This window comes from Sapajus apella, unplaced genomic scaffold (genome assembly GCF_009761245.1).
Source record: "Sapajus apella isolate SASKATOON/1434 unplaced genomic scaffold, GSC_monkey_1.0 scaffold33, whole genome shotgun sequence".
Classification (NCBI taxonomy): Eukaryota; Metazoa; Chordata; class Mammalia; order Primates; family Cebidae; genus Sapajus; species Sapajus apella.
This window is the reverse complement of record NW_022436973.1, coordinates 5,862,808-5,921,949: the sequence shown is the minus strand read 5'-3', so window position 1 is coordinate 5,921,949 and position 59,142 is coordinate 5,862,808. Positions and strand designations below refer to the sequence as shown.

The 59,142-nt window shown below is 47.6% G+C and overlaps 2 protein-coding genes across 6 annotated transcripts; one reads left to right on the top strand and one right to left on the bottom strand.

Annotated features, from left to right (window-relative positions):
* Positions 1-21,902: 21,902 nt before the first annotated feature.
* On the bottom strand, positions 21,903-48,679 carry BLCAP (BLCAP apoptosis inducing factor). 3 transcript variants are annotated; one of them, XR_004274075.1, is made up of 3 exons: positions 48,000-48,679; positions 29,367-39,636; positions 21,903-22,560 (listed from the first exon to the last, which is right to left on the bottom strand). XR_004274075.1 is itself a non-coding variant. In XM_032294992.1 (2 exons), exon 2 carries the CDS (start codon positions 39,458-39,460, stop codon positions 39,197-39,199), a length of 264 nt encoding a protein of 87 aa, XP_032150883.1. In that variant the 5' UTR covers positions 39,461-39,636; positions 48,000-48,163; the 3' UTR covers positions 37,702-39,196. The 3 variants fall into 3 exon arrangements, 2 of the variants coding, with proteins under 2 accessions (XP_032150883.1, XP_032150884.1); XM_032294992.1 differs by lacking the exon at positions 21,903-22,560 and having other exon boundaries at positions 37,702-39,636; positions 48,000-48,163; XM_032294993.1 differs by lacking the exons at positions 21,903-22,560; positions 48,000-48,679 and adding an exon at positions 44,614-47,548 and having other exon boundaries at positions 37,702-39,636.
* On the top strand, positions 41,486-43,929 carry NNAT (neuronatin). 3 transcript variants are annotated; one of them, XM_032294989.1, is made up of 3 exons: positions 41,486-41,682; positions 42,612-42,687; positions 42,921-43,929. In XM_032294989.1, exons 1-3 carry the CDS (start codon positions 41,611-41,613, stop codon positions 43,148-43,150), a joined length of 378 nt encoding a protein of 125 aa, XP_032150880.1. In that variant the 5' UTR covers positions 41,486-41,610; the 3' UTR covers positions 43,151-43,929. The 3 variants fall into 3 exon arrangements, with proteins under 3 accessions (XP_032150880.1, XP_032150882.1, XP_032150881.1); XM_032294990.1 differs by having other exon boundaries at positions 41,494-41,682; positions 42,612-42,692; XM_032294991.1 differs by lacking the exon at positions 42,612-42,687.
* Positions 48,680-59,142: the final 10,463 nt, after the last annotated feature.

The window sequence follows — 59,142 nt, the reverse complement described above, 5'->3', positions numbered from 1 at the left end:
AGAAGAAATACATGATCTTGGATGGTGAGTATATGGTATTCATTATATTATTCTTGTTCTCTCCTGTACTGTTGAAATATATTGTCCTATTTCTCTAACAGTCTAGGCAAAATAAATAAGGGAAAAAATGAAATATATGATCATAAAAACAGCAATATCCAAATATGGCAGAAAATTTGAAGAGTATGTCAGTCATGAAGAATTAAAATGTCTTGACAAGAATCCCAGCACCCATTGTCAAGTTCTGTGAAAATGTGCCTGAAAAGCACATCTCTTCTTAGCCCTATAAATGCATTTATTTACAATAAATGCTTTTGTTGTATGTAATTTTGCGCCATCCTTTTACACTAATTATATGCTAAACATTTCCCCATGTTAGTCAACATTCTTTGTAATTATTATGTTTAATGGCTGCCTAATAATCCAGCCAATGAGTGGAACATAATTTGGTTAACTGTTCTTCTGGAGCTGGAGACTGTGATAACTTCCTTTTTTCTTTTTTTGCTATCATAACTAAAGCCACAGTGTACGTCTTCCTGCACAAATCTTTGGGCATTGCTTTAGATATTTCTTGGGATGAGCTTCCTGCAAATGGAATTACTGAGTCAAACAGTATGAACCTTTTTGAGGCCCTTTGCTCATCTTAAACAAATTGCCTTGTAGAAAGGTTTTGTCACTTCATAGTCCTGTCAGCTGTGCACAAGAGGTCCCACGCCACCGGGGCTGAATGAGCTCTGTGAGCTCTTGCTTTGTAAAGTACTCATTCGATGGGCCAAAAGTGGTATCCCTGCATTCAAATTTACATTTATTTTATTATGAGTAAGTTCAACATTTTCAACTGAATTTGCCTTTTGAATTTCATCTTTCATAAATGGGCTCTTACAGCCTTTTATCGCCCCAACGTTTCATTATGAAAATTCTTACTGCCTCTGTGAATGTTTATTTATGAGACTTTCCAACACACAGAAGCTTTATGTTTCCTATAGTCAATTATATTTGTATTTTCCACCACAGTTCTCTGTCTTGCTGTGAATGCTACAGTAGCCTTCCTCGACCACAGTTTGGATAATGAATCATTTCCAATTTTTTCTAGTTATTACTATGTTCTTTTTGCATTTAAATCACCTGACATGGCCTGGCACTGTGGCTCATGCCTGTAATCCCAGCACTTTGGGAGGGTGAGGTGGCTGGATCACCTGAAGTCAGCCTGGCCAACATGGCGAAACCGTCTCTACTAAAAATGCAAAAAAATTAGCCGGGCATGGTGGTATGTGCCTGTAATTGCAGCTACTCAGAAGGAGAACCGCTTGAACCCAGGAGACAGAGGTTACAGTGAGCCAAGATCACGCCATTACACTCCAGTCTGGGCAACAAGAGCAAAGCTCCATCTAAAAAAAAAAAACCCAAAACAAACAAACAAACAAACAAAACCTGACACTTACTGAAGAGATGAGGTCAATTAAAAAGTAAAAAAGACAAAAAAATAGAAAAAAAATAAATCACCTGGCATGGATGTTGGTGGTTGGTATAAAGAGAGAGAAATAATTGCTTTTTGTTTCCTAAATAGATAAAATAATTTTCCAGCCTCACTAAGTGACAAATCCTTTCACTCCCCCTGCCTGCCCCCATTCATTTGAGGTACCTCTGCTCCATAGGTCATAGCATTAGACAGTCTAGGGATCTGCATCTGGGCTCTCTATTCTGTCTCATTGAGATGCCTTTCTTTCTGTTACAAAATAATGGCTATTTTGTTTTATTTCATACTGTAATGTCTGTTAGGATTAGAACCCTTGAAATCTCTGTTTCATATCAGATCACTTGCCCAATCACCTAACTCTCACATCCAATTTCCTTTTTGGTAATCTAACCTTGGGTTTCCCATAGCACTACTTTTTTACCCAATCGACGTTTTTCTAGCGACCTCCTCTCCCTGGAAATCACATGGTATTGTACTCCATAGGGGCAGGCCAATGGTGCATGAAATCCTGAAGTCTTGGAGGCGGGGTCGGGAGATGTGGGTTTGAGCCACCTCCCTGCCAGCCACGCACTGTGCTGGGCTCTCCCCACACTACTTGGTCTTGGGACATCTCAGCTTCCTTTTCTGTAAAATGGGGTGGTCAAGACCACGTGAGGTAGAGAATGTCAATACAGCCTTATTCTTCACTCAACAAATGTGTGCCAGATGCCAGGGATGTGAGAGTTGGCAGGGTAGAAATGCTCTCTGAAGAAACAGCCTTCAAGGAGCTTACAGTCTATGAGGGGAGAGTCCTCTAAAACAGAGGAAAATGCAGTTGCCAAATAAGTGATTGCAGGGACCGTGGAGGAAGCACACAGGATGTGAGGGAGAGCGTGGGGTAGGAGCCCCCCTTTAGATGGGCGGTTGGGGAGGGTCTCTCTTGGGAAACTTTTAAGCTGAGCCCAAAAGGCTGAGAAGAGGATGGTGGGAAAGTGCTTTCCAGGTATAAGGAGCAACAGGAGCCAAAGCTCTAAGAGAGGAATGAGCTTGGTGCATGGGAGGACCAGAGGAATTTGCTTATGGCTGGAGGACAGTGAATTGGAGCACCCAAGGGGGAGGGAAGAGACAGACGGGGCAGAGCAGGTGAGCCTTGCAGGCCTTGAGAAAGAGACCAGAGTTGGTGCTAAGACCCATGAAAGGTCACTGAAGGCTGGTGACATGAAGCAAGGTGACATGATCCTATTGACTTCTCACAAATCTGCTCTTCTGTGATAAGTGGATGGGCAAGGAGGAAGGAAAGAAGGCCGTGAGGCTGTCGCAGTAAGATGATGAGAGACGGGAGGTGGCTGGAACCAGGATGCGGCAGTAGGGCGGAGAGAAGGCCATCCTGGGCAGGGTGCCCCAAAGACAGAACTGCTGGAATTTGCTGGGATTGGATGGGAGGGGAGAGGGTGATGGAAGAGCCAAGTGTGACATTGAAGAGTCTGGTTTGGGAAACTGGGTTGAAGGCTGGGCCGTTTGCAGAGAAGGGGAAGACAAGTGAGGGTGGGAGGTAAGGGGAGTAGTTTCGGGGAGTAGTTAGCATTCTTTTTTTTTTTTTTTTTTGAGACGGAGTTTTGCTCTTGTTACCCAGGCTGGAGTGCAATGGCGCGATCTCGGCTCACCACAACCTCCGCCTCCTGGGTTCAGGCAATTCTCCTGCCTCAGCCTCCTGAGTAGCTGGGATTACAGGCACGTACCACCATGCCCAGCTAATGTTTTGTATTTTTAGTAGAGATGGGGTTTCACCATGTTGACCAGGATGGTCTCGATCTCTTGACCTCGTGATCCACCCGCCTCGGCCTCCCAAAGTGCTGAGATTACAGGCTTGAGCCACCGCGCCCGGCCGTAGTTAGCATTCTGATTGAGCTATCATCGGGGAGTTAGGATGCGGTATGTGAGCCTTGAGAGGGCAGGGCTGAGGGCATGAAATTGGAGTCATTAGTAATGACTCAGGGTGAGAATACAGGGAAAGATGCGGAGAGGCTGGGCGCAGTGGCTCACACCTGTAATCCCAGCACTTCAGGAAGTGGGTGGCTCATTTAAGGTCAGGAGCTGGGGACCAACCTGGCCAATGTGGTGAAACCGTGTCTCCACTAAAATACAAAAATCAGCTGGATGTGGTGGCGCTTGCCTGTAATCCCAGCTACTTGGGAGGCTGAGGCAGGAGGATCACTTGAACCTGGGAGGCAGAGGTTGCAGTGAGATTGTGCCACTGCACTCCAGCCTGGGTCACAGAGCGAGCCTCTGCCTAGAAAGAAAGAAAGAAAGATGCAAAGAGCCCAGACACAAGCCCTTAGGGGATCCAACATTTAGATGCTGGGCAGCAAGTGGCAGAGAAAGAGGAGCCGCAGTCACTGGGAGGGAGGTTAACTGGGAGATGTTGGTGTAATGGAAGCCAAGGAGAGCCACTCTCATGCGGGAGTAGTTGGCTGTGTCAGATGCTCCCACCAGGACCAGTGAGTTAAAGACAGAAATGTCTGTTGGATTGGGCAGTGGAGCTTATTGGAAAGAACAGCAGCAGTGAACATGTTGGGGAGGCCAGGCCAGTGGGCAGTGTTACATCAGCTGTGAAGAGCTAGGCCTGTGTGGGATGAGTAGTCCTAGCCCTTCCTCCCCTGCCAAGCACATCTCCTGGTGCCCAGCCATGAAAGTAACCTGGTGACATCTCCAGCCCCCCAGCCCTTCCATCCCCATGGACCCCAACACCTCCTTCCCTGTAATCTCACTTCCTCAGGGTTGTCACAAAGCATTTTTGGTACAAAGAAAAATTTCTGAATCTCCATTTCAGACACTCGCTTTCAAGCAGAAAATAATTATTCTCCCCCTACCTAGCTGGCTGCCTGTTGCTAGGTGCTGAAAGGTATGAAAAAAAATAAGAAAGACATGGCCCCAGCCACGAGGCAGATGAAACCAGTGCTAACTAGAGCTGGAATCGGTACCCAGAGGGCAGAGAAAAGGTCTCCTGAAGAACCTGGAGATTAGGTTACTTGCTAAAATGTACAAAATTTACTTTTGTTCCTTTCCACCAACACAGCTAATCCCTTCACCTCTACACTTAATCCCAGCGCTCCCGGGCCCCTCACTGCCCAGCCCTGCTCTTCCAACTGGGCTTGCACAGCTTCCTCCCTCCCAGGTCTCCTGGAAGAATCAGCTCCTTCCTGGACCCTCTGCCTGCTCCGGCTCCCTCTTCCTCCTTTCTCAGCCAGACCCAGTTCGTTCCCCACACACCAAGAGAGGCTTCTGCCTCTTGCCCCAAAGTCGCTGAGACAAAAGTCCCCAAAGGCCAGGCCTAGGAGATGCCTGAGCCTCCGCTGACCTCTGCACGTACTGCCTACCAGTGGCCGCTCTCTTTCTGGAAATGTTCCTTCACGGGCTTCTGGGACTCTCTCTCCCTGTCTTCCCCTCTTTCTTGGTCTCCTCTTCCCCTGCCCAATGCTGGTGCTGCCCAGGGCTGGGACTCCCGCCTTCTGTCTCTCTGTGCACCTTTTCCCTCAACTTCATGCATCCTCGAAGATTTGCCTCCCTCCTGAAGGCCGATTCCCAAAACCGAGAGTCCAGACTGGGCTCCTTTAAGCTCCAGTGCAACACACCCATCTTCCTCTCTACATCCTCTTCCACGTCCAGCCCAGATCTCTCTTCTGAGCTCTGGAACCTGATGGCCAGCCATCTCAGACATCAACAACATATCCCAAATTGGCCCCAGCAGGTGGAAGAGAGAGAGGGAGGCAAGGCACAGTGGCTCACACCTGTACCACAGCACTTAGGGAGGCCGAGGCCAGCGGATGTGTTGAGCCCAGGAGTTCAAGACCAGCTTGGGCAACATATGGCCCCAAAATATAAAAATTATACAGGCATAGTGGCACATGCCTATGGTCCCAGCTACCCGGGAGGCTAAGGCAGGAGGATTGCTTAAGCCTAGGAGGTGGAGGCCCCAGTTAGCTGTGATTACACCACAGCACATCAGCCTGGGTGACAGAGCAAGACCTTGTCTCAGTTTAAAAGAAAAAAAGAAAAAAGAGAGAGAGAGAGAGAGAAGGTGGGGAGGTGCCATACACTTTTAAACAACCAGGTCTTAGGAGAATTCTGTTATAAGACAGCACTAGAGGGATGGTGCCAAACCAGTGGAAACTGCCTCCGTGATCCAGCCCCCTCCCACCAGGCCCTACCTCACATGGGGATTATGATTTCACATGAGATTTGGATTGGGACACAGATCCAAACCATATCATCCTCCCAGGGGGTAAATCATGATTGATCTGTGTCAGTCATGGTGGACAGGTCCATTCCCTTGCCAGCGATTGCTCAAGCAATCCTCCTGCCTTAGCCTCCGGGACATTTGTCGCAAATATGACCAATGAGAGGTGTGGGTGTTGCGGGGGGTCTTCTGGGAAAGGCTTCCTAGCCCTCACAAAGAAGCACAAAGAAGAACTACTTTCTTTCATTCGTTTCTGGTCATAGGCATGGTGGACACAATGCCTGGAGTGACTAGAGCCTGCAGTGACTTGTGACCTTGGGGACAGGACCCCATATGCTGAGCTTGGGAGAACTGAAGGATGGACAGAACCGGGGTCCTTAATGGCACTACATTTGCCTCCCTTGGGAGTTCTCATTATATGTGACAATAAATCTCTTATTGCTTAAACATTTTTGAGTTAGGTTTTCTGTCACTTGTGTCAAAATCATTCTTGCCGATAAGTGCCTCAGCCCTAATGGCCTTCTGGTTTCTGGAACATACTGCCCTCCTTCCATGGAGCTTCACCCTTGCTGTTCCCTCATGCGTTCTCGTCCTTGTTAACTTCCACGCCCCCGCCCCCCGTAGAATGTTACTTCTCTGATCTAGCGGGGTTTCTTCATGGCACCTATCACAGTTTAAAATTGTGGACTTCTTTCCTTTTTTTATAAATAATGTTTTTGAGACAGAATCTTGCCCTGTCACCCAGGCTGGCGTGCAGTAGCACAATCATAGTTCACTGCAGCCTCCTCTCCTAGACTCAAGTGATTCTTTCATCTCAGCCTCCCAAGTATCGGGGACTACAGGTACGCGCCACCACACTTTTTAGTAGAGACAAGGTCTTATTATGCTGCCCAGGCTGGTCTGGAACTTCTAGCCTCCAGTGATCCTTCCACTTCAGCCTCCCAAAGTGCTGGGATTAGCACCTGGCCTCTTTACTGCCTTGATTACCATCTGGCTCCCCCTGCCGCCCCCCCCTCACCGTGTGCCAGTTCTACACAGGCAAGGCCTAGGGCTGTTTTTGCTCACCATCGTGTACCTTCCCACTGTGTCGGCCAGAGAGCTTAGAGGAACAACTTCACTTACTCAGTCGGGGACCTGGTAGGGGAGAGAGATGGTGCACTCCAAAGGATTAAACTGAAGCTAACTTAATGAAAAGACCATTCACAGAGTGTAGCGGGCTCCAGAGTTGATAAAGCACCCAGGGATGAGCAACAGCTGGAAGCTGTCACACTTCCAGGTTTAAAGAGATGAGAGAAGGATGTGGGCATTCGGAACCTGGAGAGACAGCTGCTGCTTTCAGAAAGAGACCCCACCTGTGGCCATACAAAAAAGAATGCAGACACTGCCAACCCACAGCCAAAGGAAGGCAGCCAGGGAAACCCACTCTCCTCCCTCCAGCCTCTCCTTGGTTCCTCCATTGGTCACACTCAACTGCAGATGCTTCTGACTTATGATGGGGCTACATCCAGATAAACCCACTGTAAGTCAAAATATCATAAGTCATTAAACGGGTTTTTAAAAATTACTTTTTGAGACAGAGTCTCACTTTATCACCCAGGCTGGAGTGCAATGGTGTGATCTTGGCTCACTGCAATCTCCAACTCCTAGGCTCAAGCGATTCTAGTGCCTCAATCTTCCAAGTAGCTGAGACTACAAGTGTGTGCCGCCACGCCTGGCTAAATTTTGTGTTTTTAGAAGAGATGGGGTTTCGCAGTGTGAGCCAGGCCAGTCTCGAACTCCTGGGCTCAGGCGATCCGCCCACCTTGGCTTCCCCATGTGCTGGGATTACAGGCTTGAGCCACTGTGCCAGGTCCATTACATGCTTTAATACCCCCAATACACACATCATAAAGTTGAAAACTTGTAAGTTGAACCATCAAAAGTCAGGGACCCTCTGTAGACGCCAGAAGGCACAGAGCTGGGGTAGTGTGAAGCTTGGCCTCCCAGGCACAGGGCAGGCTGGAAGATAAAGAAGACTATCCAGACCAGTCACCAAATGACCTCCTGGCTACTCATTTCAATGCGCCCATTCCTTTCTTACCCACCCTGCAGAATTTGATAATGTAATCAATTTTAGCTCCAGCTTTTTCAGGATCAGAAGTGCACCACGAGGGTCTTTTCCTTGCCTAGTTCTCCTCCCTTGAGACATCTCCAGTCAGACCCACTTGTTTCCTTTCAGCCAAGCTCGGAGGATACATTTCAGTTCACTTACAAATCTTTCTACTTTTCATCCTCTCCCTTTCTGGGGGTGCCCTCTTTCAAGACCAGGAAACTCTAGGCTTTCTCTTGTTTCAAAAACCCTCCCTTGATCACCCACATTTTCTCGCTACCAGTCAGCTCCTTCTCTATTCTGCCACTCCTCCACCTATGCAGTCTGTTGACCCTGAGGAAGCCAGCTTTTACCCCTTTGCCCCCAAAATTGTTCCTGCCAAGATTCATAGTAGCCCCTTGATTGCTGCATTCAAAGATTTTGTGCTGCTTATTTTTCTGAGATTCGGGGCATTGAGCTGTGTTGATTACTTTCTCCGTGAAGCTCTTCCCTACCTTGGTTGCCATGGCAACCCCCTCTCTTAGTTATTTGTCTCATTGCTCAGGTCCTTCCTTCCTCTCTCCTGTGTCACCCGCCCACACCTCAATGAGCCCCTCACACGTCTCTGTGACTCAGGATTCTGCCGCAAGCCCTCTTCCACCTCCCCTCTACACTCTGCACCTGACGGTCCCATTCACCTCTGTCCCTGAGTGGGTCCCTCCGGTCAGATCTCTTCCTGAGTACCAGCTGTGGCATCCAGCTGTCTGCCAACCTCCTCCTGGCTGTGCCCTGGGCCCCTCAGCTCTACTTCTCTGAGACTGAGTCCATTTTGCCTCCCCAAAACGGGCTACCATGCCGTTTTCCCCATCTCAAGCACCTCCCCACCATCTGCCAAGGATCCCAACCAAGACACATGGGAATCACCCTTGGTTCTACCCTCTCTCTCACCCCAACAGCCAACAATCCTTATGCCTTTCTGACTTTGTTTTCTAAATTGGTCTCCCTGCCTAGAGACTTATCACCTTCCAAATGTAGTCTTTGCACTGACCACCTCAGTGATCTTCCCAAATCATAAATCTGAATGTGTCACTCTAGTGTAAAAACTTTCAACAGTGCCCAGTGGCTGCAGAACAGTGTCTGAACTCCTTGACATGGGGGCATCCAAGGCCCTGCAGGCTCTGGTCTCTCTCCACTTAATCTTGCTCTTCCCATTCCCTCCTCCTCCTCCTCCTCCTCCTCCTTCTTTTCTTTTTTTTTTTTTTATTTGAGACCGAGTCTCACTCTGTCACCCAGGCTGCAGGGCAATCTCAGCTCACTGCAACCTCCACCTCCTGGGTTCAAACCATTCTCCTGCCTCAGCCTCCTGACTAGCTGGGACTACAGGCGTGCACCACCATGCCTGGCTAATTTTTGTGTTTTTTTAGTAGAGACAGGGTTTCGCCGTATTGGCCAGGCTGGTCTCAAGCTCCTGACCTTGTGATCCACCCACCTCAGCCTCCCAAAGTGCTGGGACTACAGGTGTGAGCCGCCGTGCCCAGCCCTCTCCTTCTTTTCCTATAGTCCAGGAACAGCAAATTCCCTCCAGCTCACTCTTGCTGCTTCTCCTTCCTAGGGCTATGCTTGTGCTGCTTCCTCTGTTTGAAATGTCCTTCCAGTCCCTTCTACCTTGCTCATTCCTGCTCATCTCTAAGAAGTCAGACCAATGGTCACCTCTTCTGGAAAGTTCTGTGCATATTTATGGTTCATTACTGCACTTACCGTACTGCACTATGGTGGAACATTTAAATGCTGTGTGGTAGGATCATATTTTATATATTATTTGATGTGCTTCCCCCCTCCCTCCCCCACATTTCCTTGCCCATCACCGTTTTGCTGCACAGCAAACTACTCCAAAGATTAGTGGCGTACAAACACAATTTATTGGCTGGGTGCAGTGGCTCACGCCTGTAATCCCAGCACTTTGGGAGGCCGAGGCAGGCAAAATACTTGAGTTCAGGAGTTTGAGACCAGCCATGGAAACATGGGGAAGCCCCCTCTCCATAGAAAATACAAAAGTTAGCCAGGTGTGGTGCACATCTATAGTTGCAAGGAGGCTGAGGTGGGAGGATCGCCTGAGCTTAGGAGGTCCGAGGCTGCAGTGAGCCATGATTGTGCCACTGTACTCCAGGCTAGATGACACAGCAAGACCCTGTCTCACAAACAACAACAACAAAACCCCAAGAACACGGTTTATTATTCCTCATGGTTCTGGGGTTGATAGGGCTCAACAAGGTGGTTCTTGTAAGTGTTTCATGCAGCTGCGGTCAGATGGCAGCTGGGGCTGGAGTCATGAGAAGGCTCTTTCACAGTTGGCTGGGGGCTTGCTGAGGCCGTCGACTGGAGTGCCCACATATGGATTCACCACAGGCTTGGACTTCTCATAGCATGGCAGCCGGTTTGCAAGGAGTGTTCCAAGGCCAAGCATTGCAAGATCGTGGCAGAGGCTACAAGGCTTCCTGTGACCTAGCCTTACAAGTCCCAGAATGTCCCTTCTGCTATATTCGACTGGCCAAGAAAGTCACTAAGGCCAGGATAGATTCATGGGGAGGGAGTTACACTTCTCTTCCTGATATGAGGAGTATGATATGTATAACAGGTGGGCAAGTATGGGCGGTGGCCGTCTTTGGAGACTAACTACCAAGGTCACTGGTTCCTGATTCAGTCAGAGCTTTGCAGGATTTGGGTTGCTGCAGCATGAATGCAGTGAGAAAGATGGTCAGTAGTTTCAAAGAGTCTCTTGAAACCTACAGCAGAGACAGACAGGGTGCTTGGTTGCATAGCCGGGCTTTTGTAAAGAGGAAAGAGCTCTCAAGCACTTGAGACTGAGCACTTGAAACTGATGCCAGAATGGTAAACAGGGAAGAATGCAGAAGTTGTTTTTCTGCCTAAAAGGAAATAAAAGTTTGACAACTACTGGGAGGAGAGGAATCACATACAGATGTAGCTAACAGTAGATACTAGAGCTCCCAGAATAAATTTGAGGTACCCCAGAGCAGAAGGGGACTGTTGCCTGGCTCCTCAGATGTTGCCTGGGAGACAAAAAGCTCCTGGCATTGGCTGGAGAGGCTGAGGAGCCCTGGTGGGAGAAGGTGGCCTGGAGGTGTCCTCCAGGATCCTGTTTGTCTTTGTAACATGGTGTTAGTGGTGAGGGTGTACAGAAGAGGGTGAGTGTAGCCAGTGGACTTGGAGGTGCCTCGTGGTCAGGACAAGGATTCAGCAGGCATTCCGTGGCTCAGTGGATGGCAGTGGATAGTTGCTGGCAGGCCTGGATCACCTGCATGCCCTGGTGCCAGGTCAGAATAGAAGCTCCCAGAACGCCGACCACCCACAAGGAGAAGGAGCAGTGGGAAGCAGAGAAGCTGGAAGTGGACCAAGAATCTACTTAAGAGAGACTTTGGAAATGCCCAGATGTGGCTGTGTTTACCTTCAACTAAGTTTGTGCTGCCAAGCAGAATGGAGTGGTGGTGGTGGTGGGAAGAGTGAACTTGAGTAATGAAGTGATGTTTTCAAGAGGCTCTGTTTGTAGGTTTCTGGGCTAGCACCTGGGGCCACCTTCTACCTTTCTTTCTGTCTCATCTCTCTGGTGCACTTGGCACCGTGACCCCTATTTCTACCTCCAAAATTTCTCTTGGCTCCACCTCCTCTGTCTCTGCACTGTTGCTCAGCTCAGGTCTGTGCCATTTCTCACCTGGACAACTGTGGTGCCTCTTGGGTATTTCCCTGCCTCCAGGCTGTTGGGGCCTGATCAAACCCTTTTCTGCTGGCAGATGAGGGATGACCTCTGTTCTTCACCTAGAACTGTGCCAAGCTTTCTGGGAAATCATGCTGCACCCCACCCTATTTGTTTTGAAATTCACCTTCTTATTTGTTATGCAAACCACCTTAATGGCCATTATTGATTTGCCAGAAGTGAGCCCCAACTCAACTGGGCCAATGGAAGCCTTTCTGCAGATTTCTCGACTTGGGAACGGAGAGAGCTCATAACTAACATTTACAGAGCACTTAGTGTCGATCCCCGAGCTGAGTACCTGACGGGCATCATCTCCTTTGACCCTCACAACACTAGGCTGGTGCAGTTTTTAATCCCCGTTTCCCAGGTGAGGACACTGAAGGCAGAAATTAGATGAAACAGCGAGTAAGCAAGTAGCCCTGCCTCTTAACCAAGTTCCTGCAATCCCACCTTGGTCTCTTCGTGGTCATGAACCTGAGACACGTGAAACCTTGGTAGTCACGAATGCCAGTGTGTGGAAGAAGCATGCTCGAGAGAGGGAACTGCCAGGCAGAGAGACGTGGAGACATGGAGATGGGAGAGGGGAGAGGGGCAGGCTGCCAATCGAGTCCCTGGCCCCAGGGGACTGGAAGATCAGCTGAAACTAGCCTGGCTTGTGGTTTGCTTATAGAAGCCAGTTAAGTTCTCTCTGTGCCTGAGCTGGTTTGAGTTGAGCTTCTTTCACTGGCAAAGAAAAGAAACTTGACTAAATGAAAGTGATCACACCTGTCTCCCTGCTTAAGAACAGCCACAGCTGGGCACAGTGGCTCATGCCTGTAATCCCAGCACTTTGAGAGGCCAAGACGGGCAGATCACCCGAGGTCAGGAGTTCGAGACCATCCTGGCCAACATGGTGAAACCCCCGTCTCCACTAAAAATATAAAAATTAACTGGGTATGGTGGCACACGCCTGTAATCCCAGATACTCTGGAGACTGAGGCAGGAGAATCACTGACACGGGAGGCAGACATTGCAGTGAGTGGAGATTGTGCCATTGCACTCCAGCCTGGGGGACAGGGTGAGGCTCTGTCTCGCAAAAAAACCCCCAAAAAACCAAAAAAACAGCCACTGGTTCCCCATTACCCTTGACTCACTCCTTGTCATGACACAGCAGCAATACACGTTCGGCCAGCCTGATCTGTCACTGCTCTCCCTCCTGCCACACCCATGCCCCCAACCCTGTGTGTCCCAAATCAGCTGGACTCCCTGCAGTTCCCTGAAGAACCCAGGAAGGTTGCTGGCCCTCTCCAGGATCAGGTAGATCTCACATCCACCACACAGTTTGCTCCTCATCCCCAGCTCTAACGCCCCTTGAATCCATCTAGGATTTCACTGGGCAGTCTCACCAGCTGTGGGCCTTTTCTTTTCCGGTGTCAAAAACTTAACCTCTCTTACATGTCAGCCCTTAAGAATATTTGACAACATCTTAGAAAATCGCAAACTACCCAAAGGTACCCAGAGGCAACCACTGTTCACATCTTAACACACTTCTTATCAAAATTGTTTTTAGGGACAGCGTCTTGTCTCTGTGGACCAGGCTGGAATGCAGTGGCTATTCACAGGCACGATCATAGTGCATTGCAGCCTTGAGCTCCTGGGCTCAGGAGATCCTCCCGCCTTAGCCTCCCAAGTAGGTGGGAATACAGGTGCACGACATGCCCAGCTTATCAGATTTTTTTTAACTTCTATTTCTATTCAAGTAATCCATGCATATCGTTTTTAAAAAAATCCAAGAGAATCGGAGGGCTTTTGATGAAGAGCAGCAAGTTTGGGATGGGCCCTCTCCCAACCCCAAACTCTTACTCCAGAGTGTGTGATCTCTGCTCCTGGAGGTTTTCCCCTACCTCTAAGCTCGCAGGTTGTTTGTATTAGGAAGGACGCTTTCACCAGAATGTAACAGATCACCTAAGAGTGGCTACACAACAAGAACATTTATTTCAAGTAATGAAAGTTCAAGTCAGTGGTTTCCGGTAGCTGAGATCTGAGTAAGCCGAGAGCCACAGGTCTCTGGGCCTTCCCCTCCTGGTCACAAGATAGCTGTCAGGGCTCCAGGCATCACGTTTTCACTCAACAGCACCTAGGCAGAAAGAAAGGGGGCAGCCAAGAAACCTCTCCAAGTACATCTCTCTCTTTTTTTTTTTTTTTTTTTTTGAGACATGGTCTCACTCTGCTGTCCAGGCTGGAGTGCAATGGCAGGATAACAGCTCACTGTAGCCTCAGCCTCCCAGGCTAAAGCAATCTCCTCACTTCAGCCTCTTGAGCAGCTGGGACGACAGGTGCATGCCACCACGCCTGGCTTTTATATTTTTTGTAGAGATGGGGTTTCACAATGTTGCCCAGGCTGGTCTCAAACTCCTGGGCTCAAGTGATCTGCCCACCTCAGCCTCCCAAAGTGCCTGGGGCTACAGGGGAGAGCCACTGTGCCTGGCCCCAAGTGCATCTCTTTAATTAGGGAGGAAAGTGTTTCCCTGAAGCGGCACGAAGATATCCCCTTTCAAGTCCCAAGTCAAACTTGGGTCACGGGAGTTCTCTAGACAGCATCTGCTATGACCTATTTCTAGTTCATAAGATCCACTGATGTCTCGGTGGATTAGGCATTGGGTCCCTTGGAAACTACTCCCCTCTATCCTTACTTCTCCTCTTAAGTACTTCTGTTGGTTATCTTTTTAAGAAACCACTTGGCCCTTCATTCCTTGTTCTACCACGTGTCTACCGAAGCTCTTGCCTCCCCACTACTGTCCCCGTCAGCCTTCCTACCCTCCTCCCTCCATTGCTACCTCTCAACTTTTATATCTTTACTTTCACATTGTGACAGATGATAACACTGACATTCTATTCTGTAACCATAATAAAATTCAGGTCAATACAAAAGTTGGATATTAATAAAAACTAGAAAGGAAAAACAAAATTTTCATTATTTGAGACAACTATACCATATATTTCCTTTGGGTACCTATCTATGTATTTGTAAGTTTTTAGAAAGGTCTAGAAAAGTACACATTGAGTCCATGACAGTGGTTACCGCTGGAGAGGAGGAAGGGAATAGGGTGGCAGTGGGTGGCCGAAAAGGACTCTAGCGTCATCCACAATGTTCTCTTTTGTAAAAAGGGGAATGTATTCATGTTTCGCTTGTGTCATTAGACTTCAATTTTTTTTTTTAATGGCTATTCATTTTCAGTCATTTATGTGGGCTCCGTGTGTTTGGCTGTGCTTGTGTGTTTGTGCCTAGGGACGAGGAACATTTACTTTGTGTGTGCCTGTGAATAAAGTAGAGTGATTAGTAAGCAGATGAAAAAAGAAATGTAGGAAGCAAAAGCAAAACAAAAAAGGGGGTTGGAGAGAACTCATTCACAACAACAATAAAAACTATAGGAATAAACCCATTAGGAAATGGGCAAGTTCTTTATGGGGAGAACAATAGCGTGTGAGTGAAGGACATACAAGACAAATGAGAATAAATGTGGAGCTCTACCGTATTCATGAATTCAAAGCCTCGGTATTATATTGATGTCAATTTCTCCAACATGACAAGCAGGCTTTAAAATTCATGTGGAGGAGTTAATGTGCGGTACTAGTTAGCTAAGACAGCTGAGAAGGAAGCACAATGAAACATGGCATTTGACTTCACAGGTATCAAAAGGTGGAATGGCAAATAAAATAGTCTGGTACTGAAAGGAATAAACAGACTAGTGGGAAAAACAGGGGCTTCAGACCCACCTAGCCAAAGTGACTCAGAATATGAGGGAGTTTAACCTCAGATCAGAGGGGAAAGGAAGAACTAGTTAACCCCTCATATTGTGGTACTTGGCTGCCCGTTTGGAGAAAGGTTAGATCATTTCTCAATGTGATCATCAAAATATATTCCAGATGCATTAAAGAACCAAATAAAAACAAAATTATAAAATTATTAGAAAAGAAGAAATAATATATTTAAATCTTAGGAGCAGGGAAGGACTAAACATGGTATCTGTATAAAAACGATCAAAAGAAGAGATTGATAAATCGGATTACGTCCAAACTGATAACTTCTGTCTAGCAAAAGCTTCTACAAAGAGTTAAAGGCAATGACAAGCTGGAAGAAAATATGTGTCACATATCCACAAAAGATCAATATCCAGATTACATTAGAAAATTCCACAAACCAGTGAGATAAAGACAACCTGATGTTTAAAAAAACAGACAATTCAGAAAAAATACAAATGCCTAATATGCATATGAAAATCTCACAAGCAAACAGGAAAATACAAATTTTTAAAAGGATTCAATTTTTCACCCATGAGATTGGCAAATATTTAAAACAACTGCTTATGGATGTGGGGATTAGAGAGAGCCCTCTCATACCCCCTGACTGGAAGCTTAAATGGTTTAGAAATCATGGAGGACACATTGGTAGTATCTGCTAAAACTAAAACTGTGGACATCTTGAGACCCAACATTCCATTTCTCAATCACTCCCAGAGAGATCCCACCACAGAGCAACATGCAGTGTGATTTCTGCAGCACTGCTCATGATGGAGGAGAGAAAGGGAAGCAATTAACTTGTCCATGAAGCTTACAGAAGATAAATGTGTTACATTCATGGGAATGAATACAATATAGCTATTAAAGGCAAAAGCTATATATATCAATATGAGTATAGTGTAAAAATGTAAGACTGAGTGAACCCTGCAGCTTATAGTAAAATCCCTATAATGTGGTATGACTCATTGAAAACACGTCAGGACTATGTGTCACTGTGGATGGAGACACATAAAACTGTGGAGCCGGTGGGAAATGAGGACTTCAGAGGGTGGCCAAAGGGGATGACAGTTATGTTTATACCGTGCTACTTTTAAAAAGGAGAATGTATGCACATTTTACTTGTTTGATTAAAGTATAATTTGAAAGGATTCTAATTTGTTTTCAGCCAATCATGCTACCTCTGTGCGTTTGGCTGTGCTCAAATGTTTGTGCCCAGGGAGGGAGAACGTTTACTTTGTGTGTGTCTGCGAATCAAGTACAGTGATTAGTAAACAGGCTGAAATGGGATATGAAAAAACAAGGGCCAAACAAATAGGAGCAGAGGGCAACCTGTTCACAGTTAACAGCAAAGCCTGTAATATACCTAGGAATACATTCAACAAGAAATAGACCAGACTTTAACCAGAGAAAACCATTAAACTTTCCTGAAAGACATAAAAGATGACCTGAATTGAGAGTAGAGCAATGTGCCTTGGTAGGAAGACTATATGATAAAGATGTCAGTTTCCCTTAAATTTATCCATAAACTCAAGTAACCCCAACAAAATTCCAGTAAGAATTCTGAAACTTAACAAGCTGATTCTAAAATTCATACAATGGGGCCAGGTGCAGCAGCTCACACCTGCACAGCTAGCACTTTGGGAGGCTATAGTAGGAGGATCATTTGAGCTCAGGAGTTCGAGACCAGCCTGGGCAACATAGTGAGACTCCCTTCTCTAAAAATATATACAAAAAATTAGCTGGTTGTGGTGGCATGCACCTATAGTCACAGCTACTTGGGAGGCTGAGGCAGGAGGATCACTCGAGCCAGGGAAGTTGAGGCTGTAGTGTAGTGGTCTATGATCGTGCCACTGTACTCTAGCCTGGGAGAAAAAGTGAGACCCTGCCTCAAAAAATAAAATAAAATGTATATATTGGAACAAATATGCAAGAAAGACTAAGGCAATTTTATAGAAACAACAAAGAGAGTGATATTTGTCTTTCCAGTTAGCAAAGCCCAGGGGCAGACAACAGATGAGTAAACCAGAAAGACCCAACACAGACTTGCACTGAGATTTGCTCTCAAAGGCAGTAATTTTAAATCACAGGGGAAATGACAGATTATCCAATAAACAGTATTGAAAAGGTTGGTTCTTAATTTTGAGATTTCTTAACATTAAACACCAATATCACACTAAAAATAACCTTCATATTCTGTAAAGGCTTAGACATGAAAATTACAAAATAATGTAATACATAAATGCAACAAAAAAAACAAAGTTTTAGGAAAAATATAGGAAAAAATAGTTGTGATCTTGGTGTAGAGAGGGACTTCTTATGACAAAATAACATTCTAAATTTTTATAAAAATAAAAACTTCTGTAATAAAAGATGCAATACAGTTAAAAGATTAGGGTCAGAATGGTAGAGAATTACGTATAATGCATAGAATAATTAATATCAACAAAACATAAAGAATTCCATAAATCAGTAAGAAAAAGACAACCCAGTAGAAAGATGGACAAAGAATATCCAAAGATGAGCTCGACAGGAGGAAAGAAAAATGATCAGTAAGCCCACAAGGAGAACACTGGTCACTAGTGTGACCAGTCATTCAAAAGACACAAATTAAAGGCACAAGAAGAAACTGCATTTTCACCTCTCAGATCTGTGAAGTTGAAAAACTGGCAGTGATGTGGAAAAATGAGGATCCACATTTACTTGTGGAGGGGGTTCAACCTGGCACAGCCACTTCAGAAGACAGGTGGGCATTATCTACTAAAACTTAAACAGCAAACAATCCTACGACTCAGAGTTCCACTCTCAGTGCCTATCCTGGAGAAGCATTTCAGGAGGAGGCATGTACCAAGATGCTGTCTGCAGTACTCCTCATAACAGACAGGAAAAAACTAACTAAAGGTCTACGAATGGGCCTGGCACGGGGACTCATGCCTGTAATCCCACAACTTTGGGAGGCCGAGGCAGGTGGATCACAAGATCAGGAGCTTGAGACCATCCTGGCCAACATGGTGAAACCCCGCCTTCACTAAAAATATGAAAATTAGCCAGGCGTGGTGGCGCATGCCTGTAAGCCCAGCTACTCTCGAGGCTGAGACAGGAGAATTGCTTGAACCAGGGAGTCAGAGGTTGCAGTGAGCCAAGATTGTGCCATTGCACTCCAGCCTGGCGACAGAGCAAGACTGTCTCAAAAAAAAAATAATAATAATATTAAAAAAACGTCTATGGATGTTACAGAAGGGGAAACATGGAACATTCATATGGAGTATGACACAGGTGCTCAAAGGGGCAAACATGGCTGGGTGTGGTGGCTCATGCCTATAATCTCAGCCCTTTGGGAGGCCGAGAGTGGATCACATGAGGTCAGGAGTTCCAGACCAGCCTGGCCAATATGATGAAACCCCATCTCTACTAAAAATACAAAAATTGGCTGGGCCTGGTGGCACATTCCTGTAATCCCAGCTACTCGAAGGGCTGAGGCAGGAGAATCACTTGAACCCGGGAGCGGGAGGTTGCAGTGAGCTGAGATTGTGCCACTGCACTCCAGCTTGGGCAACAGAGTGAGACTCTGTCTTAAGAAAAAAAGAAGAGATGGGGGGCAAACAAGAGTTGCCATAGGAACCAACATAGGTGGAGCTTGAAGATATAACTAAGTGAAAAACAGAGGATACAGAGTACAATATCTATGTTGTCGGATAATTCATTCAAAATATCTACATCAATACTATATGTTACTATGGAAGGAAATACATAATTACAGTAGCTACCTCTGTAAGGGGGCAGGAACCAGAATCTCAGGTGGCCAAAGGGGACTACAGTTATGTTCATATTGTTCCACTTTTAAGGAGAATGTATGCACACTTTACTTGTTTAAAGTATAATTTGAAAAGATTCTAATTTGTTTTCAGGCAATTATGCCACCTCTGTGCATTTGGCTGTGCTCAAATGTTTGTGCCCAGGGAGGGAGAACGTTTACTTTGTGTGTGTCTGCGAATCAAGCACAGTGATTAGTAAACAGGCTGAAATGGGATATGACAAAGCAAGGGCCAAACAAATAGGAGCAGAGGGCAACCTGTTCACAGTTAACAGCAAAGCCTGTAATATACCTAGGAATACATTCAACAAGAAATAGACCAGACTTTAACCAGGGAAAACCATAAAACTCACCTGTAACCCCAATAAAATCCCAGCAGAAATTTTCCCAAAACTTGAAAGGCTTATTTTAGAATTCATGATAGGACTAATATGCAAGAATGACCAAGGTAATTTTGCAAAAACAACAAAGAGGGTGAGATTTGTCCTGCTAGTTAGCAAAGCATATTATCAAGCTCAGGAGCAAACAAATAGATCAGTGGACCAGAAAGAGCCCTACTGGGATTTAGTATCAGACAAAGGTAGCAATTTTAAATTAGTGGGAAAATGATATAGAATTCTACAAGTGGTATTGGGACAATTACATATCTATTGTTGGGAGGATGAGGGGGAATTAAAGTTAGATCCTAAGATTCATGCATGCATATGGAATTTAGTTTTTGCATGTGGTAAAAAGGCTTAAATAGCCGGGCTCGGTGGTTCACACCTGTAATCCTAGCACTTTGGGAGGCTGGAGGGAGGCTGAGGCGGGGAGATCACGAGGTCAAGAGATTGAGACCATCCTGGCCAACATGCTGAAACCCCGTCTCTACTAAACATACAAGAATTAGCTGGGCATGGTGGCACGTCCCTGTAGTCCCAGCTACTCGGGAGGCTACGGCAGGAGAATCACTTGAATCTGGGAGGCAGACGTTGCAGTGAGCCAAGATCATGCCACTGTACTCCAGCCTGATGAAAAAGTGATAATCCAAAAAAAAAAAAAAAAAAAAAAAAAAGGCTTAAATACACACACACACACACGTATAAATGATAAATGTTAGAGAAGAAATACAGGAAAAATGCATAGGACCTTGATGCAGGAAAGGCTTTCTGAAATACAATGGCAAAGAAGACATAGAATTAAAATAGATATCAAAATTTAAAATTTCTCAAAAGACATACTACAATTAAATGACAAGAATCACAATGCAGAAAATATTTGCAATATGCATAAAGTATACAAAATACATAAAAAGCTTCTTAAAAAATCAATAAGGAAAAGACAACATACACTAAAAAAAAGGGTAAAAGATATGGACAAGTAATGCAGAGAAGGAACTATAAATGGACAGGCAATACATAGACTTCAGCCATTCTGATAATTCAGAAAAATGCAAACTAAAACAAGATACTATTTTTCTCCCCTCCAGATTGGTTAAAATGTAAAACCTGGAGATGGTCTGGAGAAACGGACACACATTTCTAAGTATCGGCTCCAGAGATACTTAGAACACTTGTACATGAGCAAAAGGGGCATATAGAATGATGCTGTTATAGGTTTGTCTTATTGATATAATACTGGAAGCGTTTTAATAAGCAACAACTAAATAAATCATAGCACAATCAGTTCTGGTTGCCAGCAGCCAGCTGAAAGGGGCAGTGGAGCCAGCTGTGGCAGGCGACGTGCAACATGAAGAGAGTCCCGTAGGGCGCCCTGAGCTCAGGAGTAGCACCTCCAGTGTGTACACCACCACATCTATGCAAGCAAACAAAAAACAACAATAGAACACAGGACATGTTTCAATGTGCATAGGAAAACATTTTGGATCAACAGCAAATGCCTCATAGCAGCTACTTCTAGAGTGGGGGGCCTGAGGCCAGGCTGGGGAGGCCAGTAGAGACTTCTTTACCTGAAATACTCTAATCTTATTTAAAGGAAAATGTATTCATGTATTACTTGCATAATTAAAATTTAATTCAAAAATTCTAATTCATTTTCAGCTAATTAGCTCTGATTTACATGTGTGCTGTGTTTTCATTTGTGTGTCCAGGGACAAAGCACAGTTGCTGTGTGTGTGTCTGTGAATGAAGCATAGTGATTAGTAAACTGATTAAAATTTGGAAAGCAAAATCAAAAAAAAGGAAAGTTTTTCCACTCACAAAAGCAGCAAAACTAATAAGGTACTCAGGAATAAACCTATTAAGAAATGTGAAAAATCTTTATGACAAAAGCCACTAACCTTTATTAAAATGCATTAAAAACAAAATAACATAAATACAATTCTGATTAAAAGGAGACAGACACCATGTTCACAGACGGGAAAAACTGATGTTCTAAGGATGTTAATTTCTTCTTTAATGCAATTCTTCTCAAACTTCCAACAGATATTTTGTTCATGGAACTTTGACAAACTGATGATAAAATGTACCTGAAAAAGTAAATGTGCAATATGACCAAGACGATTTTTAAAAAGAATAAGGGGCTGGGTGCGGTGGCTCACGCTTGTAATCCTAACACTTTGGGAGGCCGAGGTGGATCACTTGAGGTCAGGAGTTCGACACCAGCCTGGCCAAGACGGTGAAACCCCATCTCTACCAACAACATACAAAAATTAGCCAGGCATGGTGGCATCTGCCTGTAGTCCCAGCCACTCAGGAGGCTGAGGCAGGAGAATCACTTGAACCTGGGAGGTGGAGGTTGCAGTGAGCAGAGGTTGCACCACTGCACCCCAGCCTGGGCGACAGTGAGACTCCGTCTCAGAAAGAAAAAAAGGAATAAAGGCCTTGGTGAGAGGGGTGGAGTGCTTCTCTCAATAGGCCATAAGACACTTTATAAAGCTTTGCTCATTAATATGTACCATTAGCTCAGAAATAGACAAATAGATCAACAGAACTGGAGCCTGGACATAGGGAATTGAGAGAAAAGGTGGTGTTGGAACAATAAATGGTGCTTAGCAAACTGGCTATCTATTTGGAAAAAGAGCAAATTAGAGCTCTGTGTCACACCATACATGAAATTACATTTCAGATGGGTTAAAGATTTAAACATTTCAAACAACTATAGATGTTTTAGATGTAAACACACAACGTATATATGCTGTGGTGGGGACCTGATTTCATCAGCACAGTGCAATAGGACACTTAAGCACCTGGTAGGGTTCCAGGCAGACCTCAGCTCCCACCTTTGGCAAGGGCCTGCCGAGCATCTCCATCTGGACCTCACAGACTCCACTCCCTCTTTCTCTCCAGCTCCACCTGGTCCTGGGAAGAGGGACTGCCATACCGGATGGACTGAGGTCTGAAGCCAGCTCCTGCCGCTTGTGCTCTGTGTCAATAAGGCATCTCTTCCTCTGGCTTCCAGTTCCTCCTTTATGAGTAGGTGACGAGGTAACGCTCCATTTCTTGTGGGGAAATGTGAAGCTCGTATGAGATGATGAATGTGAGCATAGATAAATGGCATCGAGCTTACAAGGATGAGGGGAGCAGATACCTCTACTTTTTCTTGACCCACACCCCATAACCCCTGCTACACAAGACTTAATGGCCAGTTCTTCTTTGTGGCACTGTAACTTCTGGATAATTGTCATAGATTCTTTTTGGTCAAAAGAAGTTTGAACATTGACTTCTGACATTTGATTCCAAGGCAGAAAATACTGATTCGGCACCCAAAAGCTTACTACCTGTTGCTAGGTGCTGAGAAACACACAAACTAGTAAGACACGATCCCAGCCACAAGACAAGACAAGACTGGTGTGAATTAGAACTATAGTTGGTACACAGGTCAGATAAAAGCTCCCAAAAGAACATGGAGATCAAGTTACTCTCTAAAAGGTACATAATTTTGCCCCATTCAGTCAAATATACGTTATTCCCCCAAACTAATTTATCCACCTCCACAGTTGATCCCAGCCCCTTTGGGAGCTCATCTCACTAATTGTCTTCATCCCTAATGACTCAGCCACTGAGGTGCCTTACCCTCAGAATGGTCATCTGCCAGCATTGCTCCCTCCTTTAAGATTAAGATATAAACACCCTGGATCTTGCTCCTTCTTTCCTTAATCGACTTCCACCCCAACTGCTCTGGCAGATTCTCAGAGGTCACTTGGGTTGCCAATCAGCAGGGCCACCATGCTGCCCAGTTCCAGAGGAGCTCAGGGATCGCCTGGTCTTCCTGACCTCTCTGCATACACCCACTGCTGACCACCTCGTCTTTCTGCTGATACACCTCCCGGCTCTTTCTTTTCAGTGCTCTCAGAGGATTCCTCTTCTCTTTTCTAATCTCTGAATGTTGGTGCTCCTTGGGCTTGATTTCATTCTCCTCAGCCATCCTCTGGCCACAAAATGCCCCAGACGCCTGTCAACATCTGGATCCATATTTCCATTTGGGAGCCCCCAGAGCTCTGGACTGGTCTCCGGAATTTCTCACCTTGTGCTCTGGAGCTGTGCCTTCTGCCATTTCTTCCCCATCTCCATGGGGATGTCTCAGCCATTACCACCATACTTGGGTCTACCTTACAGACCTGGCCCCTTTCCAGGGCTCTCAGATCAGAAAATGGCGCTGCCACCTCACCAGTAAGGCAAGCCAGAAGCTCAGGAGTCATCCTGAATGCTGTCCTCTTCCAGCCCCTCTTCATTCCATCCAGAATATGCAGATTGTGTCCAAATCCTGTCCACCACTAACCAGAATATGCAGATTGTGTCCAAATCCTGTCCACCACAACAAAGCTTCCAAACTTGCCTAAGTCTACCCATGCTGCCTTAATAATTTCTCCACAGAACAGCCAGAGTGTCAGGCAGATTACAGCCACACACCAGGGCAGGTCACCTCCCCTGCTTCCCTCGCTCTCAGGAGGCTGGCAGCTCAGCCCTGGTCTCCAAAGCTCTGCATAGCCAGAACTGCTTGCCGTCTAGTCTCACTTCTCCTTCCTCCCTAGGCAGGCTCTTTGCTCAGAATGCTTTCCAATTTGCTTTGTCCAGTTAACTTTGTTCCCTTCTTCCTATCTTGGTTTGGAGGATCATCTCTTCAGGGAAGCCCCCCAGAGTCAGATAAGGGCAAGTCCCCTTGTGGCACACCCTCCAGTACTCAGTACCTTTCATTCAGAGTGCCTATCAATGCTGGAAACTGTACATTCATGTATGTGATTATCTGATTATGTCTTTCTCCCCTACTACCATGCACGCACCATGAGAACAGGGATTCTGACTATTTCAATTCATTCACCCAAGTATCCATGGTGCTAGGCACACTGCTGGGCTGGGCACATGATTAGGTGCTAAAAGAGAATGATGTGGAATGTATCAACTTTAGTATTAAATAATGGATGCTTAACACTTTGGGAGCTGAACCCATAAACCTGCTCATCTTTCCTAGCCTCAGCCTCCCAGCCCCTATCCTTCATGTCTCAAAATCTTCCTTCTGGACTTCTTAGAGGACTCAGTGACAGATCCATGTCCTCTCACATCTCACCATTACTCCAGCTTAGGCCATCATTCCCTCAACATGCTCTTATGAAGGCCATCCAAACTTACTAATCATGAAATCCAAAGGAAAAATTCTCTATATCTTATTGGAATTCTCTGCGGCATTTGACAGTGTTGATTACTTTCTCCTTGAAACGCTTCCGTACCTTGGTTGTCATGGCAACCCACTCTCCTGGTTGTTTGTCGCATCTCTCAGGCCCTTCCTTCTCTTTCTCCTTTTTCGCCTGCCCATACCTTGATTGGTTCCTCAAATGTCATGGTGACTCAGGATTCTGCCCTGGGCCGTCTCCCATTTTCTCTCTACACTCTCTCTCTGGTGATCTCACTTATGTTCAGGGTCCTCATTACTCTGAGTGGGGACATCCTGGGCTAGTGCTTCCAGCTGAATATCTGCCTGAACCCTAGACACCAGGATCCAAGTGTCTGCTGGGCCCCACTTGGCTGTGTCAGAGTCCACTATCTTGTCCCTCAAACTGGCTCACCTTGCTGTGTTCCCCACACCAGGGCGCCCCCTCCACCATCCACCAAGGACTCCAGTCAAGACACATGGGGCTGGGCACAGTGGCTCATGCCTGTAATCTCAGCACTTTGGGAGGCCAAAGTGGGAGGACTGCTTGAGCCCTGGAGATGGAGAGCAGCCTGGGCAACTTGGTGAGACCCTGTTTCTACAAACAAACCAACAAAAACCCAACAAAACAAACAAACCAAACCAAGACACATGGGAATCACCTTTGGCTTGAGCTTCTCCTCACTCTCACAGATAATCACTCACTAATTATTTCTGGTTTTTATCTACCACAAGTTCTGATCTCTGTCCTCCCCACTGGTCTAGTTCAGGCCTTTCCGTCTCTTACCTGGAAGTCTCCCGCTTCTGAGCTGGCTACTTCTTCTAACGGATATCTGGGAGTTTTGGCTTTTAAGCATGATTATTCTTCCCTGAAGCCCCTTATTATTTTTTAGGAAATTTCTCATCTTATGTGGCTGTGGTGGGACTTGGGCTGTTCCCTCACATGGAAGCCATGAAGGTCCCTCCTCTAGGTCCTGCCTCTTACCACTCTGGTCCTATCAGGGTGGCACAAGGCCCAAGCCTCTCTCTGGACTTTGGCTTCTGTCCAAATAGGGAAGAAATAGAATTCTTTGATGTCTAGGCAATACCACCAAATAGAACTGCTACGGTTGCGGCAGGGTGGGTGGAGCAAAAAAAAGAAAATAGAACTGCCACGGAGACCCTGAATATCACATTCAAGCCAGTGACCCGAGCCTTATCTACTTCATTGCGTCCTGGATATTGTCACGAAGTCTTTTTGATACAAAGAAAAATTTCTGAATTCCCATTTTAGACAATGGATTTCAAGCAGAAAATAATTATTCTCCCCCTACCTAGCTGGCTGCCTGTTGCTAGGTGCTGAAAGGTATGAAAAAAATGGGAAAGACATGGCCCCAGCCATGAGGCAGATGAAACCAGTGCTAATTAGAGCTGGAATCGGTACCCAGAGGGCAGAGAAAAGGCCTCCTGAAGAACCTGGAGATTAGGTTACTTGCTAAAATGTACAAAATTTACTTTTGTCCCTTTCCACCAACACAGCTAATCCCTTCACCTCTACACTTAATCCCAGCGCTCCCGGGCCCCTCACTGCCCAGCCCTGCTCTTCCAACTGGGCTTGCACAGCTTCCTCCCTCCCAGGTCTCCTGGAAGAATCAGCTCCTTCCTGGACCCTCTGCCTGCTCCGGCTCCCTCTTCCTCCTCTCTCAGCCAGACCCAGTTCATTCCCCACACACCAAGAGGGACTTCTGCCCCTTGACCAGAAGTTGCTGTGACAAAAGTCCCCAAAGGCCAATCTAGGAGATGCCTGAGCCTCCACTGACCTTTGTGAATATGACCCACCAGTGGCCGCTGTCTTTCTGGGAACTCTCCTCCCTGGGCTTCTAGGAACCCCATGTTTTTGGTCTTCTCCTCTGTCCCCTCCTTCTCAGTGTCCTCAGCAGGACCCTTCTGTACCCATTCCTAAAATGTCACGAACTCTTTTCTGGCCTTGTCCTTCTTTGAGTGCATTTCTGGTTCATCTATTCCTGTTGAGATGTGCACACTTCTTTGGTAAGCTCCTAACAGGCACATACACTTTCCTACTTGATGCCAGCTACGGTCAAGGTCACCAATGCACATTTTCCTTCCTTGCCCACCCTTGCCCTTTGCTCCTGCCTCTGACTCAGACAGGCAGGAGGACTCTAGGTGATAGCCTTTTGGACTGCCCCATCACATCTATCCTTACGTCATCTCAGTCCAGATCCAGCTCAGAAATTGTCCCGTGGCCCAAACCATTACTGTAGCTGCTTCTCCCTGAGAGGTGGCCATGCTGCCTGCTTTCTTTGCCTTTTCATTTTCCTCTGCCTAATCTCTCACAGGAAACTGCTCTTGATGAGGGTCTCTACATCCAGTGGGATCTCAGTCCCCATCTAGTTGGCCTTTCTCTTGTGTCTGCTGCCAATTCTCTTTTGGAAACATTCCGCATCCCCAGGTTTCCATGCCAACACAGGCTGCAGGTGCTCTATGTCTCTTGGACTTCTTTTTCACCTTTGTGGGCTCCCCTCTCTCTGTCTGCCTCTTAAATGGGAGCAAACTCTTGTTCCTGGACACCCTCTCTTTTCTTAGCTGGCATGTTCTCCTGGAGCCAGTTCACCGAAGCCCATGGCTACAAGCACCATAGTCTCAACCCAAATTTCTTGTCTAAATCTCCTGCTGGGATGCAGACCCTCTATCTAGCTCCTTGCAGGCCACCTCCTCCTGGATGCCCAACTCTGACTCAACTTGTCCAAAATTTAGCTCAATAATTTTCTCTCAGCCCCAAAACCTGCTCTTTTTCCTGGGTGTTCTTCCTTTCACCCAGTTACTCAAGATGAAAGAGGAAAGGTATCCTTTACTCTCTTTCATTAGCACCAGCAACCTACCAGTCAGCAGATTCTCCCAGTTTCACCCCCTGGATCTGACCACTTCCATCTCTTGGCTCCTACCCTTATCCTTCCTGGACCCCACCTGGTCCAAGGGAATCATCTCCTTTCTGGCCCTCATACCTCTAAATTTCTCCACACAACTAATCACCCTAAAAAAGAAATTCTACCATGGACCTGCTTGCAGTGAATGCTTCAGGGGCTCCCTGTTGTAACTGAAGACCCAAATCTTGAATTAGACATACTAGCACTATGTGGCCTGGTTCTGCTTTCTCCACCCCAACCTCTCATTTCGTGCTTCAGCAACCCCCAGCTGTCTACGAGTTCATCCACAATGCCGCTCACCTCTGCCTCTGCCTTCTACTTGAATAACTCCTACCCATCCAGTCACCTCTTCTAGGAACCTCCTTGGATATTCCCATAAAATTTCACACCTGCACCACCAACCCTAGCTGCCCCATGCTACCATGTCCCAGGCATAGCTCTGGCCTTCTCCTTCCTATGTATCTGTGTGTCTATGTGTCTTTCTTACCTCTTTGTACTCCCAAGGAAAGGGATATTTATCTTCGTGTGTGTGTGTGCGCACACATATATATTTTTATAGATACAGGGTCTTGCTATGTTGCCCAGCCTGGTCTTGAACTTCTGAGCTCAAGCAACCCTCTTGCCTTGGCCTCCTAAACTGCTAGAACTACAAGCGTGAGCCACTGTGCCTGGCCAATATTTTAAAACCTAGCATCGTGCCTGACACCAAGTAGACATTCAATAAATGTTGAATCAAGTTACAGGCTACTTACCGTCTCTTAAAACTTCTCTCTTCTTTCCAAGAAGTGTACGCAATTCACATTCCCCCAGTAGTGTGTAACAGTACCTACTCCACTGTATCCTCATCAACACTGGGTATTCTTAAATTTTTTCCCCTGATTTGTTAGGGAAAATTTGTATTTCCTTATTGTTTTCATTGTTGATCTTTGGTTATTAGTGAAGCTGAATATTTTTTCAACAAGTTTTTCAGTCAATTCCATTTCCTTTCCTATAAACTCAATTCAGGTGACTTACACACACTTACCTGTTTTTCTTTTACTATTAAAGTTTTGGGTGTGTTCTTTTATACTTCAAGAATCTGCAACCCTCTGCTTTTTGGTTTGTGATATTACTTGACTTTGAAAATATTTTGTTTTAATGTAGTCAAATTGGTTGGCCTTTGCCTTCTTGATGTCATCTTGTTGCTTTTTAGCTTAAATGGGCTCCCCCATTCAGTCACTTTTTAAGTATTCCTTTCCCCACTGGTTTTTAATGGGTTCAATTTTTCTTTTGACCTTCTAAAATAATTTCTGAATTTGGGTATGTGCTCTGAAGTTGGAACAGACTCTTTCTCTTTGTATTGAATCAACGGTCCATGCCTCAATTTTGGGTAACCCTTCCACTCTTGGCTCTGTCTCTGAGCTTAGCTATTCCTGGCTGATTGTGGCACTTATGGTCACAGCCTTCTCAGAGCACATACCAGCAGAGCAGGGAACTGGAAAGCTACAGGAAGGTATGATTCCAGGCACAGTGACAGTGAAATACATGGAGGTGTTTAAGGGATGGAGCAGAAAGCCTTTCTGGAAGCCCTGATAGAAGAGTATGTGGAAAGATGGGTCACCTGCCTTGCCAATGTGAATGGCTAAATCTAGCTGGCATCCACCTGTCCTGGAGGCTTCCAATTCTGCAAGGAAACATTACTCAGGGGTCCCAAGAGACAAAGTGCCCACCCCATTCCTCACCTGCACCAACCTACCTGTATAGACCCTGTCAGCACATTTCATCATCAGCAGAAAAATCATCTCAGCCAGCTCCTGCCAAATTTGTCTTCCGGGGGCTGTGGCCATCATCACGATTCCTCCAGGCTCCAAGATGAGGACTTGACCCAGAACCCGGGGTCTCCATGCTCCTTGTTCAATTACTGCTCTAGGCACCAGGGTATCTGAGGGTGATGCTAGAGCTGGAAGGGAACTGTGGAATTATCTAATGCAACTACCTCATTTTACAGATGGGGAAACCAAGGCCCAGCGAGGGGAGGTGACTCACAGCCACCCAGCAAGTGAGTGGAAAGCATCCTTGCTGGGAGAACTCAGTGTGAGGACTTCGCTCATCAAATCTTGACCATAAAAATATTTGGACCCTGGGTTCTAAAATAATTACACGGTGAACTTCTATATTGTTCAGGAAAGTGGCATATTGTGTAAGTATATCGTTCAAGACAGTGAAGTCAGAGGAGGACAGGCCTATTTGCCAATTCTTTCTGGAAGACCTGAAGTTTGTTCTCACCTCTGAAAAATAGGGATAATCAAGAATCCAAACTGATAGAAGCAAACTCACCCAACAGACTGAGGTTAAGTCTATACAGGTCCTCAAACCTTCAAGACCCTAAATGGGGAATACCATGAGTATGTGAGGCCCCTCCTGCCAAAAATAAATAAATAAATTAAATAAATAAATTAAAAATAAAAAACACCCTTGTAAACTGTGCCCATAGGAGAGGTTGGTTATCCTAGTCCTGAACACCATGTAGGTATCAATTCTCAGTACTCTAGGCAGCCCCACTTAACTGGCCAAGGATGAATTCTGGCCTTCATCTATCATCTTTTTCTTTTCTTGTTGAGACAGGGTCTCACTCTGTTGCCCAGGCTGGAGTGCAGCGGCATGATCTCGGCTCACTGCAGCTCTGCCTCCCCGGTTTAAGCGATTCTCATGCCTATCACCCAAGTAAGTGGTATTACAGGTGCACACCACCATGCCCAGCTAATTTTTTGTATTTTTAGTAAAGACAGGGGTTTGCCATGTTGTACAGGCTAGTCTTGAACTCCTAGCCTAAGGTGATCTATGCGTACTGGCCTCCCAAAGTGCTGGAATTATAAGTGTGAGCCACAGCACCCAGCCACTTCTCTCATCAATAGCTTAACAATGGTTATTTTTCCTCTTTAATTCCCCATTTCAGTTGTTTATTTCACCCCAGCAAATATTTATTGAGCATCTTCCAGTGATGGCTTCAGGACAGATGAGGTCACCTGTTGAGTGCTAAGCCTCCCCGGTTTGGGTGGGTGGGTCGTTGCATGCTTGCTATCCAAGACTAAGCCCCCACCTGTCCACAGAGTGCCGTCCACTCCAGGCCACTTTGGACACAGGCCATCATTTATCCCTGTTTGCTGTTGGCCTTTATCTTCTGAATGTCATTTCATTGCTTTTCAGCTTAGAGGAGGTCCTCCACTCAGATACTTGTTCAACATTTTATTCCTTTCCTCCTCATTTTTAATGGGCTCATATCTCCTATTTCACGTTCAAAAATAGCCTTTTTCTTCCCTGGTCCCTTCCCTCTCTGAAAAGTGGTGTGTCCCAGACTTCCAGTCCTATCTGAGCACCGGGAGCCTCCCTGGTGCCTTTGCCCCAGCTCCCTAACTGCAGGCAGCCCTCCACCTCCTTCTTCTACCTTCCCTCACAACCACAGGGAAGACAAGGACAGTGGTGAAAGTGAGGCTCTGGAAGATGACCAAATGGGGCACAAATCCCAGCTCTGCCCCCCATCTTGGGCAAGTGGCTTCATCTTTTGAAGCTCTTCTGTATAGTGGGCAAAACCATGTCAACTCTAGGATGTTCTCTGAAGATTTCAGAAAGGTATTGTTGACAAAATGCTCATCAGGGCCTGATCCAGAAAAGCACAGGTCAAATATTAGCTAAATCAAAAAAGAACAATCCAAACAGGTCACTTCAACTTATCCGTCTCTTTCCTTTCATAGTTGGAAGAGGTGATCCGTTCTCTCATCTCCACTTCTTCCTCTCATTATCTTCTCTTCCCATGGTGATGTGATGTCTGTCTCCATTGCTCTGCCGACCCCAATGTTGATGACAAGACCTCCTAACTGACCAGCCCAACTGCCTCTTCTTGGTCGTCTTGCTGGTGCTGCTTACCACAAGAGATTTCGCATTCCTTCTCAAAACCCCTCCCTCCACACCTTCTCTCTGGGCAATCTCCTGGACTCTCATATGACATGGGCCATCTCTTCCGGGAGGACAGGTGGGCTCATCTGGCTGGGCACCTGCAGAAGCAGAGCAGGAACACCTAGGGGAAGGTGGGAACCAGACTGAAATGCTCTCCTCCATTAGCAGAGAGAATGCCATCCTCTAGGCAATAGGGAAGGACAAAGTTAAGCCAAGAGCCACAGAAGATGACTTAAGCTGGTAAAGATGGCCAACGGTGGCCATTTGGTTGATGGGTTGAAAGGGACAAGATTGGAAGCAGAGAGACATCTGGTATGACTGTTCAGAAAGAGATGGATTAAAAGAATGAAAAGAAGGAGATGAATATGGGAAAGATCAAGGGACTGGAGAGACAGGACTAGAGGTGCAGTGGTGTCATCATGACCAGGGATCAGGAGGCCCAATCCAATCTTTCTGGTTTTGAACATCACGCATACTGCATGCCCAGATTGTTAGGAGGGCACAGCTGCCAGAGCTATTAGTCACAGTAGCTGTGGTGTGTGCTATGCGCCTGTGGTCCCCAGTTCCTGTCAGTACAAAATGGAGCCATATGGCATTCATAAAAATGGCTCTGAGGGTGGAAATAAGAACTGGATCCTATTTGGCCAGTAAGTAAAAACAAACAAAACCAAAAGCCAACCACCAAAGAGCAGCCCCCAAATGGCCCAGCCCATCTGTGAATAGTAGTCTAACCCCCACAGTATTGCAGCTGGGATCTGGGGGTTGGACTGAGGCAGGTTTTTCCTCAGAGTGATCTGAGGGAATAGGACCAAAGGACTTAAATCTCAGTGATGTGCTCAGATGGGTGTGTGTGGCAGTGAGGCAGGGCTGCAGGGAGTTCTCAGACTGTGACTCTAAAGAAGACACTCATGATCTAGAAGGGGAGGAGAAGATGGAAATGGAAAATGAGCAATGCAGAGGACCACCTAAGTATATGGTCAGAGTTCAGGAATCAAAGGCCACCCTGGCCTAACTGTGAACTCTTGGGCAAGTTGGAGAAACCTCTCAGCAGAGCTTCAGTCCACTCCCTGTGAAGCAGTGGTCCACACTCTACACTCCTGCCAGTTTACCTGCCTGCCAGCCTATGGGGAGACACTCATAAAAGTTGGAAAGCTGGGGAGTGCCATATCCAGGGTAGATAGTGCCATACCCAGGGTTAGGGTGTGAGAAGAGTAGAAAGGGGGAAGCAGAGGGAATTCCCTTCAGCTTACCAGTGACTCAGGAGCCCACCTACATCCAGATCTTACAGGGTGTCTACCACCTGGAGGGGCTACTCCTAAACCACATGTGGGCTGCTGCCACAGCGAGGATGCCAGGCTATGTAACCCTTTACAAGGTTCTCACATATCTTTGTCCAAAATACTAGTCTGGAGGCTGGAAAATAATCTCTGTTACTTCAGAGTTGCCAAGAGATTTGGGAGGCAAACTGAATTCCTTTCCTTCTAGGAAAGACTAGGTCACCCAATTACTTACGGACTCTTAGCAACTGAGCCACCTATCCATCTAGCCACCAGGTCAGCCAACCAGCATGTACCATGGCAGGTCTGGTCAGGCAGGTTTTGTGCTTGGTAAAGGAATGAAGACTAAGCCCTTATCTTCAAAGGTTGTGCAGGGCCTTGATGTCCAAGCCAAGGGACTGGAACCATATGGAATTACTGAAGGGCTTTGTCTGTCTTTCCTGCCTCATAGACCCTTCCATGTCTTATTTGGCTCTAAGCTGAGATTCTTGACAGTTCTGCACCCAAGAGATTTAAAGTTTATTTTTTTAATGCAAAAGATCTTTTGATTAAACACTTGTCTTAATACCCTTTCAATCACTATCTCTAAGACTAAAATAACAAGGATAAATGTCACTGATGTTTCACAGAAGACAGCTTTGGAAATGTTAAAGACTTCTTGGTCCAGCCCCCTCCTTGACTTATAAATGGGGAAACAGGCCTAGAGAAGAGTAAGGAGAGCAAGGCCACATGGTTCCCTGCCCCCTCCTTGGAGGGTCACCACTATCAGTGTGGGGCACGAGGCTGGCAGAGGGTTAGGCTTTGGAAGAGGTGTTGAGCTGTCAAAGTATAGGCTCTACACAAGCTGTCCAGGAAAAGGAGTGAGAAGCCAGAACCACCCAGAGGATTAGTCTTTGGAGAAGGGTCATATCTGACCCTTTGGGATATTTGACAAAGTACTCTCAAACATATGCCTGTTCTGATTCCTCTTTGGGAGGAGGCTAGACAGACAGGGATTATTCTCCAAGAGAGGGAAATCCATGGAGGGTTGCTGGGCAAGCTGGTGGCTAAGTAGGGACTCAAACTGAGGACTCTGGTCTCCTAGAAAAAAAGCTACACCTTAGTGTTTTCCTTTTTAGGATACTGCCTCTTCAGAGAAAGTAAAAAAATGATTAATGAACTCACACAGACATACTGAGATATGGTCTCCCCAATAATCTCTCCCTAACTCCACTAAAGCCTTAATGACATGGTATTATCTTCCCACAAGAATGACTCAGTGCCCTCCCTCCTGCTGATCTGAGTTCCTCAAGAGGGCATGGTCTTATTCTGCACCAGCTTCTCAGAGCTTGGAAAAGAGCCTGGCAAATGTTCCTCATGTGAATGAATGAGTGGGAGAGCTGGAGGATCAGATCATATCCCTAACGGGCTGCAGCTTAGTAAAGGCCAGTGGCAGGGGGCCATAAAACAGAGGAAATAACATTTGTGGAGACTGTGCCTTGAGGCAGATGCTGTGGTGGTGGTAGGTCTCAATTTGATGGGTGAGGTGCAGTCACAAAGGCAGGGCGTAAGGCCTGGGGCTCCTTGGATCCTTGCACCAAGCTTCTTCAGTCCTTCAAGTCTATCTGGGCCCAAGCTCTGAGGCCTTTTCCAATATCCCAAAGGGAGACCCAGGGCTTCTGTCTGAGGCCTTCAGTTGCTGCTTAGCCAGGTTCTCTTCCTTACCTCAAGCCTGCTCTACAATCGAAGTTTTTCTCAACATACTTCATTCTCCCCCTGAAGCCTGGCAGATCAAACTCTGTTCTTCCAGGAACTTTCAGGAAGATACTGGGGAGGGAGGGTTGCTGGGCTGACACTGGCCAAGCCCCCCAGGCAGGAGCATCTTCCATCAAGGAGAGCACTTCTTCAGTCATTCCTCTTTTCAGAACGGTGGTCCTTTCACACATTTTGGTGGGTTAGGGAGTAAGCTGTACACTGGCTGCTAGGAGACAGGGTTCTGGCTCTGCCCACTGAACGGACACAGGTGACATCTCTTCTCTGGCCTCCTTTCCTGCAGCTATTTGACAGGAATTGGCTTTCCTTCTAACATCTTTCACTGCTTCCTCCTCCCCAGCCTGCCCTTTCTCCTACCGTCCCTTCCTCGTCCACACTCACTCCTTAGGTCTACTTCTCCCCGATCCCAGTGATCTAGAGAAGGCAGTAGCTCTCTCCGTGGCCCTGCTCCTTTCACCACTCAAATGCTGTCCTGTTCCTTCCTGACAGAATCCCATCTTAAAGGCTGTTCTGACTGGGTTACTCCCCAACTCCCATTAGATCCTTGTTTGTGATGGCTCCCAGCCAATTGAAAATGAATAGTTCTCAGGACTGAGTTTTGGGGCCTGCCATCAGCATTTCAGCCTTAGATTCCCTTTGTATCTCCCAACAGTTCTCTGGCTTTAGGCAGACTGACTTCTTTATCCCCAAAAGCCTTTTTGGCTTCTGATTCTAGGGCAGCCAGATAGTGGTGGTCCTTCCTTTTACTTTCATCCCAGTCTCTTTATTCTATAAGCAGAGATGCTTGATTAGATGGTTAATATATATATATCATTTATTACTTCACTGCTCAAACCTTTATACTTGCTCCTCAGGGCTCCACCTGAAGGTCAATCCTTCCAGGCCTACATGAGGTCCCCTCTTAGACCCTCTCTTCTAGGAGCTGACACAGTCCATACTTGTGTATCGCTGGCATTATCTGCTCAATGCCGTGCCCTTTCCCATTAGCCTGGAGGGCTCCCTGATGGCAGGAACTGTCTACCCTGTAGTCCCAAGGCTTATTCCTGCATGGAATTCTGACAAATACCTGCCAAATAATTGACACTGCAGGCCTCCTTGGGAGACAAAAGGAGTCCTCATGAGCCATGCCCTCTAGGAAGTCAGTCGCTACAGAAGGGAAAGTCTGCCGAACACTAGCAGTAGCACTCAACAGAAGGCTGAGTGAAATGATCCAGGCAAGTAGTTCTCCTGGGAGAGGAAATCCAGGAAAGCTTCCTTACAGAGGAAATACCTAGGCTCACATGGTACACTGACTACAGCATGAGGCACATGCTATCCTGAAAGTGCACTGCCACCTACTCAGAGCCCAGCTACCATCCTCAAATGGGTCCAGGGAGACCCTAGATCTTGGGAGAAAGAACTCCCAGGATATTAGGACTAGAAAAATCGTGCTCCAAAGACCATATTTTACCTATATGGAAACTGGGGCCCAGAGCAGGGCAAGGACCAGTTCCTAAAGAAGCCTAGACTTGGGCCTCGTGGCATCTTGTGGTTACTAGGCACCACGTGGGCAATCATTTCATACGAGGAGCCACAATGACCAATGGAATTACACAGCATGTTTTTCTAAGGCCTGCTGCCCCTACTCTTCTCCAGAAAAGATATCTACTTTTCATTTTCCTAAAAGGCAGTTCAGGAAGAGGGGACGGGTACCTGGCAAGGTAGGAAGCATTGTGGGGCAACAGAATGCTGATTTGGCAGTCACTTTGGGGAGGGGTGGGCTGCAGGCTCCCTGCTGGAAAGGGCCACAAATCTTTCAGAGGGAGGCCTGTTTGTGACTCTTAAGCAGGCTTGACCTAAAACAGAAAGCTGCTTTCTGAGGAAGAGCAAAATAAGCAATAATCTTGGCTTCATTTATCATCCAGGTGCCACCACAGGAGAGTAGGGACACAAATGCCTTTTTTTGTTTGTTTGTTTTGTTTTTGGAATTTGCAATTGTCTATTTTGTTAAGTCTCCCCATTAGGCTACAGTCATGAGCTCCTGGAGAGTCAGGCCTGAATCTTGCCCCTGAAATCCCCGGCAAGCCTAGTACAGGGTCTCAACGTTTGTTGAACAAACCATCCTTTCCAGGTATGACTCCTCAGCTTGTTAAGACTTTGCAGAACCATGAAATCTATCCAGAAACCCAGAAAAGAAGAATTCAGAGATAAAAGCACAAAAGAACCAGATAAGAAAATTACCCAGCAGATATGATCAATACAAGTTTGGTTCTTTGAAAATATCTCTAAAATAGACAAATCTTTGGCAAGTTTTGATCAAGGGAAAGCATCAATAAGCAACACCAAGAATGAAAAAAGAGATAAAGTGACAATGGAGAGACTTATGTGAACAGGAGAAAATCACACTCAATTTTATAGCAGTAAGTTTAAAGCCTAGTTAAAACAGGTGATTGTCTATGAAATTACCAAAGCCCTTCACAATTGTGGCTCAATAAAGCCTCACAACAGCCCTGTGCCTTGGACAGGCAGTACTCCCACTGTGCTTTCTAGAAGGAGATTCAGAGGTGAACACCCAGCACAGGGCCTGACAAACTAGCCTACACTGTCTCAAAGGTCATGGCCATGGAGCACGTGCATATCTATGACATGGAACCATACCACTCTTGCACTTCTGGTCATTCACCTTACGTCCAGCTGGTTGGACAGCCAGTCTTATTTATTTTTCCACTTGAAATGCCATAAGGGGTTTCACTTTATTTTTACTTCAAAAGCAGCACCATAAAAATCCTTGATGATTAGAGCTCCAGCTGTCTTAAGTTGTTTGTCAAGGGATCGGTTACTCAAATCTCCTATGGAGGGAAACAATTTCAGGCGAGAAGCCATGGGAGCTGAGAAACGCAAATGTCTCATCTCTGAAAACTTTCAGACTCCCTCCTGTTCACCGCCTGGCCTGTCCCCTGCTCCCCCTCCCCCACCCCACCATCTGCTCTCCAGAAAGCAGATCAAATTTTCGGGCTAAGGTACTCTGGCGCCAAGGACTCAGCCCCTCCATGCTTCCCCCTGCCCCCCACCAACTCCGAAATCCAATACCACGACCCAAATGGACTGCAGCCACATAAAACCACAAAGTAAAGTTTATAAAGCTTTATTAAACATTTCAAACAGCTGTGCAACGAACACACCAAATAAAAGCTCTAGAATAGCAGTCCAAACGTTTCACAAGTATGGCCTCACAGTCCCATTCCGTAGATGGACTGCCTCCAGTTCTGTTCTCTGCCTGGCCCTTCTCCCTTTCCCCTCAGGCAAGAGAGAGATGGATGGATCAGACCGAAAGGACAGACATGCTGATCTCCAGTAGGTAGGGACCAGGAGAGAGTCTCGTTTGCCAACACTTGTTACCGAAGCGCAGAAAAAGCAGCAAGTGACAGTCACAAAGTCTTCCTGGGTATTCTTCATAATGTACAGTCTATATGCGCAGGAACGGAGAAGCTCCTGGCAGGAGGATGATGGCCACTGCTCCTCTCTGTCTTGTCTGAACCACCTCGGAGTCCAGTGTGCTGGTCACTCTGCAATCCCCATGCTAAATAAAACTGTAGCGGCACCTACTATATATAGCTAGCTATTGCTAAACCTCAAAATCAGAAAACGTTTGATAAAGCTTCTTTAAAAGGAATATACACATGTATTTGTACACACACACACGCACACACAGGGCACACCAAAAAATATCCAAACATCAAGGGGATCATGGCTGTTATGAAACACACAGGTACTCGCCCATTCACTCAGCTGGGGACTGCTAGAACTACGTGAACACACCATACTTCAATGCTGAAGAGCATGCACGGGAAGACACAATGAGGCCCCCCTCCTTGGGACAGCTGAGAAGGGCAGGAGGAAGGGCAAAGGAAGTGAGGCTGGGCAGGAAAGCATGAGCCCAGACACCCAGGCGAAAGAGCAACATGTATCTGTTGCATCCTTTCTTAAAAATGAAGCAGAGAAAATACTGAAGATTTGTGGACAACAAACAGTCAAGACATGTATCTGTCTAGCCTGCTGAACAAGGAAAGAAGGATGAAAAAGCGAGGCTCTCGGGCGTCAGCAATCTCTTCAAATTCGAGATAAGTGCAAAAATGAGCCCTGTCTTGGACAGGTACTCCCCAAAAAAAGAAAGGGGTCGAAGAGAAGTAAAGGGAAACCAGGAGAGGGACTGAGGAGTCAATAACATTATGGGAAGAAAGGAGACCCTGACAAGGAGGGTTCACAGAGGTGACAATGAGACTGGCATTTATCTGCCCAGGTCATGCTGGGGCAGTTGACCAGGATGGGCCCAGACTCCTCACAGTAATGAGGTGAGGGGGGTGGCCATGCCGCCAGCCAGGACCTAGATGGGGACAGAATACACACAACCACAAGACCACCCACGGCTATAGGATTTTACAATAAAAGCACCGGTCAGTGCCATTATTCACATTATAAGGATAAAACATCACAGGCCAAAAAGGCGCCGTCAGGAATGTGACACCCGCAAGGTGGCGGGATTTGAAACTCCAATGCTTTATGACCTATGTCAATGCCTCCCCTCCCGTCTTCTGCTTCCTTGGAAAGCTAACAGGGCAGGCCGTTAGGTGCCCACAACACCGGGATCATGCGCCGATTCTGGAAGCGGGGAATCGGAGCAGTGGTACAGGAAACAGTTTCCCCAGCAGCTATAGCAGATGAGGAACAGGGCTGCCAGGAAAACCAAGGCACAAATTGTGCAAGGCTTCCGTTCCAGGAGGAAGCTAAGCAGGTAGAAGCCCATGAACATGGAGTGGCTGAACCACAGGGCGGGGTTGAGGGGCTTGGGGATGAGGAGGACGGGCAGCAGCCACTGGAGGCAATACATGATCTCTGCCGGGCAGGGCCTTCACCAAGGCTGCCGGGCACCGCTGCAGGAACCGACCTAATGGGAGCCAGCGGGCGCAGGCGGCTGCCCTCCGCTTTCTTCAACCCTCACTCTCCAGGAGCTGAGCCGCTGTGCTCTCTGGCTGTCAGCCCGGGATCACCAAGGCAGCAGGGATCCTGAAGAGAAAAGTCAACACAACAGACAGACAAAGAACAGACAGACAGACAGACAAAACAACACAAAGAGAGGAAAAAAAAAAAAACAGGAACAGAATGTATACTTATTTGGAAAATGGATCATGGTTAACAACAGCAAATGTGAAATGCCCTTTCCTCCCTGCCCACCCATGGAAGTTCTACTCCTCTCCAAGTCACTAATGTGGTACGCCTCCTGGGATGTCTCCCTGGGGCTTCTCCTACAGGATTGGGGAGAGGGCTCTTTGGCACGGTTTCACACAGTGGACTGGCTTTGCCTGGGCCCTGCCCAGCAGAGATCATGTATCGCCTCCTGGGGCTGCAGCCCGTCCTCAATGGCCCCAGACCTCACAATACCGCCCAGTGGTTGCCAAAGGAAGGCCAAGGGCTCCCTGCTGTGCCCCCACATGGTAAGGACAGGTTCTGTATCTAGCATCTCTCCTAGCCTTAGGTGCTCAGGCACTGAGTGGAGAGTTAAAACTGTTAGCAGCAGCAGCACACTGCTGGCCACCAGACGACAGGCAAAGGATCTTCGGGCAGCTGCAGCGGCACCACGAAAATTTTCAAGATGGCAGTCTCGGCTGAGCTTGCCTTTTTCAAATAGCCCGGCATCACTTTGCCAGAACTGCTAACTTCTCCCCAAAGTCAATGCAGAAAAAAAGTCATTATGTTACTTTGTCCAAACTGAAGTCCCTTGGATCATTAAACCTCCATCTGCCGCTGGCACTGTATAGAACCTGACCTCTAGGAGCTTTTACTGAAAATTAATTTTCTATCCACTTAGGGGCAAATGCCAGTTGGCCCCTGTGCCAGTCAGCTTGTTGGAAAGAGGTGCTTTCGGTGGGCCACCGGTGCGCGGGGATCACGCTCCCAAACCGCACTCCAGTCTTCCCGCCCGGCTGTGCGAGGGACCCGCAAGACGGGCGGTTTGAAAGGTATTTGCCTCACTTGGAAATGGGGCCGCGGTAGCCATAACCCTCCGGTAGCGGTAGCGAACCCGGTTCAGTGATCCAGCCGCCCCGCGCAACGGGTACAAAGAACCCCGCCGGCCAAGGCAGACCTACCAGGGCTTGGGGGAGGGGAGCGGAAGACAGAGGTCGAAACGACCGACTGTCCGGCATAAAACTATCCCCGAGCATATTCCTCATTCCTTCCGCGCATACGAAGGGCGCCAATCGTTCCTGTATCCCTCCCACAGATACCGTGTAACTACTGCTTTTGCGCTCAAAGCGCGGTGCCCTAGCTCGGCTCCCTATGGTAGCAACCTCCACCGCAGATCCGATCTCCCCGCTACCGTAAGAAGAGGGATGTAAAAAATCAGAGACGGGTTAAGCGCTCAGGGACCCTCACGAAGCAGAGGATCTGTGCTTAAAACTCATTCAGTATTAGGAAAAGAGCGCAGAGCACGGGTCTATTATGCATACCAAGGCTTCTGAAAGGGGCACCAATTTTTTTTGCTCTATGGGGCAGATGACCCCTCCCTAATTTCGGTTTTCCATCCATCCCCAAGGTAGGCTGTGGAGTGGCACCGGAGACTGAGCTCAAATTTGCAGGCCAGGGGTTGGAGAGAAGGGCGCCACACCAAGAGACTTGCACCCCCATCCTCGCCCGGTACTCTACCCAGAGTCGTGGTACCCCTCCATTTTAAAGCAAAATCCAAAAACAAGCACGGCGGAATATTCTGGAAGGGGGCTAAGATGGAACTCAGGAGGCGGGGGTCGGTATGGAAAGAGCAGATGGATTATTTTTTCCCTCTCCTGACGAATGAGGAGCGCCCCCCGCCACCCCTCCTCATAAACACCCCCCACCAAGGCGCGCATGCGCACTTAGGTGGCGGGCGGGTACTTAAGGCGCGGCCACAGCGGCTGCGGCAGTGCGCCCAACAGCGAACTCTGAGAGACCAGCGGATCTCGGCAAAACCTCTCTCTCGACCACCAGCCTACCGCGCTTGGAACCATGGCGGCAGTGGCGGCAGCCTCGGCTGAACTGCTCATCATCGGCTGGTACATTTTCCGCGTGCTGCTGCAGGTAAGTGTGCTGGGGTTTCAGGTGGGAGAGGGCTCCCAACTCACGTCCCCAAGAACCCGCAACCCGCGTCGCGATTGCCACCTCCCGGACCCGTCCTATTCCGATTGCCGCGATCCCTGCCTGTCCAAGTGCCGCCACCGGCACTGCACGCCCCCTGCCCATTCCCCGCGCTGTCCTCCTCGCACTGACCCTCCCTAGTGCGCCCGCGCCTGCCCGGGAACAAAGACTTGGGGCGCGGCGGGCGACCGCTGCGGATGATCACCCAGGCTTTTTAGCGACCTACGCGGTAAGAAAAACCCGCTACAACCGGACTCGACCCCAGGAGGGAGGCGGGGCACTACTGTGTTGCAGGACTTTACAGCTCGCAGAGTGAAAATTTTCCACCTTAAAAAATTGCGCATTGCGGGGAAATTTTATTTTTAAAAAACATATAGCGCTTGTGGGGGTGGAACAAAAAATAAGTTAGAAAAAGGCACTTCTCAGAAAAAATAAAAATTACTTCACAAAACCCCACAACAATTAGAGAAAAAGTAATTCATAGGAAAAGAGAAAAACGCGCATTGCAGGAAAAATAAATCGGAGAAAAGCACTTGGCAGAAAAAAATGCATTAGATTAAAAACGCACTGCAGAAAAAAATTAGACAAGGGAGCTAACGGAAAAAAGTGAATCGAGCAAAAATGCTTTCAAGAAAAAAATTAGAAAAAGCCCCTCGAGAGAAAAACAGAAGGGGAAAAAAGCGCGTCCAAAAATGGACAATTGCTTTACGAAAAAAAGAAAATCAAAAAGAGGCGAAAGCGCTTTGTGTAAAAAGAAATAAATCAGAAGAATGTGCTTTGCCCGTAAAATCATTTACCTAAAAGCTCCCTTTGCAGGAAGAATTCCCTGCTAAAGGAATCCTTTGCCAAAGGCATCGCGTATTTCCTTCAAGGTGTTCCTGGAATGCTGCATTTACTGGGTAGGATTCGCTTTTCGAAATCCTCCAGGGACACAGCCCATTGCAAGAAGTGAGGTATACCTAAGTTGTGGGTCCAATCAGCTTGCCGCCATGCAGCTCTCAGCACAGTTGGAAAAGCTCCAGCTGCCCTGACTCGTGGACAAGCTGCGCCCGCGCCCGCCTCTCCAGCCTACGCTGGATGGGTGGGCGGGGCAGGGGGTGGGGCGGGGGTGGGCACGGCAGCACCGCAGACATGCTGCGGGTGCTCTCCACTAAGGGTGGGTCCTGGGTTTCTTGCCACAGGTGTTCAGGTACTCCCTGCAGAAGCTGGCGTACACCGTGTCGCGGACCGGGCGGCAGGTGTTGGGGGAGCGCAGGCAGCGGGCCCCCAACTGAGGCCCCAGCTCCCAGCCCTGGGCGGCCGTATCATCAGGTGCTCCTGTGCATCTCCACCAGCACGGGAGCCAGTGCCGCGCAGGAATGGGGGGTCCCCTGTGCTCCCTCGCCAGAGGAGCACTTGGCAAGGTCAGTGAGGGGCCAGTAGGCCCCCAGAGAAGCAGTACTGACAATGACGAAGATACCAGATCCCTTCCCAACCCCTTTGCCCGGTCACACCAAGGGGCAGGGTCGGGGGGATGGGGGGAGCAGACCCCTGAGATCTGGGCATAGGCACTGCATTCTGATCTGGACAAAGTCGGGACAGCACCATCCCAGCCCCGAAGCCAGGGCCATGCCAGCAGGCCCCACCATGGAAATCCAAACACCACACCAGCCAGCAGAATGGACATTGTGACATCGCCAGCCGAAGCCCTGAATCTTGGTGCAGCACTAACCACGTGCCTGTGTGGCGGGACTGGAGGGCACAGTTGAGGAAGGAGGGGGTTAAGAAATACAGTGGGGCCCTCTCACTGTCCTTTGCCTAGGGCACCTGCATTCCAGCCTTGCTGCATTTGCTCCCTCTATTCCCCTTTCCCTCTGTCTCCCAAGCCCACCCTACTCCAAAGTAATGTGTCACTTGATTTAGAACTATTCAAGAAGCAAAAGTAAATGAATCCCATCTTTACTAAAACGCCTTCTCTGAACCCCGCCGCCCCTCACTGATCTTGCTTTTCCCTGGTCTCACGCAGTTGTGGTAAATATTGTGGTAATCGCTAATTGTACTGATTGTTTAAGTGTGCATTAGTTGTGTCTCCCCAGCTAGATTGTAAGCTCCTGGAGGACAGGGACCACCTCTACAAAAAATAAAAAAAAGTACCTCCCCTGTCTCGCACAGTGTCCCAGGACCCTGCGGGGCAGTGGAGGCGCACCAAAACTTTGTCTCTTGTGATTTCTTTAGCGGCATCAACACATACTTCTAAGACTCAGCTGATGTGCCCACTGTGGAAGAGGCACACTACTTGGGGGAGGGAGGAAAAGAAGGGCCATTTAAATTGCAATAAGCTGGGCCCCTCAAACACCCAACCCCATCTCAATGCTGTCCTGTGATAAAGGACCAGCCCTCCCCTCCCCAAAGAGAAAGGCTGACATCTTCACTTGTGGTCCTGGAATAAGGGACACTTCCCCTCCCCAAAGGGATAGATGCTCTACTTGTGGTCCTAAGATGAGGGACCAAAAGCAGGTAATCACTTAGAGAAAGATGAGAGGAGGGGAAAAGGTGGGAGTAGCCTTCCACAGAGGTGCTGGGGACCAAGGGGGTGACTTCAGAATACAAAGTCTTACTCCAGGTCTCCATCCATGAGCCCCATGGAGAGGAGTACTGGGCAGGGTGGACACAAGCTTAGACAATGAGTATGGGATAAGAAGTGTGCTGTGGTGCCTTCTCCACCCAGCTTAATGCTGCAGGCCCCATACCCACCAGGACAACCACAAAGAAAATCTGCCTGGCCTTGCTACTCTGCAGGGGCTCCTGGCCCCACCTCACACCAGAAAATTCTCTCCCCAATACTGGGTTCCTGCTTTTCCCAACACCAGCCTCCTTATTCTTAGGGATGCTTACCAGGTCCCTGGCCCTGGGCTCTCCTTTGCAATCACATCGGGGTGCGTGGTGGGTTGGCTGTTCGGCCTCGGACTTGCCTTCCCTCTCTCACTCCCCAGTGAGTCAGGGCTCTTTCTACACGGGGTCAGCTGACTGTCTCACCAAATGGCCCTGCCGCCTGTTCAGCCTTGTCTCTGGCTTTACGTGTCCCTGTCAGTAAACACCTGTTCCTGGGTCAACACCAAGGGTGGGAGTTGAGGCCATAAATGTCTCTTCCTACCACTTCTTCAAATCTCTTAGTCACAGCTGTCACAAATACTTCTGGAGCACAAAGTACCTTGCCCCCATGAGCCTGATCAGGTTTCCCACTCCTAAGCGAGCCATTAAGTTTCTTAGCCCAATCACCAGCACCTCTATCTAAACGCATCTAAAACTTTATTTGGTAAAGGAGATTTATAGGGGTGGGGAGGTGCAGATCTTGGTTCTGGTCTTGGCTTTGTCATCAATCAGCCTAGGGAAACCGGACACGTTACCTTAAACCCCTCATCTTCAGTTTCCCCCTCTAAGAGGGCCTCTGAGATGCCAGTAAACCCTAACATACTAGAAACTCTGACATCACAGTGGCAATCAGGACTCATCAGGACTCGGAGAGGATGCACAATCTGAGACTTCATCTTCTATAGCTGGGTGACGATAGCTGCTACCATAGCCTGAAGGTATGCCAGGTCTCCTATCGCCCCAGAGTGACTCATCAGCAGGCAATGCGCACACCTCCTCCCTTCTGAATCCCGTTTCTTGGCAGGCCTCAAAACTGGGAGTTTCTGTGGTTTTCCACACTAAACCCATAGAATCATGAACATACTTCAACACGTGTTTTCAATGAAGGCTGACCCTTTTGAGGGGTGTGCCCACAGCCCCATTGCCCTTGATGCTCTAACCTCAGCCCAAGTGACAAGGTAGCAGAGTTCAAGGAGGTGGGCCAAAGCAGCATGATAAAGCTGCTCTGGACACAGCACCTCCTGTGTTCCCACTTAGAAGACAAGAGGCTACTGGTAGCCCCAGAGCTCTCCATATAATCCTGGCAAAGCCCTTTTCCTCCACCGATCCATCCATCAGCAGGGCTGTGAGTGCAGCAAGGTGAGATGACAGACCTCCAGACAAGGGCTGCCCTGGTGGCCTCCACCTGCACATGTGGGCTTCAATGTGCAATGTCCACTCCCCATTTTCGTCCTCCACCCACAAAACCTCATGTTCTGGCAGCAAAGTTAACCCACCAGAGAAAACAATGCATTCACTTTCCATCCAGTGCAATGCTATGCAATGCCTAGATGGTCCAAACACACCTTGTTCAGAAATTTTTTTTCCACAAACTATACCATTAAACATTTTATTCTGATAGACAGCAATGGGAAGAATTGAAAATGACTAGTGTTATACTGCAGAGCCCTTAGTCACCGTGCTGAATGTCCTCTTTTCCTAAATTGTCATTGCTCCCAGATTTTGCCTCCACAAGACCAAGGACAGAGCAGATGAGTTGGGAGGGGATTGGGAATGGCTCTGTCGGACTCCAGCAACAGGTGAGAGACCCTGGGACTAATGCTCCATCACGCTGGTTTCTTAGCCTAATCAGCTGAGGTTAAGTCCAGAGGGGGCAGATTTAGGTACCATGACTTTCAGGGGTGCAGGGTGCTGTGTGACACTGTTACCTTTATCTGTGGAATATTTGAAGTGTGACTGAAAGAAGGGATGTCTGCTGTCAGGGCAGGGCAAGGTAGGGGCAAATTCCTTGAGCTTCAGCAACAGATTACTGTTGGATGGGGGAGCAGGTTTGCTGTGAGCCATTTACTAGATATCTATTTTGAAATGTGTATCTCCTCAGGAGCCAACACCCCAAAGGGAGATGCTGGATTTGCAGTTAACTCCCCCCCACCCCTGCCGCCCGAGATTTAAATGTGTGCACTCATGCACATACACAAAACACTAGTCAAACAACAACCTCTTTTCCCCCAGTGACCTCTGACTTCCTCTACATGCCCCAGAGACAGGTTGTCATCATCTTCCCTGGGAATGATCCCATTTATCCTCCCCTCCCGCAGGGCCCAGCCCCAGCAGGATCCAGATTCCTGAGCATTTCCAGAGCAGGAAGTCAGAAAGGCAGGCAATGCATGGTCCTTGGTGTATCATACAGGGACAGGCTTGAAATGGAATGCATGTGTTTCAAAGATAGGAGAACAACAACAAAAAAAGACAGCCTAACCCAGATTCCTCTTTGAAACAACATATTACAGATTAAAGGTTAAACTGTTTTTGGCAGCAACTCTAACAAGAGCAATTTCAGATATGGAATTGACCTGGTCACTGGAAACCGACCAGGCTTCCAGTGATCAAATCTTTTAACAGATTTGCTTGACATTAATTAGTCTTTGATTTAAAACAAACAAGCAAACAAGAGGTAACACTTCACATTAGCACGTAAGCTGGAACTTTTTTTTGGTCCCAGCTTTGGTGTTGCCGTCCAGAAGGCTGACGGGATGACTGGACCATGTCAGGCAGGACAGAGAAGCCGTCCCCAACACACCAGTTCCCTGAAAGGGATAAAGACGATCCAAACCTATAAACAGAAAGGTTGTTTCGTTCCGAGGACAGACCCCAGTCTCACAACAGTTAGCGCTGAAATGGAACACGGAGGCCTGGAAGGAAACTAAAGGAGATTTGGAAAGGGGAAGGAAAAAGCAACTGTCCCCCATCCCCCATGCTTCCTTTCCAGGCCATTCGTGTGCCAGGCATTCCGCTCCTTCAGCTGCCCTTGAGGGCCACTCCCCACGTCTATAGAAGGAAAGGGAACGGGTGTCCATTATTGATGTAAAGTTGGAGGGAGTAAGAAGCTCCCGCGACTCTTAGCAGAGCGTCAGTCTATCACCCCAGACACTAGAGCGGGGCCCCGAGCGGGAGACCCTCTCTCCCCTCATCCCCACGCCCCCCAACCACCAAAAAAAAAAAAAAAAAGCAACTGCACTGATAGGGACTGAGTGACAGGCCTCTCACAAGCTAGGCACCCTGCCGTGGAACTCGGGGCCGCAGAGATGGTCGTCGCGCTCCCCAGCCCTGCGTCCCCGGCTCTGCCTGCCTCATCCTGCAAAGGCGCTGACCTTGGAGGCCGGAGCGAGTGCCCAGGAGTCCCGTGACCCACCCCCGGGCTGGACAGGGACCCCCAAGGCCCAGGCTAGGTGCCAGCACAGCAATCTCCTGAAGCCGGACAGGGGCACCCTCCCTTCCCCGGTATGCGGAAGGAAAACCCCAGTGACGGGGACCCGGCGACGCCTAAGGTGACCCAGAAGGGACAATATGGCGGCGCGGCCGCATGGAGAGCCTTTCATCCCGCCCCAAGCAGGTTGACGCCACGGTACCTGCAAGCCCTGCCATGGCGTCGCCGCCACTGTCGCCGTCTGCCGCAGCCTGCCTCCACCTCAGCTCGCCACCGACGCCGCAGGAAGCTGGGGAGACGCCCCCTTCGTCTTCTACTTAACAGGCCGAGGACCCATCCTGGGATCGGGCTGCCTACTGCAGACGCCTGATAACACGGCCCGAAGAAGGGCCTTAACCTCGACCCATCGCCCCTCCATATCCCTCACAGACCATCTTTGAGGGCTTTGTACGGACTTTTACAAAACTGTGGGGGCGCCGAGGTCCTCAAACCCGAATAATTTTTGTCAGGCGCAGTGTGGACAGCCTCAAAGCGCGGCCCGGTCCCCTCATGCATATGCAGCAGATTGTGATCTTTACTCCGTGAGCGCGGGGTGGGCTGGGCTGTGTTCCTGTGGGTGAGCCTGCTTCTCCCTGGGCGCCGTGGACGGTCCGTGGACTCGGGGAAGACCTTCTCGTGGCTCAAAGTCCACCCCCTCCCTGGCGTTTCATCATGTGGCCAGGGCTCAGGAGCGGAAAGGTCCGGGCTCAGAACTTGGGACTGCCTTGGGTCAGGTCCCGGCTCCTCCTCTTGCCCTGTACTTGGCGCGAGCTACCAACTCGCCCGCCCTGACTCAGCTTCCTCCTGTCTGATGAAATGCCCACCTCACGGCAGTTAAGGGGCTTGAATGAGTCCGTGTAGTCATTTATTAGCTAATTAAGCATATTCCTTGGGCGCTTTCTGTACACAAGCGCAGTGCTAAGGGCGGGTAGAGTGGGTGACTTCGGTCTGTTCCTGACCTCAAGGCGTTACCAGTCTAATGGCAGGTAGGCAGGGAGACAGTCATATAATTACCGTATATTAGTGACTTTAATCAACACATAATTACGCATCATGGGAAGTACTGTGAGAGGAAGTAGAGAGTGTTAGGATAAATTAATGGAGTCCTAATGTGCAGAGGGTGGAACCTCCTTGGGAAGATGACATTTAGGTTGAGAAACCAAGGGCGATTAAGAGTTGTACAGGGCAAGAGTGAGCGGGGAAATGTTCTAGGCAGAAAGAACATCTTGTTCCAGATGTGGACCTGAGAAGGGACAGAGTGAGGGTGAGAGGTGAGCACGGAAAAGACAGGTCGGCTACATACTGAATTTGGCTTTTCTCTTGAGAGTCAGGGGAAGCCATTTTCATCAGGGAAAGGATGTCAAGTTTGGATTTCTGAAAGGCCATTTAGGCCGCTTGGCTTGAAGGGCACTCAGGAGTGGGTGAAGGGAGACCAGTTAGGAGGTGGTTACAGCTTTCCAGACATAAGCTAATGCTGACTCAGGGTAGCGGTTTGGGGAGGTGAAAGGAAGGATGGAAGATTGGATGTGGGTGGGTGCGGAGGCACTGGCAATAACACCTCGCTAGGTTTTAGCCTTGAATACATGAAAGGGTAAAAGAGCCCTTGGTCAAGACAGTAAAGCCTGAAAAAGGAAGACTGAGGGGAAAGATTTAAGTTTGGCTTTGAAAAGTTAAGGTTGAAATGCCTAGGCAACATGCAGGGCCGAGAGGGTGAGTAGGCAGGTGTATGTGACACAGGAGCTCAGAACAGAAGCTGAGGCTGGAGATATGTATTTGGGGGCCATCAACACAAAGGTCATGGCGCTGGGTGAGAACTCAAGGGAAGGAAGGTAGAGAAGAAAGTGGGCAGAAGAGGAGGATCAAGGAAAGGAGACTGAGAAGCAGTGGCCAGTGGGGTAGAAAAAGAACCAAGTGAGTGTGGGTCCTAGAGAGGAGGTTTCAAGGAGGGAGTGCTCAGTGGGGCCGATGCTGTGGAGGACAGAAATGGAGCCAGTGGGGTTTGGGAATAAAGAAGTTGGTGGATTCTGTCTTTTATGTTGCAAGTTAAAAAAACAACTACCTCAATTGGCTTAAAAAAAAAATAAGTAGCCTGCCACTCAGGGGTTGGTAGTGTCATCAAGGACCCAGGTTCATTTTATCTTCTGCTGTTTCATGCTCATGGCCACAAGATGGCTTGCAGTTCCTGGGGTCACATCCATAGCAAAGAGATGTTCATTTCTCCTCTAACTGAGACTCAAACAGGCCTGAATGTGGCCCCCCACCATCCTGCTGCTTACAGGCTAAAGGATCGATGCATCCATGGCATCCACACCCAGGATCCAACACTGAATGACAAGAGGAGTCTTGGAGTGGAAGCCCGTGCTTAGAAAAAGAGAGAGCTGGCTTTGCAGACGCTGCCGGGATCCCCATACTATCCTCAGCTGTGGTCAGCCCCACTGTGATCGACATTGCTGTCAATGGTGAGCCCTTGGGCTGTGTCTCCTTGGAGCTGTTTGCAGACAAGTTTCCAAAGACAGCAGAAAACTTTCATGCTCTGAGCACTGGAGAGAAAACTTCTGGTTATAAGGGTTCCTGCTTTCACAGAATTATTCCAGGGCTTATGTGTCAGGGTGGAGACTTCACATGCCATAATGGCACTGGTGGCAAGTCCATCTGCTGGGAGAAATCTGATGATGAGAACTTCATCATAAAGCATACAGGTCCTGGCATCTTGTCCATGGCAAATGCTGGACCCAACACAAACGGTTCCCAGTTTTTCATCTGCACTGCCAAGACTGAGTGGTTGGGTGACAAGCATGTGGTCTTTGGCTAGGAGAAAGAAGGCATGAATATTGTGGTGGCCATGGAGTGCTTTGGGTCCAGGAATGACAGGACCAGCAAGAAGATCACCACTGCTGACTGTGGACAACTCCAATAAGTTTGACTTGTGTTTAATCTTAACCACCAGACCGTTCCTTCTGTAGCTCAGGAGAGTGCCCTCCACCCCATCTGCTGGTATCCTAGAATCTTGTGCTCTCCCTGTACTCCATGCAATTCCCTTTGGGTTCTATGTTTTCCTTGTTCCCTTCCATGCCTAGCTGGATTGCAGAGTTAATTTTACGATTATGAAATAAAAACTAAATAACAAAAAAAGAAAAAGCTGAATGTTGAGAGGCTATGAAGCAACAAATTCTTGCAGACTGCTTGCAGCAGAGGAAATTGGTCCGGCCATTTTGGAAAACTGGCAGTATCTATCAAATCTAAACACATACCTATGCTGTGACCTGGAATTTCCACTCTTAGGTATATACCCAAGGGAAATGAGTGCCTGTGTCTACTTGGAGACTTGTGCAAGAATGTTCGTAGCTCAAATTGGAAATCGTTCAATGTCCATCACCGGCAAATGGATAAACAAATTGTGGCATGTTTGTGCAATGGAATACTGTGTTTTACATATAAAAGAACAAACTGATACATGTAACACCACCAGTTAATCTCACATATAGTATGTGGACTAAAAGAAGCCAGATACAAAACAGTAGATACCATATGAATCCATTTATATGAAGCTGAACTAATGTATAAGGTTAGAAATCAAAATGGTAGTTACCTGGGTCAGGTCGGGAGTAGGGGTGGGAAAGGAGCAAGAGGGGCTTTTCTGGGGTGCCAGAAGGATTGTATCTTCTGGCTGGTGATTACATAAGTGAAAATTCATTGAGTAAAAATTATAAGACTAGGAGACTGGGAGGTGGAGGCTGCAGTGAGCCGAGATCATGCCACTGCTCTTCAGCCTGGGCAATAGAGTGAGACTGTCTCAGGGCGCTGGGGAGAAAAAAGATGGGGCTTTATGTACTTTACATATGTTATACCTCAAGAAAAATAGAAGATAGGGGCCAGGCATGGTGGCTCATGCCTGAAATCCTAGCACTTTGGGATCACCTGACGTCAGGAGTTTGAGACCAGCCTGGCCAACATGGTAAAACCCCATCTCTACTAAAAATACAAAAATTAGCCAGGTGTGGTGGTAGGTGCCTGTAATCCCAGCTACTCGGGAGGCTGAGGCAGGAGAATCACTTGAACCTGGGAGGCAGAGGTTGCAGTGAACTGAGATCACACCACTGCGCTCCAGCCTGGGCAGCAGAGCAAGATTCCATCTCAAAAACAAAAACAAGAAAAATAAATGAAAGGAAAGGGTCCTGCCGTCATGGAAATGTGACATGCTGCTAAACAAGGATCAGATCTGTTTTTCAGGGACACCACCCTCCAGTAACCTTCAGGCTGAGTGTTAGCATGTATAGGGCCTTGTGGGCAAGGCTTTCTCCCTGGGAGCCCAGAAAACGGGATGCTGAGGCAGGCCTTCTCTTGTACATGGAACTCCCTCACGTTCAACTGGGTCCTTTCCTCTGTACCGTCAAGACTGCTTTACCTTCTCAGCTCCGTTCCAGGCTGTGGAAACATCACCAACACTGGTTCTGACTTGCGAGGCCTGGAAGGTCATTCTGCCCTAAAATTTTGCTGAGCCAAACTCAGCTTCCTACCAAGGCCTCCCCAACTTGCTCCCACCCACCAGACACCTGCAGTCACCCATGACTCCTGCTCCCTCTTGCTCTGTACTCCTCAGCTCTTGCCCATTCCTCCTGAATTTCCGTCAGGGCTTTTCTGTCCCCACTGCCAAAGTTTGGTCCAGGCCACCATTCTCTGTCCCCTGAACCCTGCAGCAACCTCCTCACTGGTCTCCCTGCCGCCTGTCTCGCCCAGAACCTTCATCTTCCACCCAGAATGAATTTTTTTCTTTTTTTGAGACGGAGTCTTACTCTGTTGCCCAGGCCGGAGTGCAGTGGTGTGATCTTGGCTCACTGTGACCTCCGCCTCCTGGGTTCAAGTGATCCTCCTGCCTCAACCTCCCAAGTAGCTGGGACTACAAGTGTACACCACCACGCCCAGCTAATTTTTGTACTTTTAGTAGAGATGGGGTTTCACCATATTGGCCAGGCTGGTCTTGAACTCGTGACCTCAGGTGATCCGGCCACCTGGTCTCCCAAAGTGCTGGGATTACAGGCATGAGCCACCGTGCCCAGTCCGGGATAATCTTTCTAAAATGACCTTGTCACTCTTGTTGAGGGGGTGTTCCCTCTCCCCTGTCTTTATCTGTCAAGATATTCCCCAGTCTTCAAAGGCCCAGATCAAATGCCACCCCTGCCATGAAGACTTTGTATTCATTCATGAAATATTTTTCGGTTACCTAAAATGTGCCTAGCACTGTGCTAGGCATGGAAGATAGAAAAGAGAATAAGAGCTGAGCATGGTGACTCATGCCTGTAATCCCAACACTTTGGGAGGCCAAGGTGAGTGAATCACTTGAACTCAGGAGTTCGAGACCAGCCTGGGCAACATAGTGAAACCTTGTCTCTACAAAAAATAAAAGAATTACCTGGGCGTGCTGGTGCGTGCCTGTGGTCCCAGCTACTTGGAGGCTGAGGTGAGAGGATTGCTTGAGTCCGGGAAGACGAGGCTGCAAGTGAGCCATGATTGTGCCACTGTACTCTAGCCTGGGTGACAGAGTGAGACCCTGTCTAAAAAAAAAGAAAAAATAATACTGATGTTGTCTACAAACACTACAGACAGTCTGGAGAGATGGGCAGTATGCAATGCCAGTGCGTGTGCATTTCCTATGTGTTAACCCCCGTGAAACCTTGAGCTCTTGGAGGGCAGGGCTCATTTTGGGTCTGGCAGGAAGGAAGAGGCATTAACTGTTGAATGAATAAGTGAATGATTGAAAGGCCAGACCAAGCTCCTGCCTTTGTCATTTATCCTCCAAGCCTCTGAGTCAGCTGGTAATGAGGTCCATGGAATTCATTTGGGACTGGATTACCAATCTGGGGCTAAATGATAAAGAATCAGGAAATGGTTATGTTATGAATAGAATAATGTTTTGCAAAATCACAATACTTGCTTTTCTATACATCACTCTGTTTAACAGTTACTTTTTTTTTTTTAAAATCAACATTGTTTCCTTACCAAGACTTATATATTCAGGAAATTCAACTATGTGACATCAAGAAATTTAAAAAGGGATAAAAAACATTATTACTGGCCGGGCGCGGTAGCTCAAGCCTGTAATCCCAGCACTTTGGGAGGCCGAGGCGGGTGGATCACGAGGTCAAGAGATCAAGACCATCCTGGTCAACATGGTGAAACCCCGTCTCTGCTAAAAATACAAAAAATTAGCTGGACATGGTGGCACGTGCCTGTAATCCCAGCTACTCAGGAGGCTGAGGCAGGAGAATTGTCTGAACCCAGGGGGTGGAGGTTGCGGTGAGCCGAGATTGCACCATTGCACTCCAGCCTGGGTAACAAGAGCGAAACTCCGTCCCAAAAAAAAAAAAAAAAAACAAACAAAAAACATTATTACCAAGGTGACCAGAGAATGGAGTAAGTTCCAGGATGGCGCAGGCTGCAGCCAGAATGCCAGGGTCCATTTCCATTTTACATTTACTGGCTGTATGTCCTTGAGCAAGTTAGTAAATCTCCCTGTGCCTCAATTTCCCCATCTGTGAAATGGGGACACATTTGGCTCTACCTCATGTAATCATTTGTGGGGGTTCAATGAATTTGTATTATAAAATACTTAGAATAGCACTGGTTGGCCGGGCACAGGGGCTCATGCCTGTAATCCCAGCACTTTGGGAGGCCAAGGCAGGCGGATCATCTAAGATCAGGAGTTCGAGATGAGTCTGGCCAACGTGGTGAAACCCCACCTCTACAAAAAGTGTGAAAATTAGCCAGGTGTGGTGGTGCATGCCTACAATCCCAGCTATTAGGGAGGCTGAGGCAGGAGAATCACATGAACCCAGGAGACAGAGGTTGCAGTGACCAGAGATCATGCTGCTGTACTCCAGCCTGGGCGACAAGAGCAAAACTCCTCTTAAAGAAAAAAAATAGCACTGGTTACATAGTTAGCACGCTTAGTCACCTATTATTACAAATATGTAAAATTATCCTGGGGACAGGAGGCACTGTGGGTGCCCTGGCAGGGAGGGCCTCTCCCCACCATGGCTTTTAAGGTGTCAGGACAACTGGATTTAAATCCCTGACCCACTTTCCTGACATTGGGAAATCTTCCCAACTCTAAGGCCCTTTTGTTCCAGACTGCTCAGGACTTCCTTATCCAGGAAGCAAGTGCTGCTATTTTAGTCGGGTCTGTAGTGACACCTAATGGTAAAATGGGGAACTGCTGATCTTACCAAACTTTCATCAACCTATCAATGGTATAAGCGGTAACTATATATCATGCTCTTATCGTGTGCCAGACACTGAAAACTGTGTGAACTGTTTTAGTTCACAGCTTAGGCTGATTGATTTAATCAGTCAGCAAGTCCTGACAGCCCTGCCTCCAAAATAAGTCACAACCTAGCCCATCACCCTATATCACCACTGCCTCCGTGCTTGACAAAGCCACCACCACCCAGACACCTGCCTCCGCCTCCCCACCCTCTCTTCCCACTTCCTCTCTTGCTCTCTAATCCATCTAAATCCTCCTTAAAAAAAAAAAAAAAAAAAAAGGGAAGGCCAGTGGAAAGTTTTAAAGAGGAAAGTGATCTGATCTGATCCGCATTTTTAAAAGATCGCTGTAGCTGATGTAAATGGATTGGAGAGTAAGAGAGGAATTTGGGAGGTGGTGGGGAGGTGGAGGCAGGTGTCTGGGTGGCGGTGGCTTGGTTAGGCATGGAGGCAGTGGTGATATAGGAAAGTAGGCTACTTTGTGACTTTCTTTGGAGGCAGGGCTGTCAGGACTTGTTGGTTGAATTGTTCAGTAGGTAGTTAGTCAGACATGGTCAGGGCGGCAGGGCTCTTCCCCCTGCCTCCCCACCCACCAGGATTGTCAGGTGACCATCAGGTGATGGTCAGGTGGTTGTTAAAACTGTCCCTGTCAAATAATAATTGGTTGCAGCTGGCGTCAGGAATACAGTAAATAGAAACATCTGAAACTGGTGATAAGCAGCTTCCTGATAAGATCACAGGAGTTGGGTGAGTGGGCTCAAGAACTCACACTATGAGGCAAAAATGGTGGCGTTTAACTGGTATGTGGCCTTCTAGGAACACTTGAATGGTAAGGGAAGAACGCCTCAAGTGAGCATATGCGCTACGCCAGTAGACACACTGTGCATGCGGTCCCTCCCAAGGGTTATCCTTAGAAACTCTGCTCCCCAAATGCTCGGGGAGACTGATTTGAGTAATAATAAAACTTTGATCTCCTGCACAGCCGGCTCTGCATGAATTACTCTTTCTCGATTGGGAGACAAATCAAGACAAAACACAGCTGGCAGGCCACCCAAGGGAAGAATCGGGAGAAGTAACGCAAGCCCGGAAGCATGCCAATGTATGAAACCCCAAGTCAAAGGTCAAACCATGCACTGACGTTCTCAAGTCACCTGCGTGGCCCTCTTCCAAGTGTACTGCACTTCCTTTCATTCCTGCTGTGAAGCTTTTTAATGAACTGAAAACCACCTTTGCAAAATTATGACTGAGACAGTGAAAGAGATCCAACTTAACTGACTCTTCCTTCTAACCTCCAAGCTGTTCTTGTTCATTCCTGGGCATAGGCCTAACTAACTTTGGGAGAAACTTAGTTTATGGTTTATAGTTTAAACAAAGACAGTAACAGCCCTTTCCCAAAGCAGACTTCCTTCTTGCCTGGGAGCTAGATTGCCTTAGCAGGACTAACATTAAACACAAGTTTAGAATTAAGGTTTAGGAGTCCTGCCGCTGGAGGCTACAAGATTCTGACGCTCCCTAAACTGCTCCCAAGGTCAGTGCTTGAGATATTTTGTAGACCCTGCGCTTGATGGATCAGCTGGCCCCATTCAGATCAATAAACTGGCTCATCGGATCTTGTGGCCCCCACCTAGGAACTGACTCATGTCCGACTTCCTGTGATTTCATCTCTGACCAATCAGCACTCCTGGCTCACTGGCTTCCCCCCACCCATCAAGTTATCCTTAAAAACTCTGCTCCTCAAATGCTAGGGGAGACTGATTTGAGTAATAATAAAACTCTGGTCTCCTGCACAGCCGGCTCTGCGTGAATTATTCTTTCTCAATTGCAATTCCCCTGTCTTGATGAATCAGCTCTGTCCAGGCAGCAAGCAATGTGAGCCCCTTGGGCGGTTACAAACGCCTTGGGCGGTTACTTTCACTCCTGCTCTGGAAACTTGCCTCAGTCTCTCGCTTATGCCACCTCAATTGAATGCTGTCTTCTGAGGAAGCAAGAATTGAGGTTGCTGCAGACCCATATGGATTCACCACCAGTAACAAAATCAATTAATTGCTCCTCTTCTTGGCCTGTAAGACCCTGTGTGATATGACCATGACCCAAGTTGCCCCCTTCTCACTCTCAGAGGTTCAGTCACACTGACCTGCTTTTTTGGTCTCTGCATCTCTGTGTTCCCTCAGATGCCTTTCTCTTTGTTGGGTTGAGGAGAGGACTCAAGGATCATTCTTGGAATTTTGGCTTGAAAAATGGATGGATTTAGTGAAATGGGTGAAACCTAGGGAAGAGCAGATTTAGGCGGACTATCTTGAGTCCAGTTGCCCAGAGGATGGAGAATCTTTTTTGTTCTGTTTCAGATTATCCCAGGAGATGACCCCGACACAGGAATGGGAGGCAGTAATAGGTATCATGTTGCTCAAAGAGACCCCTGGGCTTCTGCTGCCCTGGCCACTGTATGGGACAGTGCCAGTGATTCTTTCTGAAGAATCAACAAAAGGATAAAGGAAATCAGAGTGCTTTTCAATACTTAGTTGCTCAAGAGGATACTTTGGATTATTTCTTATAGAAGCCAGATGAGCCCACAGATGCATTAGAATAGGAACTTCTTTCTGGCAAATGAGTCCATTGAGGTGGAAATTAATTTGAAAGACTCAGGTTAATGTGATTCCCACAAGAGTGTACAGAAACTGTGGCCCCAAATTCCTACCTAAAATATTAAGCGTACCCCTTTAATTCCTTTGGTGGAGAACAGCTAATTTAAGTACAAGGGAAATGTATCAGCAGGACTTTGGGGCTCATGGAATTGAGAGGCAATTGCAGACACAAACTTGGAAAGCTCGGGAACCCATCAGGCTCCCATCCTGCCTCAGGGCCTTTGCACATGCTGTTCCCTCTGCTGGAGGATCTTTCCTGCCCTTCACCTGGCTGAATCCAGCTCACTCTTAAGGTCTTAGCTTTATGTTGCTTCCTTAAAATCCCTACCTGATTTTTCTGATGAAGCTGGTATTCCTGGCAGACACTGTCCGGGTACCAGGTCCTTTTTCTTTTGTAGCCCTTAACATTGTTATAACTAAATAATTACTCATTTGATTAACATCTGTCTTCCCAAGTAGACTGTGAGCTCCATGAGGGCAGGCGCTATTTGTCTTGGTTCCTGTTGTCCTTCCAGAAGTTAGCACAGAGAATGGTTAGGTTATGCTTTGGGGACAAACAACTCCAAAACCTCAGTGGCTGATGGTGACAGATGTTTCTTTCTCATTCATGCTACATGTGCATTGTAGCTCAGCAGTGTCTGCTCCATGTTGTTTCATTCTGGGACCCGGTCTGATGGAGCAGCCTCAGATATGGGAAGGGCTGGGTATAACTCACCGGTGTGTGTCAAGCCTCTATCAATGGACAAAGCAGAGGCTGATGCAGCTTGAAGTTGGTTGAGCAGAATTGTGCTGAGACCCTGGCAGGGAAGAGGGAGTTTAATAATTTTAATAATTAAATAATTTTTAATATTTCCTTAAAACTGATTTTAATAATTATACTGTGGTTACATAAGACTAGATCCTTATTCACCTGAAGTCTTTAGAAAAATAGAGGCAAGATGTCTGCAACTTACTTTCAAATAATTCAGATCTATCTTATCGATCTATCTATCTTTGATAAAAAGAGTCACACTCTGTAAAATATTTGAAGAAATTTATTCTGAGCCAAGTATGAGTGACCATGGCCCATGACACAGACCTCAGGAGGTCCTGAGAACATGTGCCCCGGGTGGTCGGGGTGCACCTTGGTTTTATACATTTTAGGGAGGCATGAAACTTCAATCAAATACGTTTAAGAAATACATTGGGCCGGGCGCGGTGGCTCAAGCCTGTAATCCCAGCACTTTGGGAGGCCGAGGCGGGTGGATCACGAGGTCAAGAGATCGAGACCATCCTGGTCAACACGGTGAAACCCCGTCTCTACTAAAAATACAAAAAAAAATTAGCTGGGATTACAGGCACACACCACCATGCCCAGCTAATTTTTTTTTGTATTTTTAGTAGAGACGGGGTTTCACCGTGTTG

What these genes read in the sequence shown, in the direction of transcription:
- BLCAP (XM_032294992.1), bottom strand. Translation starts at nt 39,460, where the DNA reads ATGTATTGCCTCCAGTGGCTGCTGCCCGTCCTCCTCATCCCCAAGCCC.
- NNAT (XM_032294989.1), top strand. Translation starts at nt 41,611, where the DNA reads ATGGCGGCAGTGGCGGCAGCCTCGGCTGAACTGCTCATCATCGGCTGG. An exon ending in TTTTCCGCGTGCTGCTGCAG is followed by an intron (nt 41,683 to 42,611) that starts GTAAGTGTGCTG and finishes ATTTCCTTCAAG; the next exon opens with GTGTTCCTGGAATGCTGCAT. An exon ending in GACACAGCCCATTGCAAGAA is followed by an intron (nt 42,688 to 42,920) that starts GTGAGGTATACC and finishes TTCTTGCCACAG; the next exon opens with GTGTTCAGGTACTCCCTGCA.